The sequence below is a fragment of the Coregonus clupeaformis genome, chromosome 19 (assembly GCF_020615455.1).
Source record: "Coregonus clupeaformis isolate EN_2021a chromosome 19, ASM2061545v1, whole genome shotgun sequence".
NCBI lineage: Eukaryota > Metazoa > Chordata > Actinopteri > Salmoniformes > Salmonidae > Coregonus > Coregonus clupeaformis.
This window is the reverse complement of record NC_059210.1, coordinates 57,789,966-57,850,913: the sequence shown is the minus strand read 5'-3', so window position 1 is coordinate 57,850,913 and position 60,948 is coordinate 57,789,966. Positions and strand designations below refer to the sequence as shown.

Here is a 60,948-nt window from a genome sequence, read left to right as displayed (position 1 = left end):
GTGTTACAGACTAAATTTAAAATGGATTAAATTTCGATTATTTATTTTTTTGTCACTGGCCTACACATGATACCCCATAATATCAAAAAGGAATAATGTTTTTCAAACTATTTACAAGTTAATTAACACTGGAACCGCTAAAGCAGTCATTGTGACTGCTCATGAATTGTATTTATTTATTTATTACTCAGCCATTTTTTTTAGTCATGCTCCCTCTGTGCTTGACTTTTCCAAAAATAAAGTCTATATAACACACTGTCTGTGTTAGAATGTTAATATCACTAACAGAACTGGAGTTATAACCAGTTTTAGGAGGGCATGTCATTTTTCTGAATGGTTTTCCCCTCACCACGCACCAAACAACACTGTCATAAATGCATGGAAAGAAAATGTTTTTTTTTTGTCACAATTTTGGACAAATCTGTCAAGAATGAGAAAGGATTAAGCAGGTTTTAAATCAACTTGTGAATTTTATTGAATGTATATGTTCTACCCTTGATGTAATAAAATGTAAATAATTGGCAGATTATTCACAATTATTTATTAACAGCTGGATGTGTGTGTTCCCCGATGTGCTCTGGGTCTCTTTACACTGGGGACAGGTCAAACGGACAGGAAGCCACTGCAGGGAGAGCGAGAGAGAGGGTTCAACCACAACACACAGGAAACGATGTGGAAGAGAACGATTCCTCTCTGCGCTGCTGATGGCTCAAACAGGACTAGTATAGGCTCAGTGCACTACCTTTTTATTCTGATTCATCAGGGGGGTGCTGCAGCACACTCAGAGCCCCTACATCCCACAGCTATGGGCCTTACCCTTGTGTGACACTGCATTGTGCAACCTTGGAGGAGTCCTCTAGATATTGAACAAAAGAGAACACTCATGACTAAAATACATGATATTCTCCTACAGTTCAGAAGCTGACTTGAGGAATCCTGGCATAAATACAGTATGACTACAATAATGTACCAGTAGGTACTTTTTCCTCACAGCTATGTATAGAAAGTGGAAGAGTTATAAAGATTTTACCTTTGTTCTGAGACTACATGTTGATGTTGATGTCACCTCCTACTCTGGAGTTAAACTCTGAGGAAATTACAATGCTTCCACCCTGCGCTGTGATAGTAGACTGGGGATTGTAGGTTGGTCTCTGCAGGGGGAGAGAGACAGAGGGAGATAGAGGTAACCCTGTGTCCTCACCATGGTACTAAAACACAAAGCAAAACTCTGACCTCAAACATTTCAGCGAAATCGGTCTCACCGTTGTTGACAGGGCGTTTCTCCACCGTTGAGACTGTTTCTCTCTGCTATCCTCCCTTCAGTGTTCTCTCTGCTATCCTCCCTTCAGTGTTCTCTCTGCTATCCTCCCTTCAGTGTTCTCTCTGCTATCCTCCCTTCAGTGTTCTCTCTGCTATCCTCCCTTCAGTGTTCTCTCTGCTATCCTCCCTTCAGTGTTCTCTCTGCTATCCTCCCTTCAGTGTTCTCTCTGCTATCCTCCCTTCAGTGTTCTCTCTGCTATCCTCCTTTCAGTGTTCCCTCTGCTATCCTCCCTTCAGTATTCTCTCTGCTATCCTCCCTTCAGTGTTCTCTCTGCTATCCTCCCTTCAGTGTTCTCTCTGCTATCCTCCCTTCAGTGTTCTCTCTGCTATCCTCCCTTCAGTGTTCTCTCTGCTATCCTCCCTTCAGTGTTCTCTCTGCTATCCTCCCTTCAGTGTTCTCTCTGCTATCCTCCCTTCAGTGTTCCCTCTGCTATCCTCCCTTCAGTATTCTCTCTGCTATCCTCCCTTCAGTGTTCCCTCTGCTATCCTCCCTTCAGTATTCTCTCTGCTATCCTCCCTTCAGTGTTCCCTCTGCTATCCTCCCTTCAGTATTCTCTCTGCTATCCTCCCTTCAGTGTTCCCTCTGCTATCCTCCCTTCAGTATTCTCTCTGCTATCCTCCCTTCAGTGTTCTCTCTGCTATCCTCCCTTCAGTATTCTCTCTGCTATCCTCCCTTCAGTGTTCCCTCTGCTATCCTCCCTTCAGTATTCTCTCTGCTATCCTCCCTTCAGTATTCTCTCTGCTATCCTCCCTTCAGTATTCTCTCTGCTATCCTCCCTTCAGTGTTCCCTCTGCTATCCTCCCTTCAGTATTCTCTCTGCTATCCTCCCTTCAGTATTCTCTCTGCTATCCTCCCTTCAGTATTCTCTCTGCTATCCTCCCTTCAGTATTCTCTCTGCTATCCTCCCTTCAGTATTCTCTCTGCTATCCTCCCTTCAGTGTTCTCTCTGCTATCCCCCCTTCAGTGTTCTCTCTGCTATCCTCCCTTCAGTGTTCTCTCTGCTATCCCCCCTTCAGTGTTCTCTCTGCTATTCTCCCTTCAGTGTTCCCTCTGCTATCCTCCCTTCAGTGTTCTCTCTGCTATCCTCCCTACAGTGTTCCCTCTGCTATCCTCCCTTCAGTGTTCTCTCTGCTATCCTCCCTTCAGTGTTCCCTCTGCCATCCTCCCTTCAGTATTCTCTCTGCTATCCTCCCTTCAGTGTTCCCTCTGCTATCCTCCCTTCAGTGTTCCCTCTGCTATCCTCCCTTCAGTATTCTCTCTGCTATCCTCCCTTCAGTGTTCCCTCTGCTATCCTCCCTTCAGTATTCTCTCTGCTATCCTCCCTTCAGTGTTCTCTCTGCTATCCTCCCTTCAGTGTTCCCTCTGCTATCCTCCCTTCAGTGTTCCCTCTGCTATCCTCCCTTCAGTATTATCTCTGCTATCCTCCCTTCAGTGTTCTCTCTGCTATCCTCCCTTCAGTGTTCCCTCTGATATCCTCCCTTCAGTGTTCCCTCTGCTATCCTCCCTTCAGTATTCTCTCTGCTATCCTCCCTTCAGTGTTCTCTCTGCTATCCTCCCTTCAGTATTCTCTCTGCTATCCTCCCTTCAGTGTTCTCTCTGCTATCCTCCCTTCAGTGTTCCCTCTGCTATCCTCCCTTCAGTGTTCCCTCTGCTATCCTCCCTTCAGTGTTCTCTCTGCTATCCTCCCTTCAGTGTTCCCTCTGCTACCCTCCTTTTGAGAGTTGGCACTATGGTAGCATTCTCCTGGCATCTGCCAAACCCAGATTAGTCCGTCCGACTGCCAGATGGTGAAGCGTGATTCATCACTCCAGAGAACGCGTTTCCACTGCTCCAAAGTCCAATGGCGGCCAGCTTTACACCACTCCAGCCGACGTTTGGCATTACAGATGGTGATCTTCAGCTTGTGTGCAGCTGTCCTTTCATGGAAATCAATTTCATGAAGCTCCCGACGAACAGTTATTGTGCTGTCGCTGCTCCCAGAGGAAGTTCTGGTCCAGAAGGTTGTGTGTTTATACCTCTATCTGGCAATCCACCAAATTCACTTCAATATTCACCACCAACATTGACCAGTCAATGCTCAAATTAAATGAGTGTCCAAACCAAAGCTTTATTTATCTTGAGAAACTCTGGCCTACTGTACACAGACAGAGACGGGTGTGTTGTGTTTACTGCAACACATATTTAACAAACTAGTAATATTTACAAATGATTTGATCACACTTAACAATAAAATGTATCTTATTCAAAGTCAAAGGCGTTTTACTGAACAGCACTCTAACAGAACAGAACATGGATGTACAGTCACAGGAATACAACATAATAATCTCCTCACAACAACTGATTTATTAATGTCCATATCTGAAGTCATGACGACTGTCATCACCATCAAGTCACACGGTTGTGTTAGAACAGAAGGGTATGACTGTTGTCATGGAGACCCAGGTGTTCCTCCAGGACTTGAGAAGGCTCCTCTAATTGGCACAAGGACAAGGAGCAAGGTTCACAGCTGGTTAGTCCAAACGCTGGATAGAGGGGCTCAGTGAATGTGGTGTGGAATGTGTACAGGTGGGTCAATGTGTCAGAGAAGACCGTGTAGAAGGACAGAGTGCCAGCCGGCCAGTCCAGATACACTCCTATTCTATGCCTGGAGGGGTCCCTAAAGGGAGGGAAATTAATATATGCGCCATTATGACAAAAACTTGTTTTGTTTTCCATACACCAGGACTTGTCATTGCGTCCAATGGCAAAGTCATCGCTGATGCTGCCTCTTCTTTTGATTCCTTTGTATGTCACTCCAAGAGCAACGTCATCACTTGACTCCGTTTCCCAGTAATGGCGCTCAGTCAGACCCTCTCTACAAAGAACCTGATAACAACCATCAAATCTCTCTGTGTGATCAGGATATGGCTGTTCCTCAATCTCATATCTCACCACTGTGTTTCCTTTAGACAGAGAGAGGTGTCTGTTTGCTGTGTTTGGGTCCAGTGTGAGATCACAGGCATCTGTAGACAAGAGAAGAGGTAAGAGGAGAGCATCCGCTGGATTAAATCAGGAGTGTGTTGTTACCAGGGCTGTCAAACTATTTTAAAACATTGTTCATGTGTATTATAATACTTTCTTTCGTAGCAATGTTACTAACATTACATGTCAAGTATAATGTATTCTTACAGGTCTTCAGCAGCTCCAGTTTCACCCAGCACTCTTCGTTGTGGTCAATACTGTGCGAGAGGCAGTAGAATAGACAGAATATGTGAATATACTCAAAGGTCTTACTAGAGAATCTTGCTTTATTTTCATCAACTGCACTTACTTGATTTTCAGTCTACAGTCTGGATCTTTCATTGTAGCAGAGCGCATCTTCACTCCTGAGTCTCCTGGGTGATTGTAGCTCAGGTCCAGCTCTCTCAGGTGGGAGGGGTTTGACGTTAGTGCTGAAGCCAGAGAATCACAGCCTTCCTCTGTGACTCTACAGAATGGCAGCCTGCAAAGAGAGGTAATGACGATCCTTGGCACATAAATCTTGCTTTTATCACTCACAGCAGATTCAGACGAGACACAAATTGCAAGGCTCAAGACACGCCCACTTTACAATATGCCTCTCTGCCACAATTTGTCTTTATTTGAAAAGTGGACAATCTGTCAGCTAATTGCCACTTCACCGATTGCTTTCAAAATAGAAACGGACAATATTCATACGATTACCTGTGCAAACCACCTTTTCTCCTGTACTTTACTACCGGGGAAGTGTGAAACGATGTCTCAAAATGATGGGCTTATCATCGGAAATCGTAGACATGGTACAAAAAGTTTGGACCCACGTGTTTATTTATCAAAGTTGATATATCGATGGGGATTAAACGCACTGATATGGCAACTACATGACAAGAGAAGAAAACAGTCTGCTTACAGTAAGTGTTCCCCTTCGTGGGAGAAAATAGTTGATGTTTGATTAGATGATAATGTAGCCTAAACAAACTCGCCAGTCAGAAAAGAAAGCTGACACGGAAAATCCAAAACAATCGCGCAATTTGTTATCTTTCCCCTATTGTCAAATAAATATGCATTGGTTAATTCTAGAGCGATATATGTTAATTTTCACAACAGGTGGGTGCAATTTTTGGTACAAAACATTTCCGCCTTGTGTTTAGGCAGTGCTGCATTTGAGCTGGCACCTCTCCGTTTTCGACTGTTTTGTTCTGGAACCTATTTGGCCGGATCCGGTACCTCTCCTGGCATGAAAAATAACTTTTTACATTGATCGCTTTTATTATAATTTTTACAAAGTTCATTCGAGTTGCCTCTACATTAATTATCCTGCCCCCCACACAAAAAAACGTAATGTGAAAAAGTAGATTTTCAGGCCGGGCCTAATTTTCTAAGAGTTGATTTGGGTTGGGCCGGCCCGGGTTTATGGTTTGCGCAACATTGTAACCTATGTTTGAGACCAACGCATGGCCGTGACTGTGTGAGAAGCGCACCAGTATCTCTCACATAACTAGAATGAGATTCACTTTCTATGATCTCTCTCCCTCTCTGCTCTGATAGATTTGAGCCTGAAACTCTCATCTCTCCAGCGTTGCACTTCATTTATTTCCTTATAGAAGGGTTCTGAACGAACTGCAGCACCCCTGATAAATTGAAATACATTTGAAAAAGTGATATAATTACTGCGGTCTGTTCAGAAAGAAATGAAATCATTCAGAATAGCCTACAACACCATGAGAAGGCCTATAATTTAGCCACAGAGGATCTATAGCTTTTTTTTTTATAGCCTAGCTGTGGATTGTAGCCCAATAACAATATTTCAAATACAATCGAGGGAAAACAGGTTGGAAAGAAAATTGGCTCCTGCTGAAAAGATAAGACTCTATGCCTCCTGAGTGGCGCTTTCCCCCTTCTGATAACCAGGTGGCGAATCGCATCTCTGCATGTCTGGCAGACATATCAGTATGGATGACGGATCACCACCTCAAGCTGAACCCTGGCAAGACGGAGCTGCTCTTCCTCCCGGGAAGGACTGCCCGTTCCATGATCTCGCCATCACGGTTGACAACTCCGTTGTGTCCTCCTCCCAGAGTGCGAAGAGCCTTGGCGTGACCCTGGACAACACCCTGTCGTTCTCCATTAACATCAAGGCGGTGACCCGATCCTGCAGGTTCATGCTCTACAACATTCGAGAGTACGACCCTGCCTTACACAGGAAGCGGCACAGGTCCTAATCCAGGCACTTGTCATCTCCCGTCTGGATTACTGCAACTCGCTGTTGGCTGGGCTCCCTGCCTGTGCCATTAAACCCCTACAACTCATCCAGAATGCCGCAGCCCGTCTGGTGTTCAACCTTCCCAAGTTCTCTCACGTCACCCCCCTCCTCCGCACACTCCACTGGCTTCCAGTTGAAGCTCGCATCCGTTACAAGACCATGGTGCTTGCCTATGGAGCAGTGAGGGGAACGGCACCTCCGTACCTTCAGGCTCTGATCAGTCCCTACACCCAAACGAGGGCATTGCGTTCATCCACCTCTGGCCTGCTGGCTCCCCTTCCTCTGCGGAAGCATAGTTCCCGCTCAGCCCAGTCAAAACTGTTCGCTGCTCTGGCACCCCAATGGTGGAACAAGCTCCCTCACGACGCCAGGACAGCGGAGTCACTCACCACCTTCCGGAGACATTTGAAACCCCACCTCTTGGTCCTCTGTAGCTCAGCTGGTAGAGCACGGCGCTTATAACGCCAAGGTAGTGGGTTCGATCCCCGGGACCACCCATACACAAAAAATGTATGCACGCATGACTGTAAGTCGCTTTGGATAAAAGCGTCTGCTAAATGGCTTATTATTATTATTATTATTTAAGGAATACCTGGGATAGGATAAAGTAATCCTTCTACCCCCCCCACACACAAAAATTAAAAATAAAAAAATAAATGTAAAGTGGTTATCCCACTGGCTATAGGGTGAATGCACCAATTTGTAAGTCGCTCTGGATAAGAGCGTCTGCTAAATGACGTAAATGTAATGTAAATGCAGCTACAGACCCGGGTTCGATCCCAGGCTGTATCACAACCGGCCGTGATTGGGAGTCCCATAGGGCTTTGCACAATTGTTCCAGCATCGTCCGGGTTAGGGGAGGGTTTGGCCGGGTAGGCCGTCATTGTAAATAAGAATTTGTTCTTTACTGACTTGCCTAGTTAAATAAAGGTTAAATAAATAAAATATGCTTTAGGTTACCAAAATATTTGATAAACTTCCACTATTGTTTTACAAAAGAGAGAGAGCGCTGTCATTTGGCACGAGCAAATCGTCATCATCAGCGAGTGAGCTGCGCATCATGTCAGCTAAACAGGAAATTCCCTTCACATTTCTTTCAAGAAATCTGTAATGCTTCAGTAGAGCCCTAGATGACATCAATCATGAATAAGTAGCCTAATGTTGCACGTCTTTGGGTAAAAGCCATGGTAAAAGTTGACGGGAGATTGTGATGGGGCAGTTACAAATTCTCTTTGGGGCCGGTACCTTAGAAAGAGCTGGTTGGATAGAGAGTCATTTCATGCTAATTTATTAAATTAAGATCATATGTATATGCAAACGAGTTGTTATTTTCAAACATTATTATTAAATCAATATAATAACAAAACATAGAAAAGGGCCATATGTTTAAAAAAACGTTGGCAAATATAATTTCAAATAAGATTTTTGTGTATATTTGACATTCAATTGAATAAATGAAGTCCCACCAAAATGTTTCGGATTCCATAGATTTTCTGTGTCATTATCCCAGTGTGGATGTGCTATAATACAGTCAATATTAGATTGATTTTTTTAATTGATAAAGAGTTGAGTATCCTACTCCATTAAGCAGCTGTTACATTGATCTGACCTGTATTTATGACCTTTTATACATTTTGATGACCGTTGCTATAGACAAAATGGAATGTACATGAATGTAGTCAAATATGTGCGTCCACATAATTTACAAACTCGCCCGTGTTGCTTCTTTCTATTGAAAATACCAGTTTTGATTGAAAGTTGAATAGTTTTGCTTTAGTGTCAGGTGCATAAATGATCCACTTGATCCACGGCAGGCTGAGTGAGTGAGTGTAGCCTACCAACCTCAGGGTCTCCAGTTTACAGTGGGGATTCCCCAGTCCAGCAGAGAGCAGCTTCACTCCTGAATCCTGCAGGTCATTGTAACTCAGGTCCAGCTCTTTCAGGTGTGAGGGGATGGTCTTAAGAGCTGATGCCAGTGCTTCACAACTTTCGTTATTGAGATAACACTGATAGAGCCTAAATGAGACATTTCAAAGAAACATATGAAGACAGAAATTCCCCAGTCCCTGCCAGCCACCACCATGATTGAAACTGTTTTACTCAGCTACCTGTTTTGTTGGATTTGGCCCAAACCTTTTATCCTGCGTCCCAGATCTGTTTTTGATCCATGCACAGTTTTCTCCTATATCAGCTGTTGAACTCTGTAGCTGTCTTAAATCAACATTGGCCTTTTAGTGACATCCCTCTTAATAATTTTGACCTCGCTCTAAGGAATATGTACTTAGTGTCTTGGAATGTTGTATAACCTTCCCCTGATCACTGCCTGTCCACAACATCCATGGGATGTTTTAGAAATCCTCCATAATATTTATTTAACATTGAAAGTGTGGAGTTGGTTGTGGAGATTAGTGAAAATAATCAGGCTATGTCCTTCAGGTGTACAGTACATCCTTCAGGTAATACAAACGTGAGAACAAGAAACATACTGACCTCAATTTCTCCAGTTTACAGTGTGGACTTTTCAGTCCAGTGCAGAGCAGCTCCACTCTTGAATCGATCAGGTCACAGTGAACAATGTCCAGCTCTTTCAGATGAGAGGAATTTGAGCTGATAGCTGAGACTAGTACTTCACAGAAGTTGTCTGTTAGTTTATTTCGATACAGCCTGTACACAAGATTTATTTCATTTGATTAAAACATGCATTTTTTTGTAATTCAAAGATTTCAACATGCTAAATCAAATGCCTGCATTTATTTTGTAAATCAAACAACTCCTGACAAATAAATTAATTAAATTCACAGTCCAAATTAATGTACTAACAGAAAAACTACTGACCTCAGTATCTCCAGTTTACAGGGTTGACTCCCTAGTCCAATAGAGAGTGCCTCAACTACAGAATCCTGCAGTTTGATGTTACTCAAGACCAGCTCTCTCAGGTTGCAGCAGATAAATGTTTTCACAGAGGAGACCAAATTATCACGTCCCTCGTTTGAGAATCCATTCCCGCTGAGACTGCAATGGCAGATATAATGCATTTTAAAGCAGCTTGTTTAATCAACACATTGAGGCAGATTGTTTTGTGAGACATGCTATTATAATTGTATGTGTAATTACATGTTACTGGATGCACGTAACATAACTGGTATCGTAGCATCTGTCAACAGACTGATGCGACGACTAATGAGAAACTTTTGTTTCGGTGCGTCATTAGCACATGGTTTGCAGTAATATGTAATCTCGGACACCCAGAACTAAAATCTTGCATAATTGCATCAGATGCTCGATTAATGCAGCATTCACGTGCTGGTCAGAACAAGGAAACTATAAAATTTCCGACTTGCTAACACAACCAGTTAGCAAGTCAAAGATTTTAGAGTTTTCTAGTTGCGACTAGCACGTGAACGCGGCATAAGTCAATTTTAGGCAAATGTTTGCCTAAATGATCATGGTCAAAGTAGTGACAAAGAACATATCTACACATGCAAGAAAGAAAATGTGACCTCATCATTCAACAGCACTTTTCTTCTTATTTAAAAAAATAAAATAATAATCTCTTCAATTACCTCAGTGCTTCCAGTTTACAGTCTGGGCTAGACAGTCCAGTACAAAGCACATCCACTTCTGAATCCGGCAAGATTGAATCTAACAGGTGCAGTTCTCTCAGTGGTGAGTTTGGTAACTGGAGAGCTGAGGCCAACGTTGCACAGTACCATCTATCCAGATAAACGCCTTCAATTCTGCAGAAACAGGAAAATTACATTTAGCTTCATTTTAGTCATTTAGCAGACGCTCTTGTCCAGAGTGATTAGGGTTAAGGGCCTTGCTTTTCACCTAGTCAACTCAGGTATTCGAACCAGCAACCTTGCGGTTACTGGCCTAACGGTCTTAACTGCTAGACTACCTGCCGCCCTAATTATTCCTGTGAAGATTTGGATCTGCACAGTTCTCCATAATTTTTGTTTACACACAGGCCCCGATTCCGATCTGAGTTAAGCATGCTTAAATGGAATGTAATTCCCTTTTCATGTGTTTTTCTCCATGCGTATTTTTGACCTTGAATGCTATTCACCCACTATTCATTTGAGGTGGAGCTTGAATAAATGAAGGTGTGGTGGAGGTGTCTACAAATACGCCGTAATCTGCCCTTGACTTAATTTCCCCACCTTTACGCGTGAGGAAACTGTGAATAAGGTTGAGCGAACCTGACGGTTCCAAGTGGAAACAGCATCTACTTTCTTTTTTCCAATACAAATAAAAGCATTCTCCATGCACTGTAATTTATAAATTGACAAGTGCTAGGTAAATGAGTAATCCATTTGGAGAAGGGGATTGTAAATACATAGTAATTGTGATCCTTATGATCCCTGGATAGTGCCAAATAATGAACGTGAGGCCCCCAGAGTGCCAAACATTGAACGTGAGGCCCCCAGAGTGCCAAACATTGAACGTGAGGCCCCCAGAGTGCCAAACATTGAATGTGAGGCCCCCAGAGTGCCAAACATTGAACGTGAGGCCCCCAGAGTGCCAAACATTGAACGTGAGGCCCCCAGAGTGCCAAACATTGAACGTGAGGCCCCCAGAGTGCCAAACATTGAACGTGAGGCCCCCAGAGTGCCAAACATTGAACGTGAGGCCCCCAGAGTGCCAAACATTGAACGTGAGGCCCCCAGAGTGCCAAACATTGAACGTGAGGCCCCCAGAGTGCCAAACATTGAACGTGAGGCCCCCAGAGTGCCAAACATTGAACGTGAGGCCCCCAGAGTGCCAAACATTGAACGTGAGGCCCCCAGAGTGCCAAACATTGAACGTGAGGCCCCCAGAGTGCCAAACATTGAACGTGAGGCCCCCAGAGTGCCAAACATTGAACGTGAGGCCCCCAGAGTGCCAAACATTGAACTTCAGGCGAAAAAAGCATGACGCTAGAACGTCTGCACCATGAAAGCTGGAATCCGTTCTTGGTGAAACTGCCACGTCTTTTTGGGATATTACAACAACAAAGAAGTTACTTCAAACAACAAACACTGTTTTGTTCCCCCCAACATCATTGCAGGCGCGACAGACCACGTTGCCAGACACTCCTCTCCTCTGTTTCTTCAACAAAACAAAAACACTAATAAAGGTATTGGGGTGAACAGTGGCACTGTTTCACCTTATGCGGATTCCAGCTTTACAAGGGATATCCAGTAGAATTGTTTTACTGGTAAAGTATTAAGTAGCAGCCATATCAGCCAGGGAAACTAACTGTTCTCACTTTATGATAGAACATTCAGATTTATCTCCCTAACTATGGCGCTATTTACCTGAATTATTAGGATGTCCTTGTGATCACAACAAAACTACTTATTCTGCTCAAATAGAGATCATTAAATTGTGTTTTCTTTGGAAAGATGGGCCTGGCTAAGAAAATAACATTCAGTTAAGTAGCCTAACTCTCCTCTCAAAGTTGGGTGTGTATATTCTGGGGGCCCATGCTCCCGTCATCTCACATCTGTGTCTGAATTTTATAAAAACATTTAAATAAATAATTTTGACAGTAACCCACATGTAGCAAGCGTGGTGTCCAATCTACATGGGTGGTAGGTGATTCAGACAATATCGTTTTCATGCATCTAATTGCCGCCAGCCTCTGCCTCCTCAGTTAATTGGCTATCAAGCTTTTTTTTAAGTTAGTGAATCAGGTCGGACTCGGCTGGAGAGTGAGTGCGTTGTTCAAGATGGATAAACAAAAGGTAAGACCAAGTTGTGCACAAAAACGCCTCAAAAAAGTTATCTGATCAAGGTCGTGCCAAATTACCAAAGATAACCACATCAGCAATGCTACCACATCCTCAACTGAGGAAACTCCATGGCAGGTGGAAGCTAGTAGGCCTACTTATGCGCTAGCAGCCTCCCAGTCCCAACAGAGATCTCACTGCCCGGGTCAATGACAGAGGCCTGGCTCCTCCTCTTCCTCCTCCCTCCAGAATAGTGACAGTTCCTCTAGTAAGAGTGCCGGCCCTCTTTATCCTGACCACCTCCTCTCCCAGAAAATCAAGCTGATGACTGCCAGAGACCTTAGCGGGCGATCATGATAGCGAACCCCCATCTGTGAACACTGGTAAGCCTACGAGTGACGAGACGGACAGCCCAGACGGCGTGGAGTCAGAGTTCCACTGTGTAATATAAATAGGCTACCAGCTAAATACTGTATATAGCTATAGATAGGCTAGTAAACTAGACTGCATTGTCTGCATAATGAAACAATCCCTAGAAAGCTATTGTTTTGACGTTGGACTGATTGTATTATTTGGCATTAATAGACTGGTTTTACACAGCACAAACTTTCTATCCAAGCTGTGAGACAGCGCAAAGACGGCCAAGGTAGGCTGTAGAGACAATGACGACCAAATAAAAATAAACGTATCCCGCTATAGGCTACTACAAGCGCTAGCACCACATAATCTGATAACCTATCGATAGACGGCAGCGTAGACGTCGCAATTTCACAACCATGGACAGCGACCGGTAGTCTATACTTTGTACTTTGACGCATTCGGGAGAAGGGGTTGGAAGGGTCCCAAAGCTGACTTTATGGGAGTCCGGAGAAACTGCGCTACACCAGTGCATATGTTCCATACTAACAGCCATCCAAATACAGACTTAGCTGATTTCTCAACAACATGGTTATTGCAGTTCGGGGAAAATTGGTAATTGCTCCAAAGCATCATGAAAAAAAATATTGTAAATTATGTCAGCTGTTCGACCAGAGAGAAGAAAGCTAAATATTTGCTTGTTATCGGCACAATAATATTTCAGCAAAGCGGGTTTATATTAAAAATTAGACAAGATACAGTATATTCATTGTTATTTGGTATGTGTGAATTTGCCAATCATTCTTACATTGCCTTTCTGCAGTTCCTCACAGCTGGAAGAAGTCTGAAATAACCCTTTTGGGAGGTTTTATATTTCTTCAGGACAAACTCATCCAACACGTCCTCTGACATCAGAAGTACATAGGCCAGTACTGAGCAATGGGCAGGTGAGAGCTCTCTGTCTGCTTCCTTTTTTGACAGATATCTCTGAATGTCTTCATGTAGGGAATGGTCTTTAACTTCTTCAGTCAAAGAGAAAAGATTGAGGCACCTCTCAGGAGAGACATCCATTAGATCCATCTCCTTAAGTATTGTCTTAATTTCTTTAACAATCTCTGAACTGTTCTCTGTCTTTGGCAGCAGGCCTTGTAGGAGACACTGAACGGATTCCATAGAGATTCCAAGAAGGAAGCGGAGGAACATGTCCATCTCTCCATTCTCTCTGGACACAGAATTGTACATTGTAATCTCCATCAACTCATCCAAGGGAAGGTCTACAGGCTCCTTCTCCAATAGAGCTTCGAGATATGGTTCTGAACCTTCCATCAGGAAAGACTTGAGGCTCGATGACGTCTTAAGGCTCTTGGTTGCAAAACAGTGGAAAACAAAGAGGGCAGCAACAAACTCCTGAATGGTCAGATGCATGAAGCAGTACATTTTCTTTTTGTACACCTTCTCTTCTTTAAAGATTTCTGTGCACAATGCAGAGTAGACTGCAACTTCACTGATGTCAATGCCATATTCATTCAGGTCTTCCTTATAGAACATGAGATTGCGTTTCTCCAGATGTTCAAACGCTAGCTTCCCCAGTTTCAGAAGGAAGTCTTTATTTGATTCCCAGATCTTCTGTTTATCCCTCTCATGCCCAGGATCCTTCTGTGCCAGCTGTATTTGAATGAGCAGGAAGTGAGTGTACATCTCAGTCAGAGTTGTAGGGATTTCTCCATTCACATTTTCTCTCAACAGTTCCTCAAGAACCTTAGCGGAAATCCAACAGAAGACTGGTATGTGGCACATGATTTTGAAGGTTCTTGATGTTGTAATGTGTGCAATGATTCTTCTGGCCACTTCCCCATTCTTGACCCTCTTCTTGAAGTACTCCTCTTTCTGTCGCTCATTGAACCCTCGTACTTCTGTCACCAGGTTGATGTACATACGGGGAATCTGATTGGCTGCTGCAGGTCTAGAGGTTATCCAGATCAGAGCGTTAGGAAGCAGCTTCTCCTCGATGAGGTTTGTCACCAACGCATCTACATTACCTGCCTTTGTAACATTAGTCACCCTCTTGGCATTGAATTTTAGTGGAAGTCGCTTTTCATCCAGACCATCAAAGATGAACAGAACTTTGCTGGTAGCATATATCTTTGCGTCTTTTATCTCTGTAAGTTCAGGGTGGAAGTCATTTATAAGTCCATGAAGACTTAACTCATCATCTTTGAACGAATGTAGCTCTCTGAAAGGGAGGACAAAGATGAAATCCAAATCCTGATTGGCTTTTCCTTCGGCCCAGTCAAGGACGAACTTCTGCACTGAGACTGTTTTTCCAATGCCAGCAATACCCTTTGTCAGCACAGTTCTGATGGGTCTCCTCTCTTCTCTCTCTTGTTCAGCTAAGGGTTTGAATATGTCATTGCAGTTGATTGGAGTGTCTGATGATGGTTCTCTCCTGGATGTATATTCAATCTGCCGAACCTCATGTTCGTTATTAAGTCCTTCATTCTCTCCCAGTGTGATGTAGAGCTGTGTGTAGATGCTGTTGAGGAGAGTTTCTTCCTCTTCAGTGCCTTCAAACACAAACCTAAACTTCTTCTTCAGACTGGCTTTATGTTCCTCTTTAACTCTCTGTATGAGTTCTGCAAGGACAGAGTCAGAAAAAAACAGCTTAGTTAGAGCATAAGATGAAGAAGAAGTCTTATCCACCTTTCACTCATATGGATCAGACTGCCTACTCATAGGCCACTATAAGCCCTAGTGTGGTGCTGTGGGGTTTTCATTTAATTTTTTATTTATCAGTAGTCAACTAAATTCTTAATTCCTCATCATACTCCTTTATTAGTAGTCATCTTCTTCAACTCATTCCATTCCTCATCATACTCCTTTATTAGTAGTCATCTTCTTCAACTCATTCCATTCCTCATCCTACTCCTTTTGAGTCCACACTTATTATACTGTATGTATGGTAACACCACCTATGGTACCACCTATGGTAACACCTCCTGTGGCTATGGTAACACCTCCTATGGTAACACCATCTATGTCTATGGTAACACATCCTATGGTAACACCACCTATGGCTATGGTAACACCTCCTATGGTAACACCACCTATGGTAACACCTCCTGTGGCTATGGTAACACCTCCTATGGTAACACCACCTATGTCTATGGTAACACATCCTATGGTAACACCACCTATGTCTATGGTAACACCTCCTATGGTAACGCCACCTATGGCTACACCTACTATGGCTATGGTAACACCTATGGTAACACCACCTATGGCTATGGTAACACCAGCTATGGCTATGGTAACACCTCCTATGGTTATGGTAACACCTCCTATGGTAACACCACCTATGGCTATGGTAACACCTCCTATTGCTATGGTAACACCACCTATGGCTATGGTAAAACCTCCTATGGTAACACCACCTATGGCTATGGTAACACCACCTATGGCTATGGTAACACCACCTATGGCTATGGTAACACCACCTATGGCTATGGTAACACCACCTATGGCTATGGTAACACCTACTATGGCTATGGTAACACCTCCTACTGCTATGGCTATGGTAACACCACCTCTGGCTATGGTACTACCTCCTATGGCTATGATAACACATGCTATGGTAACACCACCTATGTCTATGGCAACACCTCCAATGGCTATGGTAACTCCACCTATGGCTATGGTAACACCTCCTATGGCTATTGTAACACCTCATATGGCTATGGTAACACATCCTATGTCTATGGAAACATCACCTATGGTAACACCACCTATGGCTATGGTAACACCTACTATGGCTATGGTAACACCTATGGTAACACCAACTATGGTGACACCACCTATGGCTATTGTAACACCTCCTATGGCTATGGTAACATTTACATTTACATTTACGTCATTTAGCAGACGCTCTTATCCAGAGCGACTTACAGTTAGTGCATACATTATTGAATTTTTTCATACTGGCCCCCCGTGGGAATCGAACCCACAACCCTGGCGTTGCAAACACCATGCTCTACCAACTGAGCCCTGCCGGCCATTCCCTCCCCTACCCTGGACGACGCTGGGCCAATTGTGCGCCGCCCCCATTGGTCTCCCGGTTGCGGCCGGCTACGACAGAGCCTGGATTCGAACCAGGATCTCTAGTGGCACAGCTAGCACTGCGATGCAGTGCCTTAGACCACTGCGCCACTCGGGAGATGTAACACCTCCTGTGGCTATGGTACCACCACCTATGGCAACACCACCTATGGCTATGGTAACACCTCCTATGGTAACACCACCTATGGCTATGGTAACACCTCCTATGGCTATAGTAACACCCACTATGGCTATGGTAACACATCATATGGTAACACCATCTATGGCAACACCACCTATGGCTATGGTAACACCTCCTATGGTAACACCTCCTATGGCTATGGTAACACCACCTATGGTAACACCTCCTATGGTAACACCAGCTATGGTAACATCTAATATGGCTATGGTAACACCATCTATTGCTATGGCTATGGTAACACCTATGGCAACACCGGCTATGGTAACTCCACCTATGGCTATGGTAACACCTCCTATGGCTATTGTAACAACTCCTATGGCTATGGTAACACCACCTATGGCTATGTCAACACCTGCTATGGTAACACCACCTATGGTAGCACCTCCTATGTCTATGGTAACACCTCCTATGGTAACACCTCCTATGGCTATGGTAACACCACCTATGGTAACACCTCCTATGGTAACACCACCTATGGCTATGGTAACACCTACTATGGCTATGGTAACACCTTATATTGCTATGGCTATACCTATGGTAACACCGGCTATGGTAACACCACCTATGGCTATTGTAACACCTCCTCTGGCTATGGTAACTCCTCCTATGGCTATGGTAACACCTCCTATGGTAACACCTCCTATGGCTATGGTAACACCTCCTATGGCTATGGTAACTCCACCTATGGCTATGGTAACACGTGCTATGGTAACACCACCTATGGTAACACCTCCTGTGGCTATGGTAACACCTCCTGTGGCTATGGTAACACCACCTATGGCAACACTTCCTCTGGCTATAGTAACACCCTCTATGGCTATGGTAACACCTCATATGGCAACACAGCCTATGGCAACACCACCTATGGCTATGGTAACACCTCCTATGGTAACACCACCTATGGCTATGGTAACACCTCTTATGGTAACACCTCCTATGGCTACGGTAACACCTCATCTGGCTACGGTAACACCTTCTCTGGCTATGGTAACACCTCCTATGGCTAATGTAACACCTCCTCTGGCTATGGTAACACCTCCTATGGTAGCACCTCCTATGGCTATGGTAACACCTCCTATGGCTATTGTAACACCTACTATGGCTATGGTAACACCTCCTATGGTAACACCATCTATGGTTATTGTAACACCTCCTCTGGCTAGGGTAAAACCTCCTATGGTAGCACCTCTTATGTCTATGGTAACACCTCATATGGTAAAACCTCCTATGGCTATGGTAACACCAACTATGGTAACACTTCCTCTGGCTATGGTAAAACCTCCTATGGTAGCACCTCCTATGTCTATGGTAACACCTCCGATGGCTATGGTAACACCACCTATGGTAACACCACCTATGGCTATAGTAACACATCCTATGGTAACACCACCTATGGCTATGGTAACACCTATGGTAACACCACCTATGGCTATGGTAACACCTCCTATGGCTATGGTAACACCACATATGGCAACACCTCCTATGGCTATTATAACATCTCATATGGCTATGGTAACACCACCTATGGCTATGTTAACACCTGCTATGGTAACACCACCTATGGTAGCACCTCCTATGGTAACACCACCTATGGCTATGGTAACACCTACTATGGCTATGGTAACACCTCCTATTGCTATGGCTATGTTAACTCCTATGGTAACACCACCTATGGCTATGGTAACACCACCTATGGCTATTGTGACACCTCATCTGGCTATGGTAACACCTTCTATGGCTATGGTAACCACCTATGGTAACACCTCCTATGGTAACACCTCCTATGGCTATGGTAACACATGCTATGGTAACACCACCTATGGTAACAACACTTTTGGCTATGGTAACACCTCCTGTGGCTATGGTAGCACCTCCTATGGTAACACCACCTATGTCTATGGCAACACCTCCTATGGCTATGGTAACTCCACCTATGGCTATGGTAACACCTCTTCTGGCTATGGTAACTACTCCTATGGCTATGGTAACACCTCCTATGGTAACACCTCCTATGGCTATGGTAACACCTCATGTGGCTATGGTACCACCTCATATGGCAACACCACCTATGGCAACACCACCTATGGCTATGGTAACACCTCCTATGGTAAAACCACCTATGGCTATGGTAACACCACATATGGTAACACCTCCTATGGCTATTGTAACACCTCCTATGGCTATAGTAACACCCACTATGGCTATGGTAACACCTCATATGGTAACACCATCTATGGCAACACCACCTATGGCTATGGAAACATCTCCTATGGTAACACCTCCTATGGCTATGGTAACATCACCTATGGTAACACCACCTATGGCTATGGTAACACCACCTATGGCTATGGTAACACCTACTATGGCTATGGTAACACCTTCTATTGCTATGGCTATGGTAACACCTATGGCAACACCGGCTATGGTAACACCACCTATGGCTATGGTAACCCCCTATGGTAACACCTCCTATGGTAACACCACTTATGGCTATGGTAACTCCACCTATGGCTATGGAAACACATGCTATGGTAACACCACCTATGGTAACACCTCCTGTAGCTATGGTAACATCTCCTGTGGCTATGGTAACACCACCTATGGCTATGGTAACTCCACCTATGGCTATGGAAACACATGCTATGGTAACACCACCTATGGTAACACCTCCTGTAGCTATGGCTACACCTCCTATGGCTATGGTAACACCTGCTATGGTAACACCACCTATGGCTATAGTAACACCTCCTGTGGCTATGGTAACACCTCATGTGGCTATGGTAACACCTCATGTGGCTATGTTAACACCACATATGGTAACACCTCCTATGGCTATTGTAAAACCTCCTATGGCTATGGTAACACCTTCTATTGCTATGGCTATGGTAACACCTATGTCAACACCTGCTATGGTAACACCACCTATGGTAACACCTCCTATGGTAACACCACCTATGGCTATGGTAACACCTACTATGGCTATGGTAACACCTTCTATTGCTATGGCTAAGGTAACACCTATGGTAACACCGGCTATGGTAACACCACCTATGGCTATTGTAACACCTCCTCTGGCTATGGTAACTCCTCCTATGGCTATGGTAACACCTCCTATGGTAACACCTCCTATGGCTATGGTAACACCTCCTATGGCTATGGTAACTCCACCTATGGCTATGGTAACACCACCTATGGTAACACCTCCTGTGGCTATGGTAACACCTCCTGTGGCTATGGTAACACCACCTATGGCAACACTTCCTCTGGCTATAGTAACACCCTTCATGGCTATGGTAACACTTCATATGGCAACACAGCCTATGGCAACACCACCTATGGCTATGGTAACACCACCTATGGTTATGGTAACACAACATATGGTAACACCTCCTATGGCTATTGTAACACCTCATATGGCTATAGTAATACCCACTATGGCTATGGTAACACCCCATATGGTAACACCATCTATGGCTATGGTAACACCTCTTATGGTAACACCAACTATGGTTATTGTAACACCTCCTCTGGCTAGGGTAAAACCTCCTATGGTAACACCAACTATGGTTATTGTAACACCTCCTCTGGCTAGGGTAAAACCTCCTATGGTAGCACCTCATATGGTAAAACCTCCTATGGCTATGGTAACACCACCTATGGTAACACCTCCTATGGTAACACCTCCTCTGGCTATGGTAAAACCTCCTATGGTAGCACCTCCTATGGCTATGGTAACACCACCTATGGTAACACCTCCTATGGTAACACCACCTATGACTATAGTAACACATATTATGGTAACACCACCTATGGCTATGGTAACACCTCCTATTGCTATGGCTATGGTAACACCTATGGTAACACCACCTATGGCTATGGTAACACCTCCTATGGCTATGGTAACTCCTCCTCTGGCTATGGTAACACCTCCTATGGTAACACCTCCTATGGCTATGGTAACACTTCCTATGGCTATGGTAACTCATGCTATGGTAACACCACCTATGGTAACACCTCCTATGTCTATGGTAACACCTCCTATGGTAACACCTCCTATGGCTATGGTAACACCTCTTATGGTAACACCTCCTATGGCTATTGTAACACCTACTATGGCTATGGTAACACCTCCTATGGTAACACCACCTATGGTTATTGTAACACCTCCTCTGGCTAGGGTAAAACCTCCTATGGTAGCACCTCATATGGTAAAACCTCCTATGGCTATGGTAACACCACCTATGGTAACACCTCCTATGGTAACACCTCCTATGGTAACACCTCCTCTGGCTATGGTAACACCACCTATGGTAACACCTCCTATGGCTATGGTAACACCTCCTATGTTAACACCACCTATGGCTATAGTAACACATCCTATGGTAACACCACCTATGGCTATGGTAACACCTCATATTGCTATGGCTATGGTAACACCTATGGTAACACCACCTATGGCTATGGTAACACCTCCTATGGCTATGGTAACACCACATATGGCAACACCTCCTATGGCTATTATAACATCTCCTATGGCTATGGTAACACCACCTATGGCTATGTTAACACCTGCTATGGTAACACCACCTATGGTAGCACCTCCTATGGTAACACCACCTATGGCTATGGTAACACCTACTATGGCTATGGTAACACCTCCTATTGTTATGGCTATGTTAACTCCTATGGTAACACCACCTATGGCTATGGTAACACCACCTATGGCTATGGTAACACCACCTATGGCTATGGTAACCACCTATGGTAACACCTCCTATGGCTATGGTAACACATGCTATGGTAACAACACTTTTGGCTATGGTAACACCACCTGTGGCTATGGTAGCACCTCCTATGGTAACACCACCTATGTATATGGCAACACCTCCTATGGCTATGGTAACTCTACCTATAGCTATGGTAACACCTGCTATGGAAACACCACCTATGGTAACAATACCTCTGGCTACGGTAACACCTCATGTGGCTATGGCATCACCTCCTGTGGCTATGGTAACACCTCCTGTGGCTATGGTAACACCTCAAGTGGCTTTGGTAACACCTCCAATGGCTATGGTAACTCCACCTATGGCTATGGTAACACCTGCTATGGTAACACCACTTATGGCTATAGTAACACCTCCTGTGGCTATGGTAACACCTCTAATGGCTATGTTAACACCACATATGGTAACACCTCCTATGGCTATTGTAACACCTCCTATGGCTATGGTAACACCTCCCATGGTAACACCACCTATGGCTATGGAAACACCTACTATGGCTATAGTAACACCTCCTATTGCTATGGCTATGGTAACACCTATTGTAACACCACTTATGGCTATTGTAACACCTCCTCTGGAAACACCTCCTATGGCTATGGTAACACCTCCTATGGTAACACCTCCTATGGCTATGCTAACACCACCTATGGCCATGGTAACACCTACTATGGATATGGTAACACCTCTTATGGCTATGTTAACACCACATATGGTAACACCTCCTATGGCTATTGTAACACCACCTACGGCTATTGTAACACCTCCTATGGCTATGGTAACCACCTATGGTAACACCTCCTATGGCTATGGTAACACCTCCTATTGCTATGGCTATGGTAATACCTATGGTAACACCACCTATGGCTATGGTAACACCTCCTATGGCTATGGTAACCACCTATGGTAACACCTCCTATGGCTATGGTAACACCTCCTATGGCTATGGTAACTCCACCTATGGCTATGGTAACACCACCTATGGTAACAACACTTTTGGCTATGGTAACACTTCCTGTGGCTATGGTATCACCTCCTGTGGCTATGGTAACACCACCTGTGGCTATGGTAGCACCTCCTATGGTAACACCACCTATGTCTATGGCAACACCTCCTATGGCTATGGTAGCCATAGGTAACTCCACCTATGGCTATGGTAACACCTGCTATGGTAACACCACCTATGGTAACAATACCTGTGGCTATGGTAACACCTCCTGTGGCTATGGTAACACCTCCTGTGGCTATGGTAACACCTCCTGTGGCTATGGTAAAACCTCAAGTGGCTATGGTAACACCTCCTATGGCTATGGTAACACCACATATGTCTATGGTAACACCTGCTATGGTAACACCACCTATGGTAGCACCTCCTATGTCTATGGTAACACCTCCTATGGTAACACCTTCCATGGTAACACCTCCTGTGTCTATGGTAACACCTCAAGTGGCTATGGTAACACCTCCAATGGCAATGGTAACTCCACCTATGGCTTAGGTAACACTTGCTATGTTAACACCACCGATGGCTATAGTAACACCTCCTGTGGCTATGGTAACACCTCTTATGGCTATGTTAACACCACATATGGTAACACCTCCTATGGCTATTGTAACACCTCCTATGGCTATCGTAACACCTCCCATGGTAACACCACCTATGGCTATGGAAACACCTCCTATGGCTATGGTAACACCTCCCATGGTAACACCACCTATGGCTATGGAAACACCTACTATGGCTATGGTAACACCTCCTATGGCTATGGTAACACCTATTGTAACACCACCTATGGCTATTGTAACACCTCCTCTGGAAACACCTCCTATGGCTATGGTAACACCTCCTATGGTAACACCTCCTATGGCTATGGTAACACAACCTATGGCTATGGTAACACCACCTACGGCTATTGTAACATCTCCTATGGCTATGGTAACCACCTATGGTAACACCTCCTATGGTAACGCCTACTATGGCTATGGTAACACCTCCTATTGCTATGGCTATGGTAATACCTATGGTAACACCACCTATGGCTATGGTAACACCACCTACAGCTATTGTAACACCTCCTATGGCTATGGTAACCACCTATGGTAACACCTCCTATGGCTATGGTAACACCTCCTATGGCTATGGTAACTCCACCTATGGCTATGTTAACACATGCTATGGTAACACCACCTATGGTAACAACACTTTTGGCTATGGTAACACCTCCTGTGGCTATGGTATCATCTCCTGTGGCTATGGTAACACCACCTGTGGCTATGGTAGCACCTCCTATGGTAACACCACCTATGTCTATGGCAACACCTCCTATGGCTATGGTAACACCTCCTATGGCTATGGTAACACCACCTATGTCTATGGCAACACCTCCTATGGCTATGGTAACTCCACCTATGGCTATGGTAACACCTGCTATGGTAACACCACCTATGGTAACAATACCTCTGGCTATGGTAACACCTCCTGTGGCTATGGTAACACCTCAAGTGGCTATGGTAACACCACATATGGCAATGGTAACACCTGCTATGGTAACACCACCTATGGTAGCACCTCCTATGTCTATGGTAACACCTCCTATGGTAACACCACCTATGGCTATGGTAACACCTCCTATTGCTATGGCTATGGTAACACCTATGGTAACACCACCTATGGCTATGGTAACACATCCTCTGGCAACACCTCCTCTGGCAACACCCCCTATGGCTATGGAAACACCTTCCATGGTAACACCACCTATGGCTATGGTAACACCTACTATGGCTATGGTAACACCTCCTATTGCTATGGCTATGGTAACACCTATGGTAACACCACCTATGGCTATTGTAACACCTCCTATGGTAACACCTCCTGTGGCTATGGTAATACCTCCTGTGGCTATGGTAACTTCACCTATGGCTATGGTAACACCTGCTATGGTAACACCACCTATGGTAACAACACCTCTGGCTATGGTAACACCTCCTGTGGCTATGGTAACACCTCCTATGGTAACACCTCCTGTGGCTATGTTAGCACCTCCTATGGTAACTCCTCCTATGGTAACTCCTCCTATGACTACCCTTTTCAAAATAAATTATATGTGCATGCATATGCATAATGCACAATGCAATATAACCTATTAACGCTCCTATGTCGTGCATAATAATAAAGCATTATGCATATGCGCTTATAATGAATTCTGTATTTTGTCTACTTTGTTTTGTCTTGATGTTCATATTGTGGTGGTAGTGGATGGCAGTGTGTTTTCTTCGATGTGCTCAGGGTCTCTCTGGACACTGGGGACAGACCACCACGCAACTCACTGTGGAAAGAGAGAGGGTTCAACCAAAAATCTATGAATTTACACACACACAACAAACACCACATGCGCTCAAAGTAAAACGTTTGACACCTTACCCTTTTGGTGTGGCACTGCATTGTGCAACCTGGGAGGAGTCATCTAGAAATTGAACAAAAAATGAAAATATATTATATTCTCCTACAGTTCTGAAGGTGACTTGATTGAATACAGTATGAATATAATAATGCGCCGGTGGATACTTTTTTCTCACAGCTATGTAAAGAAAGTGGATGTTATAAAGTTTTTACCTTTGTTCTGAGCGATGTTCTGAGTGATGTTCTGAGTGATGTTGATGTTACCTCTTACTTCATTATTGCTGATCACTGGGGCACATAGAGAGCTTCCGCCCTCAGCTGTGAGGGAAGACTGTGGATTGTAGGCTGGGGAGACTGTGGATTGTAGGCTGGGGAGACTGCGGATTGTTGGCTGGGGAGACTGGGGATTGTTGGCTGGAGAGACTGGGGATTGTAGGCTGGGGAGACTGGGGATTGTTGGCTGGAGAAACTGAGGATTATTGGCTGGGGAGACTGGGGATTGTAGGCTGGGGAGACTAGGAGAGACAGAGAGAGAGAGGTAACACTGGCCCGTGTGTCCTCACCCTAGTACTACAACACAAGGGAAAACTGACTTGAACCATATCAGGGAAATTGGTCTCACCTTTGTTGACAGGGCGTTTCTCCACTGTTGCCCTCTCCTATCCTCCCTTCAGTGTAATCCTTTTTTCTTCGCCAAGACAAACTTTTCTTTTTGGAGAAAGTGGTAGTGTCCCTCTCTTCTCTCCTCCTTTTGGAGCAATTGCTCCCCATCTCTTTCTGTTAAGTCTCAATCTATGGAACATGAGTGAACTCATGAGAACATATTTTGGTATTCTTCAGAACTCCAAATGTCTAAAACGCCAAATGTATACTAAACCTTACCAACTTAAAGACAATTGCCGTTACCTAGAAAACAGTTACAAATATATTTTACTCTTATGTATTTCAAATCCATTCGAGTTTGAAAAATTGTCAAGAACACTTGACTTTCTGTTCCTCCATATCAGTAGCACCTGATTAAGGTGAAACTAAATATTTGGTTACAACAAAGATTTACTTCAGAAGTTACTCTAAAACAAATCTAATATATTGTAATTATTGAAAGAAGATCCTTACCTTTCTGGTAATAGAAATTTACTGCGGCGTGACTGTCATGTTATTGTGTGTGTGTCTGAGAGAGACAAAGAAAGAAAGAGAGCGTGAGTGAGCATGAAAGAGAAAGAGAACCCCTCCTTCCTGGTATGTTGTTATCTTAGACTCAGGGGCCAGTAGGAGTGTCAGCAAAAATCTCTACAAAGATAAGAGCCGTTCTCAGAAAGTTCCCAATAGTATAGAGTTCCAGATGGCCCATTGTTTGGCTAGTGCACTTTTTATTCTATTTGATGTCTTTTAAGTGTGCACATATTATTTCTCTGGGTAGAAAACACTGTTCCTTTTCCAACATTCACTGTTTTTCTATGTATACAACACACATTTTCTCAGTATACACTTGAGCAGTGTTGCCAACTTAGCGACTTTGTCGCTATATTTAGCGAGTATTCAGACCCCTCTAGCGACACATTTTTTTTAAAAGCGACTAGCGACAAATCTAGCGACTTTTTCTGGTGTTATTGGAGACTCTGACGTGAAAGCACGTATCGTTCTTACTCTTCTCAACGAGCAGCGGGTGCTGCCGTGGGACCCACCCACGTCCCAAAGCACTCACAGGCGGCCCAGTACTCACGCAGCAGTCCCTCCCATCTGCAGTCAGGGCAGGAGATGTTCACCCCTCCGCGTCCAGACTGCAAATGAATCGCGCATGCGGGAAGCCACCGCTGGCTGATCCCGCCCTGGCTTACATTCAGGGCGTGATGTAAATGTAAAATATACTTTGTCTAAAATAAATCACTGCATTTGACTCACACAGCCTCAGTCACTTACTCACCTCGTCCACTGTGTGTGTGTCTCTCTGTGACATAAGCTAAACATCTAGCTGGCTAGCTCATCATGTCTCAGTCTCAACTGTACATAAAAAAATACAGAAAGGAGTGGGAATCAAACCCTAAATTCAAAGGCTGGTTGAAACCGTTTATTGGAGATGATACACGGGCATACTGCCTGTATTGTAAGCTTGATTTCTACGCCAAACTTAGTGATGTAAAAAAACACACGACAACTCAAAAACATACTCAAAAGGCAAAGCCAATTATGCAAATTAGGTGATGACGTCGTTTAGCGACTTTTAGGACAGCCAATAGCTACTTTCCTTACTGAGGAGTTGGCAACACTGCAACCTAACTGCAGACACACTGGATGCCCCTTACCGAAGTGTTATTTCCTGTTACAACAACACACCTACTCTCCTCTCAACCCCAGACAGTCGCCATGCAATTTCTTTCCCCAAAAGCTCTCTTACACAGGCAGTATTCACATTTCCTCTAACTCAAGTTCTAATTTACATTTCCAATTCCTAATCAAATTAAAGTTAACAGCACACACTCACACACTAAAGTAAAAAAATAACATCCAACATATTTAGAGCGGGATAATTTCTCTGTGTGAAATACGTAATCTTTATTTTATAGATCTTAACTTAATTTCTAAGAAGAAACAATAAAAAGGAGAAGAGGAAGTTCCATCAGTAGCTAGGTTATTATCTATGCATAGTCACTTATTACCTCAATTACATTGACTCTGTACCGGTACCCCCTGTATATAGCCTCGTTACTGTTCTTTTTTTTCTTCTATTTTTAATGTTCTTTTTAGTTTTTACTAGTTAGCTTACTAGTTAGCGACACCGTGTGCTAGCTTGCTAATTAGCACAAGGTGTAGCCCCTGCCTCCCGCCTGCAGTGTACCGGAGAAAACCGTGCCCAACAGGCGGGGGCGTGGACACATCTACCGGTGTCGCCCCTGCCTACCGCAAACTACTTTGGTACACAGCAGGCGGGGGCGACACATGGTGTGGCCCCCACCTCCTGTGTACTGGAGTCCTCCTTAGGACTAGCTGGCTAAGCTAGCACACAGTGTCCTGCGCTCCCTTCTGCCTAACACCTTCGGTTGTTAACAGAACTGCTGGAAAACAATGCCCGACAGGCGGGGCGAAATACATTCTACCGGTGTGTACTAGCTACAGCTGGCTACCGTTGTCGCCCCCGCCTCTGAAAGGCTGCGGATGCGGACAGGAGCGGTATGAAAAGCTGCGGGTGCAGGCGGGAGCGGCCCGAGCAGAATGAAGAAATCAGTCCCGGACAGACCTACAGGGCAACATGCTCTGCCCACTGGGGCGTAGTTTACGGAGGGCTCTTTAAAATTAGAGTTTGTAACGCTGGATGGAGTTATTTCACCACCCCAGCATATTCTGTTTCCAGATCAGCCCGGTTGTGACTTTTTTCATCAGCCTGGTCTCATAAACTAGACGTAGCATAGTAAACGTAAATCCAGGAACACTCAAATTAGTATGATATGTCACGTTTGGGATGGTTACATAAGACAGATGGTTATTTGGTCAGGGTGGATGCATGTGTGAATAACGACTACGTCAAACAACCCAAAGGTTGTGAGTTGGAATCTCATCACGGACAACTTTAGGATTTTAGATAATTAGCTTACTACTTTTGAGCTACTTTTCAAATACTTAGCATGTTAGCTAACCCTAACCTTAACCCTTTTAGCTAACCATAACCTTAACCCTTAACCCAAACCCCTAGCCTAGCTAACATTAGCCAGCTAGCTATTGGTAACATATTGTACATTTTGCACATTTGTAACATACTGTACATTTAGCACATTCGTAACATACCATAAGAAACATACCATAACATATCATACTAAATGGTGTATCTCGGATTTACGTTCATAATAATACGAAATGCTCTGAGACAAGGTTGCAGCCAGCCATGCATCGGGTAATTCATCCTCATGAAATAGTTGGATGGAAACCTGGAAAATCAGACTGGACCCGTTTCAAAATGGTAAGAGTCTCTGACTGGACCCCTGTTTCAACATGGTAAGAGTCTCTGACTGGACCCCTGTTTCAACATGGTAAGAGTCTCTGACTGGACCCCTGTTTCAACATGGTAAGATTGCCTTTACATTATTTTCCATTTAGTTTAACTGGGACTATAGGAAATGTAAATATACTGAACAAAAATGTAACGCAACATGTAAAGTGTTGGTCCCATGTTTCATGTGCAGAAATAAAAGATCCCAGAGGTTTTCTTTACACACAAGAAGCTTATTTCTCTCAAATTGTGTGTACACATTTGTTTACATACCTGTTAGTGAGCATTTCTCCTTTGCCAAGATAATCCATCCACCTGACAGGTGTGGGATAGCAAGAAGAGGATTAAACAGCATGATAATTACACAGGTGCACCTTGTGCTGGGGACAATAAAAGGCCACTAAAATGTGCAGTTTTGTCACACAACACAATGCCACAGATGTCCCAAATTTTGAGGGAGCGTGAAATTGGCATGCTGACTGCAGGAATGTCCACCAGAGCGGTTGCCAGAGAATTTAATGTTGATTTCTCTACCATGACCCGCCTCCAACGTAATTTTAGAGAATTTGGCAGTACATCCAATCGGCCTCACAACCGTAGACCATGTGTAACCACGCCAGCCCAGGGGCCTCATGTACAAAGACTTGCGTTGAATTCATACTAAAACATTGCGTATGGACAAAGCCATAAATGTGCGTACGCACCAAAAAAATCTCTGCATACGCAGCATTCCACATACATTCTCTTTGTACATCCCAATCAACGCGAAATTGAGCGCACATGCACGAGCACCACACCACACCCTGTCTCCTCCCTCAATTAAATCAATTTAAATATGGTAATTAGTCCAATTTGGCAAAAGAAACCTGCAAGAACATGGCTAAAGCAAGCAAGAAACGAAATTTAACTGAAAACGAATTAGAGGTGCTACTATCAGAGGTAGAAACAAGAAAAAATATTTTATTTGGAAATCTGTCCTCTGGAATTAATAACAAAAGAAAGAAAAAGAGTGGGCGAGTTTGTCTGATGCCGTCAACGCGGTGGGATCTGAGAGTCGCACCGTAAATGAACTGAAGAAGAAATGGTCAGACATAAAGGTGGAAGTTAAGCGGAGAACTGCTGCGCACCGACAAAGTGTGGGCAGAACAGGCGGTGGTACAGGGACCGATGAACTTGCACCCTTTGATCAGAGAGTTGCCTCTATTGTAGGAGACACGTTAATCTCTGGAATCGTATCCGCTGATGTAGGAGACTCGGATATACTACAGGACTGCCAGCAAGGTGACTCAGATTTATTTCCTTAACTTTGATATACATAGCCAGCCACCGTTTAATTTTAAAATGCATGCAATATAGCAAAAGGTACACCAGAGATTTCACGTATCCACTGCTTTTATTGCAAATGCGTGTACCCATTAATAAGGAACAGACTCAAATTACTGTTAAGATGTGCCTGTGTTTAATTGGACTTAGGAACCGCAGGAACGTCCACTGGCACGCACTCAGAGTCCGCACCACCTGAGCAGCCAGAGCCCATTCAGTCCAGCGTCTCCCGTGTCTCTAATGTTCCCCCCAGTGCTGAAGCCCGTCCATCTGACCGTGTCTTGACGCATGCTGTTCTGGAGTCACAACAACAAATTGTTAGGGCCATTGAAGAAATGAACAGTCACCTTAAAAATGTCACTGACGCACTCACAGAAATAAGCCATTCATTAAAAGAATTGGTCAAAAAATAAACTTTGTCTGAGTACCATTTATATTGTCGCAATTACACGTTGACGGGCCTGAATGGCTTGTTGATTGTGCTGCACATATACTGGTCCTGGGTCAGGGTCCTCTGGCGGTGCCCCCACCTCACCAAGGGGTATGCCATGCCTGTGCGCGACATTGTGCAGCACTCCACAGGCCAGTATGATGCGGCAAACCTTGTCAGGGCGGTATAACAGCATCCCCCCGGTCCTGTCAAGGCAGCGCCACCGACATTTCAGCTGCCCAATCGCCCGCTCCACAACTGACCGAGTGCGGGAATGGGCATCATTGTATCTGCGCTCTCGGTCAGTTTGTGGGTTGGTGAGGGGGGTTAACAGCCACGTCTTTAGTGGATAACCACTGTCTCCTGATGGGCAGTAATAATAATTACAGACACAAACATTTTACTTTTAGATAGAACCATACATTTAAATGCATAACTTACCAAGTAGCCACCCATCGCGCACCCTGCCAGCTTGGAGTCTCATCCCAACCATGCTGTTTGTAAGGATATATGAATCATGGGTTGACCCAGGCCACCTTGCCACAATATTTGTTAGGCGCATTTGTGCATCACATATAATCTGCACATTTATTGAATGGAAATGTTTCCGATTCACATATGCAAATTCGTCTTCAGATGGCGCCTTTATAGCAATATGTGTGCAGTCGATCGCTCCGATTACATTAGGAAAACCGGCTATCGCTGCAAATTGCGCTTTGATGTTTGGCTGGTCACCTGCATCGTATGGGAACGTTATATACCTGGTAGACAAGCGGATGATGCCGTCCCATACAGGTGGCATTGCACGGCTCAAACACGACTGGCTTATTCCTGAGCGGTCTGCCAGTTCTCTTTGGAAAGAACCGGTTGCTAGGAAACCAAGTGTAGTAAGCACCTGTAAAGGAACGGGTAATGCGTGGCTCCTCACTGTCTCTCTTTCCAAATTCGGACCCAACTCAGCGCAGAGCTCCAAGAGTATAGCCCTTGGAAATCTGAAACGGCTGATGAGCCAGTCATCGTCGTGGGCCAGAAAATCACCGTGGTCCCTAAAAACTCGTTCTCTCCGGATTTGTCCATTGAAAATGTCTTCTAATAAAGCCAAAGCTGCCATTGCTAGACGGGTTGTATCAATTTTCACATCCTTTATATATGTTCTTACTTAATTGCATAATTAATAGAATATTCTAATAAGACTCTTGTGACAATAATATGGCAAATCATTTATCAATTACAAATTATAAGCAATATCTGGCAGGTGCGATAGAACAGTTCGTAGTGTAATGTTTGCCACTTCACTTTATTGCCTCTATGAGTCGCCAACGGACAAACATCACAAAAATGTACGTACGCCAGGCCTGAAGTTTACGTGGAAGAACGCACATTCTTACGTTAATTTCACTGTTAGTACATCTGACCGTGAACGTGAAAGCTGGCGTACGCCGTGTTTTCGTGCGTACGCAAGATTGATACATGAGGCCCCAGGACCTCCACATCCGGCTTCTTCACCTGCGGGATCGTCTGAGACCCACCACCCGGACAGCTGATGAAACTGAGGAGTATTTCTGTCTGTGGGTGGGCCTGGCTCCCAAGTGGATTTATTTATTTAACCTTTAATTAGGTCGGGAGTCTGAGACAGTCTATTTTGCAAGGAATTACACATTGAGAAGAAGTTACAGACAAAAAGCTGAGAAGAAATACGATTTAAGTTGTATTTGTTTACCCCTGAAAATGAACGATCTGGATATATGATGTTGTAGACCATATATAAATAAACAATCATCTGGATATATGATGTTGTAAAGCATATAGAAATACACAGTCATACAGTAAAGATGACAGCAAACCCGAAAATAGCGTGTGTACCATTTCCAGTTAACAACCAAACCAAACCTTACAGTACTTATCTTTCTGTGGTTTCCCCCTAACACTTACTATAGTGCCTCTGACATGTTGACTAGACCAGGCACGCGCGTATGTTGATTTTGTCCATCCACACAAGACGCGATCAGGAAAAGCAGGTTGAAATATCAAAACTAACTCTGAACCAACTATATGAACAAAGTAGTGGGGAAACCTAGTTAGTTTCTATTAATCCCTCCTCCTTCAATCTTAATAATCATCTTCATCTTCTTTTTCTTCTGTGGATTTTATATGGCGGTTGGCAATCAACTGCTTTTTTCAAGTGTCAAAGGTATATATTTTTTTCATGTGTTATTTTTCACCTGTCCAGTGTGCATTTACAGGTGATTTGAATGCTTGTTATCGTCATTTTTACACGTGTTCTTTACACTTGTCCAGTGTGCATTTACAGGTGATTAGAATGCTTGCTATGGTGTGCATTTACAGGTGATTAGAATGCTTGCTATGGTCATTTTTACACGTGTTCTTTACACCTGTCCAGTGTGCATTTACAGGTCATTAGAAAGCTTGCTATGGTCATTTTTACACGTGTTCTTTACACCTGTCCAGTGTGCATTTACAGGTGATGTTAATGCTCTAACCCAGAGACTCTGTCTAGAGTCTTGCTCCACAGCCAGCTCCCTTCCCCAGGGATATGGAGAGGGCAGAGGCTGACTCAGGGAGGTTGCCCGACCCCCGCCAGCGGCCACCAGGGGGCGCCACTACAACAAGCCAGCTCCCTGCCCCAGGGATATGGGGGGAGAGGGCCAGAGAGAGCTGAGGACGACCCAGGGAGGTTTTATACGAAATCTATGATGGGTCTATAAAACTTTTCCAATGGGTCTCCTTGTTCTGTGGGACATTTGGTGTAGTTATCATCTAGGGTACCATGTGATAATCAAGCACATCCCAATACTGGCCATTCTGTCTCAATAAACACCAGAATGCACTTTGATGTGCTAAACTGTGTACACTTTTATTTGATCTCTATTTGAAGTGCCCATTGCCACAACAATTGTAGAGTCATTTCATTGAGAACAACTGACATAAAATTGTTTTTTTTATATACAGTCAGCCACCTTGCATACATCATTCACAAATAAATAAATCATAGCAATTTACAATATCCCAATCCAAATAGTGTTGAACATATCAATACACTAGATTTTAATATCAACAACACTAATGGCTAAGCAAAAGGGAGCTAGGAAAGGTAGAGGAGCTAGAATAGAAAACGACAAACTTTCTTGGCACTCAAAAATCTACACACCAAGTTTCCCCCTGGCCATTTCAGACTAGGCATACACTCTTCTAACGGAGTGTATGCCTAGTCTGCCGTTAGAAGAGTGTATGCCTAGTCTGAAATTGCCAGGGTGAAATTTGGTGTCTCTCTCTCTGTGTGTGTGTGCGAGTTATTCGATCATTAGATTGATACGCGTGAGCAGTAGCGGTGCGTGGGTAAAATCACTGGGGAAGCCAATCAAAAAAGCCATATTACAACCTATGTGTTGTGATAATTGCGTTGTTTGCTCTATAACCTGTTAGTTCATATGCCTTGACACCGTGATACATAGGCCTAAAGCCGAGACAATAAGAAGACACAGTTGCAGAATAAATTCATCCACACCTTTGTTTTATCACAAAACCGGATAGCAACCTCTGTCCGTTTTAGTCCACAAAGCATATTGCATGTAACAGACTAGTTACATGACCTACTGTATGGTCAAGCAAGTGAATGTTTCCGATATTTTAGGACCACTAAACAACTATTGATTTAGAAGACAGAGAGTTACCGCAAGTCGCAAAGAAAACAGGAGCTGCCTCCACTATTCCAGCACCATTTCAACTTCAACATTTCAACATCATCAAATCACCTACGAGGAGTGGAACAACATTGCCTGGAACAAAACAGCAAGTTCAGTTTACTTGAGTGGCCTGCGCAGTCCCCAGACCTCAACCCAATAGAGCATAATTGGGATGAGATGGAACGGGCTGTTTGCAGCATGAATGTACCACCATTCAATCTGCAGCAACTGGACCAACATGGACCAACATTCCAGGGCCATAGTAACCATCACCATAACTACCCTGGATATGAGGAAGATGTGGAAGAGGAGGGGGGAGACAAACATGATGGAGCAAAGAACATAGAACATGCTCTCTCTCACATGCACACGCACACACACTAACCCTAACCTTAACCTTAACCCTAACCCTAACCCCTAAGCTTAAAATAGTATTTGTCCTCATAGGGAGAATTGTACTTGTTTTACTATCCTTCTGGGGACTTTGTGGGATTTTAGATCCCCACAAGGATAGATTAACCAACACACGCACACACGCACACGCACACCACACACACCTAAATTAAAATGTAATGGGTCTGACAACTTTAAAATCATCCAGTATATTTAGGGCCTGGTCATGTTTCAGTGTGAAATAGTAAGATAAAAACTATGAGGAAAAGAGAAGAAGAGAAGAGGAAGTTCCATCAGTGACCATCTACGTTTTTCTACTTTTCAGTGACCGTAAGAAAGAGTCTCTGACTGGACTTCTGTTTCAACATGGTAAGAGTGCTTCTATATTATTTTTGTCTTTGTTCAAGTTCAATTAGTTCATTTGCAGGTACTAAAAGAAATACATACATTGGAATTATTTGGTTAGAGCTCTCACACAGTAGTATAAATAGACACACAGTACGACGATCCATGATCTGAATCACCATACTATTTTGCATTGAGTATACTGCACATGAAGTATGTTCTGTCATTATGATGATGATGATGATGATGCTTTTGTGTCCTCCTCTTCACCATCTTCTATCTCTGCAGGGTGGTGGATCTCAACACTCCAACATGGCAATCATCCTGCTCATGACTACAGGTAAACTAGATGAGATTAAATAACATTTTAGTTGTACTTGTTTGTTTACCCCCTGAAAATGAATGATCTGGATTTATGACATTGTTGAGAATATAGCAGTATACAGTCATACAGTGAAAATAGGGTGTGTACTGTTTCCAGTTGACAACTAAACCTCACAATACTTCTCTTTTGGTGGTTTCCTCCGAAGACTTGGAACTTTCTTAGAACAGATGATACCACCACAAATGTACTTCTTACTTCTTGGAACTTCTTTTTTAGTTTGTCAGTTAAAAACAAATTCACCAAAAGAGGTTGACATCCCATAGTATATAGAGTGTGACCATCTTCAGTATCAATTCATTTATGATGGAATTACGGTTCAGCATCCTGATGTGTCACCTATGTTTCAGGGTGTCTGGGTCAGGACAACGGGAGTGTGACTTACACCCGCAGGAAAGTCTGCTCCTTAAAGGGCTCTTCTGTGACCATGCCCTGCTCTTACACGTTTCCCAAGGGTCACAAAGTCACAACAGCCTTCTGGTTCAAAGGTCAAGAGCTTGGTGCCGAGCCTCTGGATCTGAATTTGAACCCTGAGTACAAAGGCCGTGTGGAGTATCTAGGGGACAGTGACCGTCTCTGTACACTGAGAATCACAGACCTGAGAGAGAGCGATTCAGGCACCTACAGCTTCCTGTTTGGGACTGACGTCACTCCTGAGGGGTGGATGGGGAATCCAGGAGTCAGGTTAAATGTGACAGGTAAGGCCACGGCATGAATTCATCCACATGAATACGGATAAAATCGTATTATCCATTTATCATTGTCCTTCAAATGTTCAACTCAAGTCAGCTATTTTCGGACGAGTTGCATTCGCACAAAGTCTGCACAAAGGCCAACAAAAGCATATACGTTTTTTTGACTGACAATCATCTCCGCTGTCCATCATCCGTCAGCGGATGACTCCCATTGAAAAAACATTGGCTTCATCTGTAATTATAAGAAACAATAAAATAGGATAATCTTCTGGAAGCTTTGGGAGGAGAATCTATTATGCTTTCTGGTACTGTCTGTTATTTTGCTGGTATTGACTTGATCTAATAAAGCTATTTTGTTTTAAATCAAATCAAAACTCAAATCAAATCAAAAGGACTCCCACTCTACCCAGGGCTCCATGTTGATTTGACCTCTGACCTAGTTGTGGACGGCAAGTGGGCAGCCCTGACCTGTGGCTCCTGCATCTTGAGTGAAAATCCCACCTACACCTGGTACAGGGACAAACAACCTTTGACCTACACCAACAAGGTCATGGTTACGGCCAACTACCTAGAACTAGACCCGGTAGGCAGGGAGGATGCAGGCAGCTACTCCTGTGGGGTGAGCAGCAGAGAGGATTCCCCTGGTCCGGCAGTGATCCTTGTAGTGGGATGTGAGTAGAGTGCTTAGAGAGGATATTGGAAATGTATGAATTTCATCCGTTTATGTCACTAGCAAATCATCTATTGGTTCTGAGAGTCAGCAACCCAAATATGGCTTTGTTTACTGACCTACATCTTAGCATTAGCTTAAAAAACAACAAAGGGGTATACTACAGCTAACTTTGATAAACAACCTGAAATAACCATTGATTTTCTGATTCGTTAAGAAAGCTAAACTTCAATATGTGTTTTTGGTTGTTTAGTCAATTAGACCATGCCCATTTTAAGCTTATCTTTCTAAGAAATAAAACATTATTTTAGAATATTTAGCAAGTTAGCTGGCTAACTCATTGATCCTGCTTCGTAGTATCCCCCTCTGGAGTGGTAGAACCCCCAGTTAACATGCGCCAAATAACATGCCATAAACAGCTCAATGCCACCACAACATGAGCTGTGGGTGTTCATCTAGAGGTCACAAACTGTCTTCATCATTTTCCCCTCCAGACTTCCCAAAGAACACCTCAGTGTCAGTCAGAGTCAGTCCCTCTGGGGAAATAGTGGAGGGCAGATCAGTGACTCTGACCTGCAGCCGTGATGACAACCCACCAGTGGACAAATACACCTGGTACAAGAAGAATGAAGAACAGACAGGGTTCTCAGAAACAGGATCAGGGCAGAGTTACATCATCCTTAACATCAGCTCTGAGGACAGCGGGCAGTACGTCTGCAAGGCTGAAAATAAATATGGACCACTTTACTCTGAACCTGTGTATCTCAGCATACCAGGTAAGATATCCATTTAATTAAGGCTGGTTTATATTTCACCTAGTGGGCCTGTCTAAATGATAATTATTTGGCTAATAATAGGGATCTTGAGGAAAAAAGTGGGCCAGTGTGTTAGTAAATGCCTGGGCTGATTTCTTGTCCCAGTCTGCCCCTCCATTAAGCACTCTCAACTCACCAGGGTTGTAGGTTAAATGTTTTGAAGTGAGTAGATGTTGTGCCTTTATCTGGTAGTCGTCCTCTCCCAGGTAAACCAGAGTTTCCCTGGGCTCCCATTGTGGGGGTGGTGGCTGTGTTGGCAGCTGGAGCTCTCCTAGTCATCCTCTATACCACACTGAAGAAGAGGTGAGTCCATTAGGATACCAGGGTTGGGGGTCAATTCCATTTAAATTCCAGTCAATTCAGAAAGTAAACCAAATTCCAATTCCAAATGTTCCTAATTGAAAAGCATTGACATTTCAGCTTACTTCCTGAATTGACTGGAATTGAAATGGAATTGAGCCCAACCCTGCCATTAGGATACCTACAGTGAGGGAAAAAAGTATTTGATCCCCTGCTGATTTTGTATGTTTGCCCACTGACAAAGACATGATCAGTCTATAATTTTAATGGTAGGTTTATTTGAACAGTGAGAGACAGAATAACAACAAGAAAAATGTTATAAATTGATTTGCATTTTAATGAGGGAAATAAGTATTTGACCACTCTGCAAAACATGACTTAGTACTTGGTGGCAAAACCCTTGTGGCAATCACAGAGGCCAGACGTTTCTTGTAGTTGGCCACCAGGTTTGCACACATCTCAGGAGGGATTTTGTCCCACTCCTCTTTGCAGATCTTCTCCAAGTCATTATGGTTTCAAGGCTGACGTTTGGCAACTTGAACCTTCAGCTCCCTCCACAGATTTTCTATGGGATTAAGGTCTGGAGACTGGCTAGGCCACTCCAGGACCTTAATGTGCTTCTTCTTGAGCCACTCCTTTGTTGCCATGGCCGTGTGTTTTGGGTCATTGTCATGCTGGAATAGCCATCCACGACCCATTTTCAATGCCCTGGCTGAGGGAAGGAGGTTCTCACCCAAGATTTGACGGTACATGGCCCCGTCCATCGTCCCTTTGATGCGGTGAAGTTGTCCCGTCCCCTTAGCAGAAAAAGCATAATGTTTCCACCTCCATGTTTGATGGTGGGGATGGTGTTCTTGGGGTCATAGGCAGCATTCCTCCTCCTCCAAACATGGCGAGTTGAGTTGATGTCAAAGAGCTCGATTTTGGTCTCATCTGACCACAACACTTTCACCCAGTTCTCCTCTGAATCATTCAGATGTTCATTGGCAAACTTCAGACGGGCCTGTATATGTGCTTTCTTGAGCAGGGGGACCTTGAGGGCGCTGCAGGATTTCAGTCCTTCACGGCGTAGTGTGTTACCAATTGTTTTCTTGGTGACTATGGTCCCAGCTGCCTTGAGATCATTGACAAGATCCTCCCGTGTAGTTCTGGGCTGATTCCTCACCGTTCTCATGATCATTGCAACTCCACGAGGTGAGATCTTGCATGGAGCCCCAGGCTGAGGGAGATTGACAGTTATTTTGTGTTTCTTCCATTTGTGAATAATCGCACCAACTGTTGTCACCTTCTCACCAAGCTGCTTGGCGATGGTCTTGTAGCCCATTCCAGCCTTGTGTAGGTCTACAATCTTGTCCCTGACATCCTTGGAGAGCTCTTTGGTCTTGGCCATGGTGAAGAGTTTGGAATCTGATTGATTGATTGCTTCTGTGGACAGGTGTCTTTTATACAGGTAACAAACTGAGATTAGGAGCACTCCCTTTAAGAGGGTGCTCCTAATCTCAGCTCGTTACCTGTATAAAAGACACCTGGGAGCCAGAAATCTTTCTGATTGAGAGGGGGTCAAATACTTATTTCCCTCATTAAAATGCAAATCAATTTATAAAATTTTTGACATGCGTTTTTCTGGATTTTGTTGTTGTTATTCAGTCTCTCACTGTTTAAATAAACCTACCATTAAAATTATAGACAGATCATTTCTTTGTCAGTGGGCAAACATACAAAATCAGCAGGGGATCAAATACTTTTTTCCCTCACTGTATGTTTTAGAGACACAGCATTTGCGTGAACAGCTTATTGTGCTTCTAAGAGGCGAGGTATTTACATTCTATGGGTATTGAGAATCCAATCAGGAAATGACGACATATAAAAAAGAAGTGCGTCTTTACTCGATATAATGTTATGGCCTGTTGACCCGGGACTGCTGCATGACCTTTAGTCTACATAATGTTATGACCTGTTGACCTGGGACTGCTGCATGACCTTTACTCTACATAATGTTATGGCCTGTTGACCCGGGACTGCTGCATGACCTTTACTCTACATAATAATAATAATAATAATAATAATATGCCATTTAGCAGACGCTTTTATCCAAAGCGACTTACAGTCATGCGTGCATACATTTTTGTGTATGGGTGGTCCCGGGGATCGAACCCACTACCTTGGCGTTACAAGCGCCGTGCTCTACCAGCTGAGCTACAGAGGACCACGTTATGGCCTGTTGACCCGGGACTGCTGCATGACCTTTACTCTATATAATGTTATGGCCTGTTGACCCGGGACTGCTGCATGACCTTTACTCTATATAATGTTATGGCCTGTTGATCTGGGGCTACTGCATGACCTTTACTCTACATAATGTTATGGCCTGTTGACCCGGGACTGCTGCATGACCTTTAGTCTACAGTGTTATGGCCTGTTGACCTGGTACTGCTGCATGACCTTTACTCTACATAATGTTATGGCCTGTTGACCCAGGACTGCTGCATGACCTTTAGTCTACAGTGTTATGGCCTGTTGACCTGGGACTGCTGCATGACCTTTACTCTATATAATGTTATGGCCTGTTGACCCAGGACTACTGCATGACCTTTAGTCTACAGTGTTATGGCTTGTTGACCTGGGACTGCTGCATGTCCTCTGTCACTCTCTCCAGGAGAAACCCAAGAGGAATGGACTTTGGAGGGGAGGCACAGATGGCGCAGCCTGATGACACATACATGACTCTGAATAGAAGGACCATGTCTCCTGAGTATGATACGCTGGCTGTAAGTTTCTCCCTTGAAAATAACTTTGATGCCATATGATGCTTTATGATTTATGGGATTAGGTTGCTTCAAAATAATATTTCCTTTCTCCCGAAGTGTGCACTTGTTCCCCTAGTTTAAAGTGACATCTAGTTCTCTCTCTCCTCTCAGAATGTCAGAAACACTGTTGGCTGAAGAAGACCGTCTGGCTGAAGAAGACCCTATGGCTGAAGAAGACCGTCTGGCTGAAGAAGACCCTCTGGCTGCGACCTCTACATAAACAGGGTTAGAAAATGATCAAAAAGGGTATAATTATAAAATGATCGCATTTCAATACAGAATACATGAAGTGTTGCTACTTGTCTGGTCTACACATGTCCAATATCATCCCATTTCAATACAGAATACATGAAGTGTTGCTACTTGTCTGGTCTACACATGTCCAATATCATCCCATTTCAATACAGAATACATGAAGTGTTGCTACTTGTCTGGTCTACACATGTCCAATATCATCCCATTTCAATACAGAATACATGAAGTGTTGCTACTTGTCTGGTCTACACATGTCCAATATCATCCTGTGAAGGTGTTACAGTAAAGAAATCACCTCCCAGTTTTTGGGTCATACAGTCACTTTACAGCTAATCCCATCCGAAGTGGATAATGCAGTCTGGAGCAGAGCATGTGAGCGGTTGGAAACCCCCCTCATCACTCATGCGTTTGAGCCAAGCCCTTGAGGTTTGTCACTTGTCTCCGTACTACGCTGTTTGTTGCTGCTTGGCTACCTGTCAAACTTGACGGTTTTTACTTATGTTTTTTTAAACCGTTTAATCTATTTTAATTTAACACATTTTACCAACGTCTTAGTTATTTTTATATTTTTTACTCGCTCGACTTTTGTCATTCAACTTTTTCACCCCGGACGCTTTATCTGGACATGGTTCTACAGGACCTCCACCAGCCGAAGCTAAGTAGTAACATTAACACTATGCCATCTAATTGCAGTCGCTGTGCTCATAATTTACAGGATAACTATCGCCTTATGGTGCAAGCACAAATTCAAACGCAATCGTTAGGCAAGGGCAATGTAAGCGGATGAAACAGCGTCTGTGCCACCAATAAGTACAGATAGTAGTATAAATCCCCTCGCACAGTCCCCGCAGCCTGACAATTTTCTCAAGGCTTCTGGAAAGAAATGCTGTCGGCATGCTCAACCGGTGTCGCTCATTCAGCCGACAGAAACTTTGAACCGGTTCTCCCAATTAAGCAACGAGTCGGAGTCAGAGCCCAAGCCTTCTCAGGTCTCTCCTCCACCTGTTACGGGGTCTGAGCCACCGAAGCCTCCCACCATTAGCTCTGACAAATTGAAAACCCTAGTCATTGGCAACTCCGTTACCCGCAATATTAGACTTAAAAGTAATCATCCAGCAATCATACACTGTTTACCAGGGGGCAGGGCTACCGACGTAAAGGCTAATCTGAATACGGTGCTGGCTAAGGCAAAAACTGGCGAGTATAGGGATATTGTTACCCACGTCGGCACCAACAATGTTAGGATGAAACAGTCAGATGTCACCAAGAGCAACATAGCTTCAGCGTGTAAATTACCTAGAAAGATGTGTCAGCATCGAGTAATTGTCTCTGGCCCCCTCCCAGTTAGGGCGAGTGATGAGCTCTACAGCAGTCTAACAACTCAATCGCTGGTTGAAAACTGTTTTTTGCCCTTCCCAAAAGATAGAATTTGTAGATAATTGGCCCTCTTTCTGGGACTCACCCAAAAACAGGACCAAGCCTGGCCTGCTGAGGAGTGACTGACTCCATCCTAGCTGGAGGGGTGCTCTCATCTTATCTACCAACATAGACAGGGCTCTAACTCCTCTAGCTCCACAATGAGACAGGGTGCAGGCCAGGCAGCAGGCTTTTAGCCAGCCTGCCAGCTTAGTGGAGTCTGCCACTAGCACAGTCAGTGTTGTCAGCTCAGCTATCCCAATTGAGACAGTGTCTGTGCCTCGATCTAGGTTGAACAAAACTATACATGGCGGTGTTTGCCTAAGCAATCTCACTGGAATAAAGACCTCCTCCATTCCTGTCATTATTTAAAGAGATTGTGATATCTCACATCTCAAAATAGGGCTACTTAATGTTAGATCCCTCACTTCCAAGGCAGTTATGGCAATTAACTAATCACTGATCATAATCTTGATGTGATTGGCCTGACTGAAACATGGCTTAAGCCTGATGAATGTACTGTGTTAAATGAGGCCTCTCCTCCTGGTTACACTAGTGACCATATCCCCCGCACATCCCGCAAAGGCGGAGGTGTTGCTAACATTTACGATAGTAAATGTCAATTTACCCCCCCCAAAATGACTGCGTTTCATCGTTTGAGCTTCTAGTCATGAAAGCTATGCAGCCTACTCAATCACTTTTTATAGCTACTGTTTACAGGCCTCCTGGGCCGTATACAGAGTTCCTCAATGAGTTCCTGAATTCCTATCGGACCTTGTAGTCATGGCAGATAATATTCAAATTTTTGGTGACTTTAAAATTCACATGGAAAAGTCCACAGACCCATTCCAAAAGGCTTTCGGAGACATCATCGACTCAGTGGGTTTTGTCCAACATGTCTCTGTAGCTACTCCTTTCCACAGTCATACCCTCCAGTTTTGTCCCGTGGAATAAATATTGTGGATCTAAATGTTTTTCCTCATAACCCTGGACTATCGGACCACCATCTTATTAAGTTTGCAATCGCAAAACAAATTATCTGCTCAGACCACAACCAAGGACCATCAAAAGCTGTGCTATAAATTCTCGGACAACCCAAAGATTCCTAGATGCCCTTCCAGACTCCCTCCACCTACTCAAGGACGTCAGAGTACAAAAATCAGTTAACCACCTAACTGAGGATCTAAATGTAACCTTGCGTAATACCCTAGATGCAGTCTCATCCCTAAAAACAAAAAACATTTGTCACAAGAAACTAGCTCCCTGGTATACAGAAAATACCCGAACCCTGAAGTAAGCCTCCAGAAAATTGGAACGGAAATGGCGCTCCACCAAACTGGAAGTCTTCCTACTAGCTTGGAAAGAAAGTACAGAGCAATATCGAAGAGCCCTAACTGCTGCTCGATCATCCTATTTTTCCAACCTAATTGAGGAGAATAAGAACAATCCAACATTTCTATTTGATAGTCGCAATGCTACCTAAAAAGCAGCAAGAGAGGATGCCTTTCACTTCAGCAGTGATGAATTCATGAACTTCTTCGACGAAAAGATCATGATCATTAGAAAGCAAATTACGGACTCCTCTTTGAATCTGCATATTTCGCCAAAGCTCAGCTGTCCTGAGTCTGCACAAAACTGCCAGGACCAAGGATCAATGGAGACACTCAAGTTTTTTAATCCTATATCTCTTCACACATTCAGGAAAATAGTCATGGCCTCTAAACCTTCAAGCTGCATACTGGACCCTATTCCAACTAAACTACTGAAAGAGCTACTTCCTGTGCTTGGCCTTCCTATGTAGATGTCACAAGAATTTTGTTATCTCAATGGTTGAAGTCAACTACTTGTTAAATCTCTGATTAATTCCCAAAAGGTTGTAAATCTCTTAGTTTAAATGAATTAAACTAAGACTCAATCCTGCAATGGTCAGCATATTTATTCATGAGAGCGCTCTGAAACAAAATGGTCATACAATATTTTTATACGCACACGTCAGAGGAAAAATCCCACCCCTCTTTAGGCGGGCTGTAGTTTTCCACTGGAAAACTGCTCTCCTGACCATCAGGTCACACACACACATACACTCTTCCAAGCCTAACGGTTTCTCTCCTCCCTAAATTGGGAGGCCTCTTTATCTTGGTTTCTCAGTTGTCTGTAGACAGTTCTCCCTGTCCTTTGTTGTCTGGTCTAACTCCTACTCAAATTGCTAAATAGTAACACAATGTCAAAATCTTTACTGGTCCTACACACACACACACACACACACACATTATTAGATTATAGTCTCAGGATTCTAACACATTTCATAAAGTGGAGTGTAATAATTAGTCATTACCAAATTATTCTATCAATCCACCCTTTGACTAAATATTACACACATACTCCCAAATGATATCTTGTTATAAAAATGAATCACACACATTGAAGCATATAAGTTGATTTGCATATAAAATGAATCACTAGTACAAAACACACTATAATAACACAATTTGCCTGGCATGCTACCAAAGTTTACTTCCAACCATAACACTTCTTGTTTAGATTTTCACTATAACTTTCATTGAAAATATATTATTCTTAAACATAAAAAATTGTCTCATTTAATACAGATTCATCAGGATTGAAATGTTCTGCATCTTCCACTAGAGCGGGAGGATATAGGTCGTCGTTCCATCGGTCTGAGTTTGGGACGGGTCCACACCTCACCATCTGCAGGGATACTGCCTTTTCCAAAGACCTTAACACAAGACTTCGCACACACAAGATTAAACAGCATCCACATAACACCAAACTGAACATTCCCACCAGAACTGCCCCCACCACTGTTGCCACAATCTGTTTCCATTTTCCAAACATATTATCAAAGCAACCAGTTAATGAGTTGTCAATGCCAGAGTTCTCAGCCAGTTCCTTTGCCAGTGTGGTGAGTCCCTGGAGGGCCTTAGTCACTGACCCATCAGGTGCTGTATTATTGGGGATGAAAGTACAGCACATAGATCCAAACAAAACACAAACCCCGCCCCATTCAGCCAAAAGCATATCCAAAGCTATCCTATTCTGCCATGCCATTAAACTAGTTGCCGCTGTTTGCTCAGCCAATCCCTTTATTGCATCACGAGTGTGATTAATAAACCTCTGTTGGTTATAGTAGATGTAGTTTATCCGATCCATATTCTTATTAATTGTTGACCACCAGAAAAGACTTGATTCAAAACCAGCTGCAATCTGATTCCTAGCTTTGAATTCTTCTGGAACCCCTCGAGGTACTCCTATCCCATCGATATACACCCTCTCATCAAAGGATCCTGGGAGGAGGTCTCGCCTTATACGTGACAACCAACCAGTTTTTGACATGTTGGATCGTTTGACGAGAGTGAAAGGCACTACCAGCTGGGCCAACGCACAGGTTCTGGTCCAAATCGCATGTAGATTAGGCCATAATCTGTTACCACCACCACACAACCACCAGATGTCAGCACGGGCCTGATTTTGGTTCCTAAAATCCTCTGGCTGCAACAAAGAGGAGAGATTGGTCATGGTCTCTTTAGTTGTGACATTCTCGATGTGGGAGCAGGAGCTAAGATGACCTACCCTGTATCCTATCTTATCAATCTTAGAAAAACTATAATAAGATTCCCCTGAGACTTCAAACGGAGGTAATCTAGGTCAGGGGGACTTCGTAACCGGGGTATACAGATAGTGCAAGTCAATACAAGACTCCTTTACCACATTCCCAGGTGACTTGAACAATTTAACCATGCAAGATAAACCTGACGGAGAGTTAAGGCCCGTCAAGGGGAACGGAGTAGTGGTCAATCTAGGTTTAGCTGTCCCACAGGCGTAACAGTCCTCTTGGGACATAGTTCTTGTTGTATACTGTATCCATTCCAACCATAGGTTCGGATCCCTATACCCAGTTTCCACCTCCACTACTTCCTTCAAATCTATAGTTTGCGCTATCTTCACCACAGCCCCAGTCTCACTCACCTCAGTTGAAGGAGATATTTCACTGGTCGGGACTGTAACATCCGCTGGGTTGATCTCTACCCAGAAAGCCACTAATGGATATTCACAGCATTTGTGGTCAAATCCAATATACCCTCATCAGTAGCCTTTACCTGTTTTAGCGTGATTCAGACTTTCAGACAGTACTTCCCCTTTCCCTACGTTAAGCTGCCTTCTCTGCCTGCTCTTACCTTCCTCGGGCCTGTCCTTACTGACTTGAGTTAGATTAACTACCACTTCTGGCTGGTCAGGTGGGTTTGGGTGTGCTAGGAGTATGGCCCCCATAATCAGACAGCTACCTACCGCCAGGAGACCTGTGAATCCCCACCCTCGCCCTGCGAACATGTCAGACGCCAGAGGCCAACCCATTGCTTTACCTTCTATCAAACTCACACAGGGATGATCAGACAGGGTAAGGGAATCTTCGTTAAGGAGCCAACCCTCGAGCCCTAGTGGTGATCGGTTCTTTCTCCTAACTCTGTGTTTGTTCGTCAGGTGTAGCTGGGTTTACCTTTTTGCAGTGTGTGACATGCACCCAGGTGGATCTTTCGGCGATTCTTACAGCGAAGGCCGTCACCAACAGGACCTGATATGGACCTTCCCAACGGGGTGGTTTCCAGTCTTTCTTCTTTAGGGATTGGATCCACACCCAGTCACCTGGTTGGATAGAGTGGGTTACCTTCTCCTTTAGTTCTCCTGTTGGGCACAAAATCTTTGACATACGTGTTTGGTTAATGAACAGTCTCCTCATATGTTCTGCTAGAGTGTCTTCTACTTCTATGTCTGTCTGTTCTAGTCTTCCTAGCTCGGTCATTCTATATGGGCTTCCAAAAACCTTTTCAAAGGGGGATAGTCCCTCTTTATCTGGGGTTATCCTAACCGTGATCAACACTATTGGTAGGCATTGTACCCAATTTCTTCCCTTCACTCCGTGATAACTCTATAAAATCAATTTCCGATTGCTGGACTGGATATTTTGCCAGGGGATATTCCCCCTGGGGTGCTCTCTCTACCTTGGTGATTATTCTGTGCACAGATGACACATCTGGAACAAAACATTTTTTTTTTTTGTAATTCGTTATACCCTAGGCCACAAAGTGTTTCCTAAGTGTCTCCTAACCTGTCCCTGCTCTACCAAAGTAACCTGTTCCTGCTCTACCAAAGTAACCTGTTCCTGCTCTACCAAAGTAACCTGTTCCTGCTCTACCAAAGTTTATCCTAACCTGCTCTACCATCCCCCCTATTCACACATTGCTTTACCCATGTGTCAATATTTCCGCATATCAAAACAGTGACTTTAATACATTTAATAATTTATCCTTATGCCAGACATTATTTCGTAGAATTGCCCCTTTCTTTACAGTATGAAAATGTATGCACTCACCAACTGCAAGTCGCCCCGGATAAGAGCGCCTGCCAAATGGCCAAAATGCAAAATGTAATCAAGAACATAGGAAATATCTGTTTCCCCGTATATTGTTCCTGTCACCCTTCTTAATGTTATATTTCACTCATTTGCCAATATAAACCCTTACTTCGTATAAGTAAGCAGTGATATTTTATTCCAGGCATCTATTTTTTTTTTTAAATGATACGTTGTCTCCTACTGTCCCTTAACATATACTGTAGGAGATTTCCCTCCATCCTGGGAAAAACAAAAAACAAAAAAAAACTCCCCCCTCAGAACATATCGGATAACTCAATTTTTCATTAAATTCACTAAAGCTATAAATAACAAACCCATAACCACCTTCCAGTAATCTACTGATTTAAACCTGTTGCATTAATTTATTAAAATATAAACCTATTGTTTAATAAATCCAGAACCTTCGAAAAATGTTTACTACGCCATCAGCCTAATAGTAAAAATGATCTCCCATTGTTCAACGTGAACTTTCTGCATAACTCACTGTTGTATAAACAAACTATTCAGACTTCCGCTTCACATTATCCTCTGCTTCGTTTACTAAATCCTGGCATTAGTAATTTCTATCCACACACCACCAAAAACGAATAGCAAATTTGCATACACATAACTAGAAAGCATGAATTTAATACCATTCTGCCACTAGAGGGCGGTCTCCCTCCACCTGACCCTGCTTACAGATTGACACAAAGGATGGCCTATCAGTGTCTTTCTATTCAACTCGTTTCCACCAATAACAAAAGACACACAAGCCAGAATAGCCAAAAGCCACTTTATTAATGAAACAACCTTAAAGTGACTGGACCAGGGGTATGAAGGGGTAGTACAACTCAGTACACTGGCAGTATGGTCTCTAAAAGTGGAACGTATTCTAGCAGTGTTGCTTAACTCCTGTCATGGGTCCCCCTAGGGCAGGGGTATTCAACTCTTACCCTACGAGGTCCAGAGCCTGCTGGTTTTCTGTTCTACCTGAATTAGTTGCAGCCACCTGGTGTCCCAGGTCTAAATCAGTCCCTGATTAGAGGGCAACAATAAAAAATTGCAGTAGAACTGGCTTCGAGGTCCAGAGTTGAGTCTGAGGGCCCTAAGGGTTGCACAATTGTTTACTTTAGTCCAGCACCACAGTAGCACACCTGCTGCAACTATCAACAAGCTCTTGAGCAGTTGCATCAAGTGTGTTAGTGCTGGGCTATAACAAAAATGTGCAACAGGGGGGTGAGGGGATGCAGGACTACACTCCCGGAGAGTTGAGTAACACTATTAGAGCGTTGGTATTGCTGCAGCGACCTGGGCAATGTAACACTACCATAGACACCTATAGGTTACACTCAGTAACCACTGAAACATTAGGGGGATTCTTCCTAGAGGTTGAGTTAGCTCATCCTGCTGGCAACATCAGGGTCATTGTGGGTTCACCTCTCAGCCCACATATTACATCAGTCATTTGGGGATGAGACTTGAAAGTGTCCAATTACCACATTTAGAATACTTCCAACCAATAAAACAGCATTTTTTCACTCAAAGTGTTGGTCTGACACATTTCAGTGTGTTTAAATACCTGTTTTTGTCCCCCGATTCCCTTGTCTAACACTTCAGATATCTGTGGACTGAAATATTTAAAACGTTGCAGATTGAAATACGTATAGAATGAACGCTGTTTCGAGCTCTACATAAGAGAATCATCACGTTTTCTCTGACACGTTCTATTTCAACCTCTTGCAAAAAAGTCCCCGTCTTCAGCTATTAAGAATGTAAAAAGCTAGAGATATTCCCCAATTAAACATTACTCATTTGCAAAGGCCAATTGAGTTTTGGGATCCTTCAGCTCAAATTCTTGACCACTAAATCATGATGCCACTTAGCATGAAGCTATTGGGCATGCACTAAGGAGTATGCTAGCATGGACATTGGAACACAGCCAGAATCTGTATCTGAAATAATACCACATGACGGACATCAAAATGGAGTCTGGCGTTCAGAATTCACAATAAACATGTTAATGTACACAACTTTACAGTATAAACGGAACTCAAGCTAGTAGGACACTGAACTGAACAGCTAGCCTAAATAATTGGACATGATCCTATAGAAATGGCAACAGTATAAGGCCATGTTTCCACAGGCAGCCTAATTCTGATATTTTCCCACTAACTGGTCTTTTGACCAATCAGATCAGCTCTTTTGCCAATAATTGGGCAAAAGATCAGAATTGGGCTGCCTGTGTAAACACTGCCTAATGACACAATAGAGAGCGGTGGCCTTCGACTCTCAGTGATTGGATAAAAATATATATATACAGAAAACGAGAGATTGGTGAGGCTAGTGAGGACCAAAATACCTTCTCTGTTACAACACTGCTGAGGCGTTTAAAAGACAGTAACAGAGATAGCCACTTCTGTGTGTAAATATTGAAGAGAAAACTAACTTGGAATGCATGAATAGCTAGCCTACACTGGCTTCTTACAATGCAGAACACATGTTGGCAAAGACCAAAATGGCTTTTTTCCCCCCCATGGTGAAAAAAGAAACAAGATGATCATTTGGAATGTGTAGCTATGTGACTTGGGCCATTAATTAATCAATGAATGAATTACTTCCCTAAGAGACGTTTACCACTAGGGGCAGTAAAGTGACGTTCATATTTAAACCAACCGAAGACATCCCAAATATGGCGGCTTTAAACCCAGTCTATAAATCCCCTCAATGCTACAACATCTACTTTCTTGTTACAACTGTCAAAAAACAACGTGGATAAACTGAAGTCACAATACTAATGGAGCAGCCAATGACAAGCAACAGGAAGTGAAGTTTACGTTACTACGGCGACGACACTAATGACAGAAAGTGGAACTTGATGCGTTCACCATTCCGGATCCACTGTCAATACGAGAGGTGACGTCTCTCATGTCGTAAAGGAACTGCAGTGTGTGAAGGGGTTATAGGGCTATGTGCAGTGTGTGTGGTGTTATAGAATGGTGCAACGTCTCTGAGTGCTTTTCTTGCTCTTCTTGTTGCTGCGGTTGGTTTCCTTATACCTCCTGATCTCCCTGACTAGAGAGTAGAACGCCTCCTCCACTCCCTGGAAGACAGAATGAAAGAATGGAGAAAGTTTACACTCACATGTAGAGTGATTGAATGCAGCTGGGTCGCCTTCAGTACTCAAAAACAGAGCAAATGTTCAGAGTAGAATAGGACAGTGCTACCTGAATGTATCCAATAACAAAAGTTATCCCATTTGTGCCCTCATAGATACTGTCATGACTGCAGTGTACAAATGTGTTATGTTACCCAATACCTTTGGTGAGTCAGTTGAAGAGTTTATTCAAATCATTTACACAAAACACACATTAGCCTTTAAGACATAGGAGTCTGTCAGGACAACACAGGGGGCTATAGGACATCACAGGGGGCTCTAGGAGTCTGTCAGGACAACACAGGGGGCTCTAGGAGTCTGTCAGGACAACACAGGGGGCTCTAGGAGTCTGTCAGGACAACACAGGGGGCTCTAGGAGTCTGTCAGGACAACACAGGGGGCTCTAGGAGTCTGTCAGGACAACACAGGGGGCTCTAGGAGTCTGTCAGGATAACACAGGGGGCTCTAGGAGTCTGTCAGGACAACACAGGGGGCTCTAGGAGTCTGTCAGGACAACACAGGGGGCTCTAGGAGTCTGTCAGGACAACACAGGGGGCTCTAGGAGTCTGTCAGGACAACACAGGGGGCTCTAGGAGTCTGTCAGGACAACACAGGGGGCCATCTCAATGGTCTAGCATCTCCTCTTCCCTCCCTTGTCCAGTTTGAGGCCCAACAGACCTGCTACATGGACCTATCATTTCTGCAGAGTGAGAGAAGTAGGAGTAAGAGAGAGAGGCTAGCGCTGCTCAGTGTACATTTACACTCTGGTTCCATTTTCAAGATTCCCACCTGTGAACATTTGATAAAGTGGTTCAAGTGCTGCTCAAAGGTTATGCTTCCAGTGTAGCTGGTACATTCCTACTACACCCCTGTGTAGTTCCCCTGGCTGTAAAACCCACCTGTCTGGTTTTGGCGGAGGTCTCCACGAAAGGCACACCGTAGCCACGGGCCAGCTCCTGGGCCTGCCTGCTCTCCACGCTGCGACTCCCCAGGTCACTCTTGTTCCCCACCAGCACCATAGGCACACTGTCACTGTCCTTCACTCTGTTGATCTGTTCTCTGTGGAGGGGGGGAGAGGGAGAAAAAAGGAGGGAGAAGTGGAAAGGAAGAATAGGACAGAGAGAGAGAGTCATGTGTCAAACAAATGGACATGAAATAAACATCTAAATCTACTTTCAATTCCAAAGCCTCGTCTCCGTTGTAAATTAGGTGACAACACAGTTCTTCCATGTACGCCCGGCCGGACGGGAACCGACATGGTTCAAATGATCAGAAATAGTTTACTCCAAACGGAAACCGCTTTGCAACAAAAACTAGAGTTTCTATTGGACAAATTCAAGTAGGTCCCTCCCGTTTTGTTCTGTTTGCTTCCTAGAGTAAACGGTTTCCATTGCAAAACGTTTCGCAAACAGGCCAAACATTTCACTACGGTCTGTGACTAATGAACACACTCCAGGTGTAGGACAGCAGTCACTGTGACAGACAGTCAGTACCTGTACAGGTGAACGTCCTCAAAGGACTTGATGTTGTTGATGGCGAACACACAGAGGAAGCCCTCCCCTGTCCTCATGTACTGGTCCCTCATGGCACTGTACTCCTCCTGACCTGCTGTGTCCAGGATGTCCAGCAGACACGTCTCTCCGTCAATCACCACCTGCTTCCTGTACGAGTCCTAGGTTGAACGTAACAAAGCTTAACACCGGGATTCTAATATCCCATAACTCTTTGCATAAATGAGGAAGAATTCGAAACAATGAGAGCAGCGATGCTATTACGCAACGCTGGTCCCATCAGTTTGTTTATTTTCAAAAGCTTGTCCTAACCTGGGTATCTTCAACCTAGTACAAGTCCTAAAATAGGGGTGTGTTCATTAGGCACCAAACGGAAGGAAACAGGGAGGGACTACCTGGACATGTCCAATGAGAAAACGTGTATTTTTGTTTTCCATTGCAAAACTGTCATTTTTTTCTGTTTTCTGTTGCATGCCCTAATGCAGTGGTTCCCAACTCTGGTCGTCGAGTACACATTTTTGTTGTAGCCCTGGACAAACATACCTGATTCAACTCATTGAGGGCCTGATGATTAGTTGACAAGTTGAATCAGGTGTGCTTGTCCGGGGCTACAATAAAAATGTGTACTGTTGGGGGTACTCGAAGACTGGAGTTGGGAACCGCTGCCCTAATGAACATGACCCAGGTCGGGGGACTTGTCAGTCACAAAGGCAACAGGTGCTAATTTCAAATAGACTCCTACCACTGACCCATAGGTACTGGTGTGAATCTGAATGGATTGGAAAGCATGATCATAACAACACGCTTGGAAAGTAATCATCACTCCCCCTTTGCCACCCTCATAGCTTACGGATCCACTCTGTAAATTATTGGAACCATTTTGCTAGAGGCAACATTTATCCTAACGTAAATATTTTACCATCAGGAGATTGTGGATAGATACTTATAGAATAGAATCTACATAGACTCTATATGCAAGTTGCATATAGTGGGTTGCTACATTCGAAGCAGGCGATTTCAATCGAATTAGCCTACTATTAAAGGGCAACTTCACAACTTTCTAACCTCATATTCATTATCTCCAGCACCAAACCAGTGTCTACTTATGCGGAAAACAGCACATTTCTACGAAAAAAAGAAAGATAAGACCGAATGACATCAAAAGTTTTTTAAAAACATTGATTTGAGCAACAAAAATACCATCCTTTTTTTAGGAACCCTTCTTATCCTTTTTAACTACAGATCATAGAAACGTGCTGTTTTCCACATATGTAGACACTGGTTTGGGGTTGGAGATATGAGGTTGCCCTTTAAGATTCACACATACAGACAAACACCTGCAATTCACCTCGATGGTGGGGTCGTATTCATCCACAAAGTGATTCTGGATGAGTTGGATAGTTAAGGCACTCTTCCCCACACCTCCAGCACCCACCACAACAAGCTTATACTCAGTCATGCCTAGAGAGAGGGGGAGAACGAGAGAAACACTTCAGTATGTTTCCTTTAAAGCTTCACATAGAAATGTGCGTTATAGATCTGTCATTCTCATTGAAAGCAAGTCTAAGTGATAGATATGTTCTATGTAAGCTATTTCTATGCTTCCCGTTCTTTAGTTGTGTTACTTACTTTCGGTTTTGTACACCAACTTCAAAACAGCTGAAAATACAATTTTTTTTTGTTATGGAAAATAGATTTCACCGTGGTTTAGATGGTACAATGATTCTCTAGACTATATATGCTTATTTTGTCACAAACTGAAATTAGGCAAACTATTAGAATTTTAGCAACCAGGAAATGGCGGAACGATTTCTGCATATTGCATCTTTAAATCCATTGAAAAAATTCTAAACAGTTCGCCTAATTTCACTTTATGTGACAAACCAAGCATGTATAGTCTAGAGAATCATTGTACCATCTAAACCACGGTGAAATCTCTTTTCCATAACCACAAATATTGTATTTTCAGCTGTTTGAAGCTGGTGTACAAAAACGAAAGTAAGACGCAAAAACGAAACTTAAAACAGGAAACATAGAAATAGCGCACATAGAACAGATCTACCGCTTCTTAGACTTGCTTTCAATGAGAATGACAGATCTATTACTCACATTTCTATGTACATTGTTGGGTCACCCAAAAAGCTACATATTGCAGCTTTAAATGTTGAATCCATAACCTTTAAAATGATTTAATTGGTTGATTTAAGTACTAGTTGATTGATTCCTTGTAAAGAAGTTCTGCTGTGTCATTGTGTCTCGTTGTGTGTGTGCGCGCGCATGTCAAATTTTGACTTGACTGTATGGTTCATTGTAGCAACCTTAACCCAACGACCTCAGAGATTCGGACCTCTTGGCGTAACGATTAAGGCGTTGGGCGTGACAGTCGCTGGACCCAGGTTCGAGTCCTGGTCGGGGCTACCCCCTCGAATTCGCTACATTGGTGTCGGATGGGGGATGGCGCCTGTGAGGCCATCGGAGAGGGGTGTACACGTGAGGGACTTGGTATAGAGAAGCGTGGGGACACACTCTCCCAAAGGAAGTGGGACCTTAACCAAACCTCACCAAGAGATTCTGACCTCTTGGCATAACGGTTAAGGTGTTGGCTTGACAGTCTCTGGATCCGGGTTCGAGTCCCGGTCAGGGCTAGTCCCCGAATTCACAACAATATGATACATTAACTCATTTCTGAACCAAACAAGTCCTACATTTTAGGCAAACTATATAATTTTTGCTCAGGTGTGAGGAGGTCTTTCTTTCCAATTAGGTAATTCTAGACAATATTTCTGTACCCCTTTTGACTGAAGAGCACCCCCAAAGGCAAACACTCTGTATACTCTTTCAATTGAAAACAAAGCATCAGTAAGCTTATAAATAAACCTCAACTGCAAAGGCAGAGCCCAAGCCAAAGAAGGAGAAGGCAGCACCTAAGCCCAAGAAGGCTGAGGAGGTGAAGAAGGCTGAGCCTGAGGAGAAGGAAGTGACCACAGAGAATGGAGAAGCCAAAGCTGAGGAAGAGGCACCAGAAGAAGAAACTGAACAGAAAGAGGAGGCGGCCGAATAACATCTCTCAAACCACATATTTTATCAGTGCTCCCTGTACCTCTTTTTCTTGTACAATTCAGGGGTATATTTTTATTGACCATTTTCTAAATGCAGGTTTTTTAGTAGTTTGATTGAAGAAACACATTTTTTTATGAAACAAAAATTACATTTGGAGATGGGGATTTCATCGCATACCATCTCCGGAAACAATTACGTCAACGGTTTTTATTTTCGCTGGGAGGGATGGGGTGGGAATGGGACAGGTTGCTGCACCAAGAACATGCAAGCACGTCGTTTACAGGATCCGTCCCTCATATAGCCTATGGAATGTTAGTCTCTCAGGCAAGCTGCATGACAACATGGTTGTTTTATGAGGGACGGTATACAGTGGGGAGAACAAGTATTTGATACACTGCTGATTTTGCAGGTTTTCCTACTTACAAAGCATGTAGAGGTCTGTAATTTTTATCATAGGTACACTTCAACTGTGAGAGACAGAATCTAAAACAAAAATCCATAAAATCACATTGTATGATTTTTAAGTAATTAATTTGCATTTTATTGCATGACATAAGTATTTGATCACCTACCAACCAGTAAGAATTCCGGCTCTCACAGACCTGTTAGTTTTTCTTTAAGAAGCCCTCCTGTTCTCCAGTCATTACCTGTATTAACTGCACCTGTTTGAACTCGTTACCTGTATAAAAGACACCTGTCCACACACTCAATCAAACAGACTCCAACCTCTCCACAATGGCCAAGACCAGAGAGCTGTGTAAGGACATCAGGGATAAAATTGTAGACCTGCACAAGGCTGGGATGGGCTACAGGACAATAGGCAAGCAGCTTGGTGAGAAGGCAACAACTGTTGGCGCAATTATTAGAAAATGGAAGAAGTTCAAGATGACGGTCCATGCAAGATCTCACCTCGTGGGGCATCAATGATCATGAGGAAGGTGAGGGATCAGCCCAGAACTACACGGCAGGACCTGGTCAATGACCTGAAGAGAGCTGGGACCACAGTCTCAAAGAAAACCATTAGTAACACACTACGCCGTCATGGATTAAAATCCTGCAGCGCACGCAAGGTCCCCCTGCTCAAGCCAGCACATGTCCAGGCCCTTTGAAGTTTGCCAATGACCATCTGGATGATCCAGAGGAGGAATGGGAAACGGTCATGTGGTCTGATGAGACAAATCGAGCTTTTTGGTCTAAACTCCACTCGCCGTGTTTGGAGGAAGAAGAAGGATGAGTACAACCCCAAGAACACCATCCCAACCGTGAAGCATGGAGGTGGAAACATCATTCTTTGGGGATGCTTTTCTGCAAAGGGGACAGGACGACTGCACCGTATTGAGGGGAGGATGGATGGGGCCATGTATCGCGAGATCTTGGCCAACAACCTCCTTCCCTCAGTAAGAGCATTGAAGATGGGTCGTGGCTGGGTCTTCCAGCATGACAACGACCCGAAACACACAGCCAGGGCAACTAAGGAGTGGCTCCGTAAGAAGCATCTCAAGGTCCTGGAGTGGCCTAGCCAGTCTCCAGACCTGAACCCAATAGAAAACCTGAAGGAAACCTGAAGGATCTGGAGAAGGTCTGTATGGAGGAGTGGGCCAAAATCCCTGCTGCAGTGTGTGCAAACCTGGTCAAGACCTACAGGAAACGTATGATCTCTGTAATTGCAAACAAAGGTTTCTGTACCAAATATTAAGTTCTACTTTTCTGATGTTTCAAATACTTATGTCATGCAATAAAATGCAAATTAATTACTTAAAAATCATACAATGTGATTTTCTGGATTTTTGTTTTAGATTCCGTCTCTCACAGTTGAAGTGTACCTATGATAAAAAATTACAGACCTCTACATGCTTTGTAAGTAGGAAAACCTGCAAAATCGGCAGTGTATCAAATACTTGTTCTCCCCACTGTATGTATTGTGTGGTGGATGAATTACTCAAGGGGGAACACATTGTTTATAATGAGGAAAACATTTTAGAATGTTAACTCTTGTACTCATTACATTTGTTCTTAACCATTCTGCTTAATAAACCTATTCCCTAGTACTGGAGTTTCTCCCTATCAGGCCTGTGCATTGGGTGTAATTGGTTTTGTGTCTGTTCTTGTGCTGTTGTCTGTGTCCAATAATGTTTGTACCATGTTTTGTGCTGCTACCATGCTGTGTTGTCATGTGTTGCTGCCATGCTTTGTTGTCGTTTTAGGTCTCTCTTTATGTAGTGTGGTCTCTCTTGTCGTGATGTGTTTTGTCCTATATTTTTAATCCCAGCCCCCGTCCCCGCAGGCCTTTTGCCTTTTGGTAGGCAGTCATTGTAAATAAGAATTTGTTCTTAACTGACTTGCCTAGTTAAATAAAGGTTCAATAAAAATTAAAGTAAGGTGAGTAACACGACAAAGGCACAAGGAAACCTGTGGTATCGACAGTATAGCCAACAGCAAATTCACATAATCTGCCCTTTTCAGTGATTTGGAATAGCCTACTAACAGACAGCCTATGGCCCGGAGAATTGTCTGATCATTGCATGTTATCAATCTTTATTCGCGGTCATTACAAAAACATGCCGGTATCTACTAGCAAAGAGGCTGGCTCTAATTTGACCCAGATTTGATGGGAGCTAACGTTAGATAGCATAGCATAACTAACAGACAGCGGTTGATGGCACACTAGGCAGAATACGATCACTGCATTTCTCCGATAATAATGTAGTCCTATTGCATGAAGAAAATTACAAAATCAGAGCGCTTACCTTAATTTAGTTGGTCGTTTTCCCCCAAACAAAAATGCAGCGTTTGAATGACAAAATGAGATTAGTGCTACATAGCCTGAAACAACTTCCTGATTGAAGTCAGCTAAGAAAATATATAGTATTTTAGAAGCTGCAATTGAGCCAGAAATGTCAAACCACTGTTCGCAATGAACGGGAAATATAGGCTGAATATAACCCGAATTAATTTAAAGGTAAGAATTAGTAGTAGGGGAGTAAATCTCTATAGACTCCATTGTGGTTGAAAATGGGCAGGGCTTTCACCGCAAACGCAATCAATCGTATTGATTTAACAGCGAATACCATTGTGGTAAAGTAGACAGAGGGTAGAGTAACCCAATCAGAATGGCTCTTGCGTTCTACTTCCGGTTATTACCCGCCTTCAAATCAGAAACTCACCAATCAGGAACCGACTGAAAGCCTCATTGGTCGTGTCCGAAAAATAAATCGCGTCCTTCCTGACGCCATGATAGTCCCGCCTTTGTACGCTGATTCACCAATCAAAGACATTGCTGCGGTGACGTCTGGAAAGAGCGCACTCGAGTCTGATTGGCTCGAGTATTTGGGTTGTCGGAGTGTGCGGAGAGAATGTAGCCACTAGATGGAATCACTGTACTAGCGGCTAACCAACCCATAGACTGTAAAAACGGCTAACCGCTCCCGGCCAAAATATACAGTATTTAGATGTCTTTGAAATACAGACACACAGTCAGATCACTTTGTTCATTGCACGCTATTGACAAATTTCAAGCACAAGGTTGATGGGTTTCCTTAAAAAACGATATTCAAACTGACAAATCGGATGAGGAGAATATTGGCGAATAAACCTGAATGGAATACCTTCATGTCTGTTGGGTTTGCTGTAAGTAACGAACTGCATTAGTTAAAGAGAGGATTGGTGCTGTAAAGGTCAGTAGGGGAACCCTGATATTGATGGATCAAACTGTGTTAGAGCTCACTAAGGACTTAAGAAAGCACAGACAAACACACACACACACACCTACCAGTCTCACTCCCCTGCATCCTGCCCCATTTCTCTCTCTCTCTCTCTCTCTCTCTCTCTCTCTCTCTCTCTCTCTCCTCTCTCTCTCTCTCTCTCTCTCTCTCTCTCTCCTCTCTCTCGCTCTCTCTCGCTCTCTCCTACTGAGTGCATCTGCTCTCCTCACTAATCTTTTCCTAAAATCACAGAGATAATCCGGCATCCATCTGTCATGGAGGAGAGAGAGAGAGAAAGACAGAGAGAGAGAGAGAGAGAGAGAAAGAGAGAGATGGGAAAAGACATAGAACCTTGGGAATATGAATGTGAACATTATGTAAAAAAATCCTAATTCATTGTGCTATCACAATACCAACCGCTCAATGTACTGCAATGTACCAGTGCTATATGACTACTGTAACCAATATGCTATTGTCTACCTATGAAGTGATAAAACCAGAATTATTAATCAATGACAACAGGGGTGTAATAATGACGACATCATTTTATATACATGTTTTATTTTACACATATACATATTTCATACATGTCATATTTTTTTCAGTGTTTTTGTATGTATCTATCTGTATGTGTTTGTGCATGTTGTTTCCCCACAGGTAATCATACGTTTCAACAAGACAGAGGAGGACATGGAAACAGGAAAGTAAGAAACCAAGACAAAAGATACCAACAGTAGTTAACAACACCAACAACTATACTAAGAAGTCCAGGAGTGGCTGCTCAAATGTTATGTTCAGGACACTTAAAGCCTCGCAAACATACACTGTATAATATGACAGAACACCCACACCTGAAAGATACGTTCATATTGTTAAAGACCAGTATTAGACACACATTGCACGCTGTGGTGCAATGGCAACCGCACATTTATTCCATCACTGCACAAAAAGTTAACACACAACTCACCGACAGTCAGTCATTCATTAATAGGCAAACAAGTTTCATCAAATTAAATAATAAAGCAATGCGTGCGTACACCATAACATCCTAAATCATCATTACTTCTCTTGTCACACATGGACACATGGAGACATTGTGAGTTGCTCTCATTGCACCCATGGAACCATCATTACAGCACGCTCACCGCACAGTGTTTCAGCACCTGCACCCGACAAACACACACGCACGCACGCACACACACACACACACACACACACACACACACACACACACACACACACACACACACACACACACACACACACACACACACACACACACACACACACACACACACACACACACACACACACACACACACACACACACACACACACACACACACACACTTCGGAAGAGCACTGCCTAATACATAGAAACATATATAGAAAGGAACAGTAGCCTACATATTGTATATATTGACTTCTACATATTGTGCTTTCAGTGATTTTGGCAAAACGCCTA

The 60,948-nt window shown here is 43.6% G+C and overlaps 6 protein-coding genes across 6 annotated transcripts; 2 read left to right on the top strand and 4 right to left on the bottom strand.

Moving 5' to 3' along the window:
- Positions 1-3,377: 3,377 nt before the first annotated feature.
- On the bottom strand, positions 3,378-15,495 carry LOC121551582 (NACHT, LRR and PYD domains-containing protein 12-like). The gene is made up of 9 exons (XM_045205118.1): positions 15,478-15,495; positions 13,461-15,313; positions 10,145-10,318; positions 9,417-9,593; positions 9,072-9,245; positions 8,424-8,597; positions 4,632-4,802; positions 4,490-4,539; positions 3,378-4,323 (listed from the first exon to the last, which is right to left on the bottom strand). Exons 1-9 carry the CDS (start codon positions 15,493-15,495, stop codon positions 3,725-3,727), a joined length of 3,390 nt encoding a protein of 1,129 aa, XP_045061053.1. The 3' UTR covers positions 3,378-3,724.
- Positions 15,496-22,852: 7,357 nt separating this feature from the next.
- LOC121551879 (prisilkin-39-like) lies at positions 22,853-24,782 on the top strand. The gene is made up of 3 exons (XM_045205117.1): positions 22,853-23,420; positions 23,792-24,306; positions 24,768-24,782. Exons 1-3 carry the CDS (start codon positions 22,853-22,855, stop codon positions 24,780-24,782), a joined length of 1,098 nt encoding a protein of 365 aa, XP_045061052.1.
- A 365-nt stretch (positions 24,783-25,147) lies between these two features.
- Positions 25,148-25,912, bottom strand: LOC121551583 (vacuolar protein sorting-associated protein VTA1 homolog). The gene is made up of 3 exons (XM_045205115.1): positions 25,753-25,912; positions 25,344-25,645; positions 25,148-25,194 (listed from the first exon to the last, which is right to left on the bottom strand). The coding sequence occupies exons 1-3, from the start codon at positions 25,899-25,901 to the stop codon at positions 25,148-25,150; spliced, it is 498 nt and encodes a 165-aa protein (XP_045061050.1). The 5' UTR covers positions 25,902-25,912.
- A 4,477-nt stretch (positions 25,913-30,389) lies between these two features.
- On the bottom strand, positions 30,390-32,053 carry LOC121551584 (putative nuclease HARBI1). The gene is made up of 3 exons (XM_045205056.1): positions 31,307-32,053; positions 30,864-31,228; positions 30,390-30,731 (listed from the first exon to the last, which is right to left on the bottom strand). Exons 1-2 carry the CDS (start codon positions 31,974-31,976, stop codon positions 30,867-30,869), a joined length of 1,032 nt encoding a protein of 343 aa, XP_045060991.1. The 5' UTR covers positions 31,977-32,053; the 3' UTR covers positions 30,390-30,731; positions 30,864-30,866.
- Positions 32,054-35,619: 3,566 nt separating this feature from the next.
- LOC121551576 (hemicentin-2-like) lies at positions 35,620-41,214 on the top strand. The gene is made up of 7 exons (XM_041864288.2): positions 35,620-35,647; positions 36,040-36,387; positions 36,795-37,055; positions 37,549-37,830; positions 38,076-38,172; positions 40,826-40,937; positions 41,088-41,214. Exons 1-7 carry the CDS (start codon positions 35,620-35,622, stop codon positions 41,109-41,111), a joined length of 1,152 nt encoding a protein of 383 aa, XP_041720222.2. The 3' UTR covers positions 41,112-41,214.
- Positions 41,215-48,836: 7,622 nt separating this feature from the next.
- LOC121551578 (GTPase KRas) lies at positions 48,837-58,808 on the bottom strand. The gene is made up of 5 exons (XM_041864290.2): positions 58,530-58,808; positions 54,071-54,183; positions 52,705-52,883; positions 52,111-52,270; positions 48,837-51,157 (listed from the first exon to the last, which is right to left on the bottom strand). The coding sequence occupies exons 2-5, from the start codon at positions 54,179-54,181 to the stop codon at positions 51,044-51,046; spliced, it is 564 nt and encodes a 187-aa protein (XP_041720224.1). The 5' UTR covers positions 54,182-54,183; positions 58,530-58,808; the 3' UTR covers positions 48,837-51,043.
- Positions 58,809-60,948: the final 2,140 nt, after the last annotated feature.

Coding starts and splice junctions, on each gene's coding strand:
- LOC121551583 (XM_045205115.1), bottom strand. CDS start 25,901: ATGGGGAGCAATTGCTCCAAAAGGAGGAGAGAAGAGAGGGACACTACC. Junction 25,646..25,752: donor GAAACGCCCTGTCAACAAAG/GTGAGACCAATT, acceptor TGTCTCTCCTAG/TCTCCCCAGCCTACAATCCC. Junction 25,195..25,343: donor GAACATCGCTCAGAACAAAG/GTAAAAACTTTA, acceptor TTCAATTTCTAG/ATGACTCCTCCCAGGTTGCA.
- LOC121551578 (XM_041864290.2), bottom strand. CDS start 54,181: ATGACTGAGTATAAGCTTGTTGTGGTGGGTGCTGGAGGTGTGGGGAAG. Junction 52,271..52,704: donor GAGGACGTTCACCTGTACAG/GTACTGACTGTC, acceptor CCCCCTCCACAG/AGAACAGATCAACAGAGTGA. Junction 51,158..52,110: donor CCTCCGCCAAAACCAGACAG/GTGGGTTTTACA, acceptor TCTGTCTTCCAG/GGAGTGGAGGAGGCGTTCTA.
- LOC121551582 (XM_045205118.1), bottom strand. Junction 8,598..9,071: donor TGTAAACTGGAGAAATTGAG/GTCAGTATGTTT, acceptor TGTCTCATTTAG/GCTCTATCAGTGTTATCTCA. Junction 4,803..8,423: donor TGTAAACTGGAGACCCTGAG/GTTGGTAGGCTA, acceptor CTCTCTTTGCAG/GCTGCCATTCTGTAGAGTCA.
- LOC121551576 (XM_041864288.2), top strand. CDS start 35,620: ATGGCAATCATCCTGCTCATGACTACAG. Junction 37,831..38,075: donor TGTGTATCTCAGCATACCAG/GTAAGATATCCA, acceptor GTCCTCTCCCAG/GTAAACCAGAGTTTCCCTGG. Junction 40,938..41,087: donor CTGAGTATGATACGCTGGCT/GTAAGTTTCTCC, acceptor CTCTCCTCTCAG/AATGTCAGAAACACTGTTGG.
- LOC121551584 (XM_045205056.1), bottom strand. CDS start 31,976: ATGGCAGCTTTGGCTTTATTAGAAGACATTTTCAATGGACAAATCCGG. Junction 31,229..31,306: donor GCGCGATGGGTGGCTACTTG/GTAAGTTATGCA, acceptor ACTGCCCATCAG/GAGACAGTGGTTATCCACTA.
- LOC121551879 (XM_045205117.1), top strand. CDS start 22,853: ATGGTAGCCATAGGTAACTCCACCTATGGCTATGGTAACACCTGCTAT. Junction 23,421..23,791: donor AAACACCTCCTATGGCTATG/GTAACACCTCCC, acceptor CACCACCTACAG/CTATTGTAACACCTCCTATG.